Below are 63,849 nucleotides of genomic sequence, written 5' to 3'. Positions count from 1 at the left end.
GCCTCTGTCTCGCTGATTCGGTCAAAGTCAATAATAACTGTAAAGTGTATATGACTTTATATTCACTCTCTGCCACTATATCCAGAGGAGGAGGATGGAAATAAAACTGAAGGGTTGGAACTCCCCTGTCAAAAGACTTATACTTTGGGCTCTGGGGCTACTTCCTTCCTGTGAAAATAGAGGCTTTCCTCTACTGTTTCCTAAATTCCAAAGGGGGGTGGGGGGGATGGTGCCAGTGAGAGAAAAACCACTGTTTTTCCAGAGGAAACCACTGATCTTTCCAGAGCAGGTGTATCAACGCTCCTTTTCTGCATCTCAGCCTCTCTGGCATGTTTCAAGAATTCTGAAAGGGACCCCAATCCAAACAGATCAAGAAGTCATTATCCTTTTTACCTCACCAAGCTCCAATCCCACGTATCACAAGACTTAACTTCATCCTATCAGATAAGCCCCGTTCTCATTTGCCCTCCGCCTTGAACCACAAAAGCATCCAGATCTGGGCAGCAGTCTTTGATCCACTGCTACCCAGTTCTGCAGTAGTACCTCTCACTGGCCACTGGCGCGGAAACACTCACATCGCAGACTCTGGACACCTCATCTCTTGGGATGGAAGTGGCACGGGGTATAGAAGCATGGCATAGATATAGGGAGCTACGAGTTCAGAATATAAAGGCTGTTTCAATGCATCAGCTCTGGGTTGAATCCCAGTTACATCCTTTACTGTTCATTTGTTAAGGGACCCCTCTAATCCCGAGTCTCCTGGCATGAGAAATGGAACTAATAATGCCATCCCCTTCAAAAGCTGTCTTTGAGATTAAATGAGATAATGCATCTACAACCTTTTGCAGGGTACCTGGCAGACGCATCCTGAGGATTCGGTTAGCTATCATTATTAACTTCTGATACCCCGTGCACATCATAAAGCCTATCTGGGTTCAACCCGGGCTGCTGCAAAACGTATGAAAGCAACCGCCCTGCCTTCTTCCAGGGTTGTAAGGATTAAAAGAAGTGTTCAGCCACACTTCACTCACAATCCAGGCGGGAGTAAGACCGAGATGCCATAGGACCTCGAGTTTGCGGAGGGCTCGTGGGCGTGGCTTCAGCTTGAGTTTGCAAGCGCGACAGGATTGGTTGAAGAGAGGATTCGCGTCCTCTCGGTCCCGCCCTAGACCTCACTGCGCCTGCGCACGTTCTCTGCTTCACAGCGAAGCTATGTGGTGACTTTTCGAAGTGTGTCTCGCTGTACTCGCGTCAGCGTTAGCGTCAGCGACAGCGCGTCAGCGGCAGTCGCTGCGGCAGCGTTACGGGTTGTCCAGGTAACCACGGGAGTTGTCGCTGATTGGTGGCATCCGAGAGACAGGTGTTCCTCTGGCAGTTGAAGCACCTGAGGACCCTGCTGAGCCCTCAGGTGAGGAGTTGCGTGCCTCTTCCCTCCCCCGCCAGCCTTAACGTTCCCAGAGAAGTGGGGGAACTGAAATCTCACGATGGTGAGCGCCTACTGTATGCGGAATCTCTGCTCGGTCGGTAGTGTGCAGTGCAGTAGCAGGACGGACCGCTAACCGCGGTAGCTTTCGTCCGTTTCCTTTGACATCAGTTGTGTACGAGGCCCGGTGCTGGGCGCACATGGAAACAGCGAACCTATGTCTGCGCCCGGATAAACGAGCGCTTTAGGTAAAAGCCCCAAAGACGGAGTGCGGAAGACCTCACGTTCGTTCTGATGATGAAGATCTCAGATTCGGAAAAGGCTGGGCACCGGGAGAGGAACCATGCTGAAGAGAGGCTGGGTTTTGGAGCTAGGAGACCAGCTTTCAAGTCCTAGTGCCAGCTGCACTTTCAATAAATGGTCCAATCCCGCTGACCTGAAGCCCTCGGCACACAGTCTCTGAGCGCCCACCCAGCGGCTTCATTGGGAAAATGGGAGTAACAATGATAGCAACCTGAGGGGGTTTGGGGGAAGAGTTCGCAAAAGCCTTCGCGAACTAAAAAGCCCTGTAGAATCTGATAGACGAGAGAGAACATTCAAAATAAAAAGGATAGACTCAGACAAAGCTAATGATAGTATCTGCCATTAGTGAATGTTTGCTATGTAGCCAGACAGCATCATTTAAAGAGTTAGGATTGTGGTTTGTGGAGTCAGACATACGGGGATATAAATCTTGGTTCCACCCCCTTAGGAATGTGTATGTAAATTTGAGCCAATTACTTAACTTTTCTGAACCTCAGGTTCCCCATCTGTAAAATATGCATAATCATCTCTGTCTCAGCGTTATGAAGTAAAAGGAAAATGCATATTGAGCATCTATCAAACTGCCTAGTCTATGGATAGATCTTGTTAAAGGTTAGTTATTATTCTATTCCCGGTCCCCATTGAATCCTCAGGCAGTGCTATGAGGAATGAGGAAGGCTTCACAGTGAATGTGGTATTAGGAGAATAGAGGGAAATTAGAACAAAAGAGAGAAGTGCTCATTGCTCAGGAAACTGCCCCCGAAATTTTAATTTAAAAATTCCTTTACCCTAATGGAATAATTGGAAGTGAAAATCCCCTTCAGTCTTTCAAAATAAGATGTCATGATGCAGGGTAGGGCAAAGGCCCAGGATTGGCAAAATGATGAAGGAAGATGATGAGCTAGGAAACGAGGAACCCTCAGCCCTTCAAACCTAATTTAATCAAGCGGTGGATGGGGGGGTAAAGGTGGTGGTGTGGCTATTTTCTGACTCTGAGGATTTTCATGGAGGGGAGGGGGAAAAAAGGCCTTTTAAACCTGGGACTTTGGAGGTACCTGGGTTAGGAGTGACAAGTAACAAAGTTTCAAACCAGAGCTCTGGAGCCCTAGTAATTAATCACACAATTGGAGCAGAGGCTAAATGTTTTATTTCAAGGAGGGAAGTCCCTAGTGCAGAACCGTTGAGGACCAGGTGGTGGACAGACGTAGAAGAGAATAATCGACTGGGAGATGATCACTTCAAAATTGGACATCTGAGCAGTGCATAGTTTGGTGGGGGTGATTAAAAAAAATAAGCTGGTGGCACTTTCATCTTAAATCTCAACTCTGATTGTTTTACTCCCCATTCCAGAACTTTCACTGTCTTTTTCCTACCAAATAAGCCTAAACACCTTGGCCAAATTTCAAAGTTTTTTTGCGCTGGCCTCCCTGTTTTTCCTGCCTTACTTCTTCTGTTCTAGTTGCAAGATAGTTTCAGCTGTATTAAATTACTGTCTCTTAATGAGATTTGCCTTTGCTCCTATCATTCCTTCTACTTCAGATAACTTCCCCCATTTAACTACATCCAATTCTTCAAACCTTAAAGTCGGTCATTTAAACATAAAACGATTTCAGATTTCAGGCTTCTCCAAACTATCATCGTGCTTTGTACAGGCCTCTCTAATGGGATTTTTCCTGTTTGCACATGTTATTAGCCTGGGGACAGGGACCGTATTTTGCTCTTTGTCTTCCTCTTAGCCCCTGACTACATGCCTTTCTCAGTGTGGTATTCAAAAAATATTGAATGAGGAGTGCCTAGGTGGCTAACTCATGAAGTGTCTTCAGCTAGGTTATGATCCAGGGTCATGGGATTGAGTCCCACATTGGGCTCCCAGCTCACTGGGAAGCCTGCTTCTCCCTCTCCCGCTCCCCCTGCTTGTGTTCCCTTTCTCGCTGTCTCTCTGTCAAATAAATAAATAAAACCTTTAACAAATAATATTGAATGAAAAAAATGTATATATTGAATGAATGGCCGAATACCAGAACCTATTAAAAAAAAAAAACTTATCAGACCAATTGATTTTATTTCAGTTGAGCTATGAGGGAGCAAGGCCATTGCAAGGGCCCATCGGTACACTTCATTCTGTGAGTCACCTCGATGTGTATTTGCATTATGGGTTTCTAAAGCACCTTGTTCTCCTGGGCCAGAGGTTTATAGCTGTGGAGACCAGGGTACATCTTTTGTTTTAAGGACTATGATGTGGAGAATTGACCAAAGTCACAGTAGAGCTAAAGGAACCAAAATTCTTTTGTCACTCTAGACGAACAGCTGCGCTTATTTTTGCCCCCTCAGCCTCTGCAGGATGGAGCTGCAAAGGTGACTTGCATGGCTTGGTCCTAGAACAATGCCAAGTTTGTGGTCTGCACAGTGTACCGAGTGGTGGTGCTATATGATGAACATGGGGAGCGGAGAGATAAATTCTCCACCAAACCAGCTGACATGAAGGTGAAGAGAGTACTCTGTGTGTCAACCTGTTCATGGGGTCTATAGTCTCATTGGAGACTATAATATGGAAGATGGGGTGGACTGGTAGCAGGGAGCCCAGGTAGGGTAATGTTTGACACAGAAGCAGGATTTCTTGGTGAGACAGAGTAATCTCTTCCTCTTCTTCTTCCTCTTCCTCTTCCTTTTAATTCACTCACTTGTTTAGTTCCTCTGGGAAAGGAATTCTCTCTGGTCATGCAGATGGCACCATTGTTAGGTATTTCCTCGAAGATGAAGGCCCTGGAGAGTCACGGGTAGGACGAAAGGATGCTGTGAGATGGGGGTAAAGAAATCCAAGATCCCTCCTAGGGGAGGTTGAACATTAAGATTGAGGTGGTTGGCGGGGGCACATTTAGATGCATTCACAGAGAAGATTTTTATTCGGGAGGCCACAGCTTAATATTTGTGGCAATGAGGAATCGAGGGGATAGGATTCTGAGAGTAAGGGAAAGTGAAAATTATTATCTATTTAAAAAGTGTATTTATATGTATAAATCATTTAAAAAAGTCATTCTCAAGAGAGGAAAGGGAAAGGGTGGGGGATACAAGGAATGTTTATGTTTTACCTGATGTAATTCTCTATTGTTTGAAGAACTTTCCTTATGAATTACTCTTAGAGGGGTGCCTGGCAGGCTCAGTTGGTGGATCATGTGACTCTTGATCTCAGGGTTGTGAGTTTGAGCACCACATTAGGTGTAGAGATGCCTTAAATAACTAAAATTTAAAAAAAAAAGAAAGAAAGTAACCCCTTTCTGCCTGGATGGCTTTCTGCAAACTAGGAAAATTCTGGCCTTAGCCTACAGCACTCTCCTCCTGAAACTAGAGAATCTCTTCTTCCCTTTTGACTCCAACCTAAAAATATGACATTAAAGGCAGGAAAGAGAAATTCGTACTTTATTGGAAGCCAAAAGAGTTTAAAAAAAGAATTACTCATGTAATAATTAAATTTATTTCTTCTGTAAAGAAAGAGTTGTATGCTCCATGTGGACCTACCCAGTGTTAGATCATGTAGGATATGTCCCTTTGGGGGCCTTATAGGTGTTTACTAAAGAACTCAACATACAAGCCTTTTGAGGTTTCCTCTTGCGGACAATGTCAGATGTGTGTGTGTATGTCATACATACGTGTGTAAGAGTATAAAACCTAAAGACAGTTTGTGAAGTTGTCTAGATTAGGATGTGTTTGGGTGGGAAAATGTTGGAAGATTTATACAGGGTATAAATTTTTCCTAGAAAGGAAGAACCTCTGGCTGAGGCTGTCAGAGTCAGAGCGATTGGAACCCTTTACTTCTGTCTTAGGGGAAGTCGGTTATCCACCCATGCCCGCCCTATGCCTTGGCTTGGGCAACCAACAGCATCCTGGCTGCAGGCTGTGATCGCAGAATTGTAGCCTATGGAAAGAAAGGCCGCATGCTACAAACTTTTGATTACAGCCGTGACCCTCAGAAGCGGGAGTTCACCACCGCTGCTGCAAGCCCTGGGGGCCAGTCTGTTGTGTTGGGAAGTTATGACAGGTGGGTCCCTTTCCATGTGCATCTTCTGCCTACTTTCCCTGTGTACACCTTGCTCTAGCCCACTTATTTTCAACCAGAGTGGGAGAATGGTTGGAAAGCAAGTATAGGTTTGAAGAGATCCTCAGGTTTTAATTCACTCACTTCCCTTTTCCTGCTCCCACCATCTGTTGGGACTCTGGCAGTTCCACAATACACCAGGATTTTGTGTCTCTGTGCCTCTGCCTGGGACTCCACAGTGGAATTCATCTCCACTCTCTTTGTATTACCGTTGCCTCTTTTCAGACCACTGGCTCAGTGTTTGTCGCATGATATTTACACTTTGGTGTTTATAGTTAACTGGCTAAACTGAAATGCCCATGAGAAGAGGGCCTATTCGTTTTTGGGTTTTTTTTTGTTTTGTTTTTTGTTTTTTTGAAATCTCCAGTGCCTAAATTAGCATGCAGTACATAATGTATGCTTAAGTGTTTGGTGAAGGAAGGAAGGAAGGAAGGGATGGATGATGGAAGGGTGAATTAAATAAATAAAATAAATAAAGGGCCCCGGTCCCCTCACATCAGCTTTATTAGTCCTGTCCTTTTATCCCCTTCGATGTCATCTGGGTCTCTTCCTTCGGTTTTCTGTTTCTTTTCCTTCTTTCTCCCTTGCTAACAGCTCATTTTTCTCACCAGCCATGATCTCCTTTTGTTTTCCCCACTCCTATCGCTCTCACCCCATTTTACTTTTGGCTTGATTTTCCCACCTTCCTTCCTTTGAACCTTTGTGTCCTCTCCTATGAGATTCCCTAGCATGTGTGTTCTCTCTCACTTCCTCTCTTCTCTACTACAGCGAGACTCATTGCCTTCTGTTACACACCCATTTCCACCCTTTTGCTCAGTTTCCATCTCTTCTGAAATCCACCTCCTTAATTTCAGACTTCGGGTACTCAACTGGAGCCCTCGAAGAAGCATCTGGGAAGAGGCAAAGCGCAAGGAGATTGCCAACGTATATACCGTCACTGCCTTGGCCTGGAAACGGGAAGGCTCATGACTCTGTGCGGTGCGTTTTACTAGTAATCCCTTTCTGCCTGGGTGCCTTTCTCCAAACTAGGAAAAATCCGGCCTTAGCCTAAAGCACTCTCCCTGAAACTAGAGAGTCTCTTCTTCCCTTTTGACTTCAACCTAAAAATAGGACATTAACGGCAGGAAAGAGAAATTCACACTTTATGGGAAGCCAAAAGAGACAAAGAATTCTGTAGGCGGGGCTGATTTCTCCCTTTCCTCCCATCACTATCCTGGCGTCCTGTGAGTGCCACCTCTTTCCATCTGGTACTTCCCCAAACTGCCAGCCCTTTTACTGCTAACTCTGTCCTAGATTCTAGAACTTGGGTTTCAAGGGTGTCTCCAGATATCCTTCTGATGCCTGTTACCTTTTATGTTGTCGCTTTCCCTTCTAGGGCACACTCTGGTGGAGTGGAACAGTTTGACTGCTGCCTCCGGAGAAGCATTTACAAGAATGAGTTTGAGTTGACATGTGTGGGACCTAGCCAGGTCAGCAGCTGATAGCCTGCTGCACCAAAATCTCCTTCTGGACACTGCCACAGTGCCAAATTGAACCCCTGGCAGAGCTGTTCTGGAGAACAGAGTGTATCAGGCAACTCTTTGGCAACTTTCCTGCTATAGCCCTTCCAGCTTACTGTAAAAAAGATTTAAACACCAAATTGAAGGGGTACAGAGATCGCCACTTCCATCTTCCTGATTTAAAACTTTACTACCTGGGGCGCCTGGATAGCTCAGTCTTAAGTGTCGGACTCTTGATTTCAGCTCACGTCATGATCTCAGGCTTGTGAGATCAAGCACCCCGAGGGGCTCCACGCTGGGCATGGAGTCTGTTGAAGATTCTTTCTTTCCCTCTCCCTCTGCCCCACCCGTGTCTCCATCCCTCTCTAAAACAAAACAGAAAAAGCTTTATTACCTGTATGTTGTTAACTGGAGAGTTTAGAATTACGCAGGTGCATGACATTGCTTTAGGGCCTCTGAACTCACCGTGTATGACATTGCAAGGTAATTTCTTAGTTCCTGAGCCCACTTTTCTGTTTTCTCTCCCTTTTCCTTTTTTCCTTCCATTTATTATTCATTGATCCCTTCATTCTTTTTCTCTTTTTTAAAATTTTGTTCACTTATTTGACAGAGTGTCCGCACAGGAGCAGGGGAACGCCAGAGGGAGAGGGAACACTCGGATATGGGGCTGAATATGGGGCCTAATCCCAAGACCCCAAGGCAGATGCTTAATCAGCGGAGCTACCCAGGCGCCCCCTCTTTTTTTTTTTTAAGATTTTATTTTTAAATAACTGTACACCCCACATGGGGCTCAAACCCACAACTGAGATCAAGAGTCGCATGCTCCTCTGACTGAGCCAGCCAGGCACCCCAGTTCTTTCATTTTCTGTCCATTCTCTATACATGAGCACTGTTAGGACCGAGAATACAAAGATAATTGTCTGTATTCTGTTGTTCCTTAATCAGGATCATTTTAGCAAAGAGGTATATGAAATGACAGTATGATCAGTATACACCACGATGAAGTAATCACAAAGATTTTCACAAGAGGTACTGGAAGGTAAGGAGAGTGATTAGTTTTACCCCGTATGTATTATATATTAGCATTGAAAGAGATAATCTCTGTGTGAATGGGAGGTGTCATTTTTACCAACAAGAGCCTAGGCTAGGTGAGGAAACAAGAGACTACCTTTGTTTAACACTATAGAGGTGGACACGGCAGGTTCACCCCTCTTTGGGGTTGAGGGAAGCCTCAGGGAGCTCAGACTTGTACCTTACCAAGGTGATTGTGAAGAACTTGTCATCGGGGACCTGGGTGGTACTCAAGTCACACTATGGCTACGAGGTGGAAGAGGTGAAAATCCTCAGAAAGGAATGTTACCTGGTGGCCCACACATCAGACACGCTCCTGCTGGGGGACCTGAACACTAATCGCCATAGTGAGGTAGGAATCCCAGGCGAAGGGGCGGGGAATGGAGCATCGTGAGCTGCTACTTCCTGGGAGCCCGGGTCCTTAAGGGGGAAGATCTCTAAGGAAAAGCTCTAAGATGCTGGCGTTGGGGACCTGGTGGACCTGGGAGTGAGACCCTGGAGATTTAGAATCCTGGAATGGGAATTCCCACTGTTGGACTGTTTTTACGGCATCTCTCAGAAGCCTAGAAGCCTAGGGCAGAATGTGACACAGCACCCCACTTGTGGAACATCAGGGCCTTCCTACACTCCTTCTCTCTGACCCCTACCCTGTCCTTCTCTCAGCGTTGTCCTGGATACTTACCCACATTGTTCTTATGTCCTCTCCCTCTTTTACGGGTGGCTTGGCAGGGATCTGGTGGCAATGAGAAGTATTTCTTTGGAAATGAAAATGTGAGTAGAGCTTGATTGACTGACCATCACATCTCAGTCAACCTTCTAGCTAAGAGAGAGCAGAGAAAGAAAGGAGGGCGAGATAGGCAGAGGAACAGAATAAAGAGAATAGTGGGGGTCACTTTGCACTGGCAAGACATCTCCCTCTACTACTGTTGACCGTGCAGACTTCCTCATGCAAACTTCCCACCACGTGACAGTCCCTTCATCCCCAGGTGTGCATGATCTTCAATGCTGGAGAGCTAACCCCGGTGGAATATGGGCGTCATGATACCTTGGGTTCTGTGCGTACTGAATTCATGAACCCCCACCTCATCAGGTAACCCCACAAGGTACTCTAAATTTTTGAAACCCAAAAGAAGTCCCTTCTAACCTCTAACTCCTGTATCCTCAAGATTAATCTAAAAACTTCGTCCCCTATGGTACTTTGGGCCCTTGCTCAACATCCCGATGACCCAAGTTCATTCTGCCTTACCTCACCCTTCGTGTTTCAGTGTCCGTATTAATGAGCGGCGTCAACGAGGGATGGAAGACAATAAGAAATTGGCTTATCTTGTCGATGTTAAGACTATTGCTATCGGTAAGCCTCTCTCATAATTCTGATAACAAAACAGGGGTTTATAGATGCTTCCATATCACAGGGGTATGTAGAGTGGAGAATGCAGGAATCTGAGAGGCACCAGGTAAATGTATGGCCCTGCTCTCACAGAGGATGTGGGAAGTGTTCTAATCCACGTGTGCGAGTCTGTGTCTAGCTGTAGAGATACACATATGCTGTTACGCATATCAGCTTGTCCCTGTAATTCTTCATGTTCTTTAGGCATGTACCTTAGGGCTAGGAATTGTGAACTGTAGAGCAGAACCATCAGTAAATTTTTGAACTTTCCTGTTTAGACTTAGGGCATAGGATAATGGACTGTTTGAACCAGAAGGGGACTTATGTTCTGTAGAGTTTGACATTGGTAGCCAGTGAGGACAAAATTTATTTGAATTTCACAAGTGTTCACATAAATAAATAGATCTTATTTTACATATTAGTAATTTACTCTGGGGACACGTAGGTGGCTCAGTCAGTTAAGAGCCTGCCTTCGGCTCAGGTCATGATCCCAGAGTCCTGGGATCAAGTCCCACATCAGGCTTCTTGCTCAGCAGGGAGCCTGCTTGTCCCTCTGCTTTCTGCTCTTCCTGCTTGTGCACTCACTCTCTCTGACAAATAAATCAGTAAAATCTTTAAAAAAAATTAACTGTATCATGAAATGTTTCAAGCATAGAAAAATGTATTTAGAGCAGCACAGTATTCCCTATGATGTATAGAGAATAGCATATCCATATAGCGTCGTTAAGAACAAGGGTCTAGAGTCAAACGTCCCCACTTCTGCAATTATACCTGTGCGATCTTAGGTCAGTTTCTTAACCTTTCTGTATCTCAATTTCCTCATCCACAAAATGGGGATAAAAATCGTACCTACCTTATATGAAAAGCACTTAGACTAATGTCTGGCAAATAATAAGCAGTTAATAAATGTTAGCTATTAATAATATTATTGTTACGTGTGTACCAATTCCTAGGTTTTTTTTTTTAAGATTTTATTCATTTATTTGACAAATGAAGATATCAAGTAGGCTGAAAGGCAGGCAGAGAGAGGAGGAAGCAGGCTCCCCACTGAGCAGAGAGCCCGATGCAGGGCCCGATCTCAGGACCCTGAGATCATGACCTTAGCCGAAAGCAGAGGCTTAAACCCACTGAGCCACCCAGGCGCTCCTAGTTTGTGATTTTTGAGGTCTCGTTTAAGAAGTTTCCCTGGGGCACCTGACTGACTGAGCCAGAGGAGCATGGGACTCTTGATCTCAGGATCGTGAGTTTGAGCCCCATGATGGGTGTAGAGTTAAAGAAAGAAAGCAAGAAAGAAAATTTTTAAAACAGAAAAGGTTTCCTACTCCCTCCTATATTTTAATATTTTTAGATTTTGCTTTTCACCTGGAATTAATTTTTGTGCATAATGTGGGTGTGGCTCATATTTTACTTTTTCCATGTTGAACCGTTTATTGGAAATCCGTTCTGTACTCACAGATTCGTAATGTCCCCTCTTATAAATCAAGTTTCCAAATACATATGGGTCTGTTCTTAAGATACTTTTACAGTTCATGAGCTTTATGTTTCACATCCACCTGTTGAGTTGTAATGGAAATGGTGTAGTGTGGCGGCCCATGTTCCAGGGGCAGTAATGAGCTATGAGACTTTGGACAAGTCATCCCACTACACAGGGCTCGTCTTCAATAGTATACAACATAACAGAGTTCTTCTCTTACCTTTTTTCATTAGTGACCCCATGAGGATCTAATTAAAATCATAGATCCAGGGGTGCCTGGGTGGCTCAGTTGGTTAGGCGACAAGCAGGGCAAGTACCAGGAGGCAGAAATGTGAGCCGTGTCCCCAGAGGCGGCGTGCGGGGAGAGGGGTGCGTCTGAAGATGCTCGCCGTCTGCCTAGAGGGCAGTGATGCAGGAGTCTGGGTCAGGAGGCCCCGGGTTTCTCTCCCCTTCCCAGGCTCTACGTGACAGTGGAAGAGCCTGATCTTGCCATCACCATGTTCAAAAAGCACAAGCTGGATGATGATATGATCCGCCTGGTAGGGAAGCACCACCCAGATCTCCTCAGTGACACACACCTACGCCTGGGCAAGGTGAGCCCTTCTCCGGTCTCGGCCATCTATTCCCCAAACAGGCCCCACGTCCCCCTCGCCCCATCCTGACCCTCCTTTCCCCAGGAGCTGGAGGCTGAAGGCCGACTGCAGGAGGCCGAGTATCACTACCTCGAGGCTCAGGAGTGGAAGGCAACAGTGAACATGGACCAGTCCAATGGGCTTTTGGAGGAGGCCTACCGGGTAAGGAGTCCAGGTCACTCTGGGGACACGCCTGTCCCTCTTCCCCACTCTCAAGTGATGCATTCTGAACTGGTCGTGGGTCTCTTTGAAAAACACCCATACCAACAGGCAAAATTTCACATGTGGTAGGAGGGGTCTGTGGACTACCTGAAGTCCATCCTTGGACCCTGAGCAGGCTATGGCTAATAGACCCCAATACTGAGCCGTCTCCCTATTCTAGTAGAAAGACCTGACCTTTGTCAACGCTGCAGTCCAGTCAGAGAGGGGAAGGGAGCAGCCCTGTGGCCCTGCATGGGAGGATTGCCAAATGGCTTTGCTTCACAGGTGGCCAAGGCTCACAGAGGAGCTGATGCCCACAAGCACGTGGCCTATCTGTGGGCAAAGAGCCTGGGAGGAGCATCCTCAGTGAGACTGCTCACTAAGCTCGGACTCCTGGCAGCTGCCGTGGACCATGCCACCGACAACTGGTGAGGCCCCACGGCTTCTCTCCCCTGGACCCTTTCGAGACAGAGCCTCTACATAGACAAGGAAAACGGCTGTATAGCTGAGAAGTGTTTCTGAAAATGGAGGCAGGAGTGAAGAAATCCTTGGAAGAACGTGATGGAGAGGCAAGGAGTGAATCAGTAGCTCTGTCCCTGTTCCCCGGGGGCTCAGAACAGTGTTTAGCTGTTCTAAGAAGATGGAAAGTGATCCGCGTTTTTCCTTCTTTTTCAAAAAGACCTTTTAAAGCAATTACTATAGCCAGTGTGGGGCTTGAACTCAACCCCAGATCAAGGGTCCCTCATTCTGCAGACTGAGCCAGGCAGGTGCCCCAGAGAGAAGAGCTTTTAAAGTGAAGGTGCACTAAGCCAGTAATTGACTTCTGAGTAACAGAAGTGGGCTTCTGTTAAATGCAAAAAGAGCTTTTCTTAAGCAAATGTTACAAAGACCAGTAATAATCCTGCATGGAGTCAGATGGCTGAGGGTAGTCAATGTTTTAGAGAGACAGTTTTTCTGCTAGTATAAATGTGGCTCAGGAGGAAGTGGTGGAGAACCCAGAGCCCTCGCTCCCGAGGCAGAGTAGTGCTGGGAGGCTCACTGCGGTCCCCTGCCTCGCGCCCATCCCATTCCTTTATGCCCACTGGTCGCAGGAAGCACAGGCTTTTCCAAGTGTCCCCTGACCCCGTCCTCCTTTACGTGTCTGTGTGCTTCTGTGTCACTTCACATGGGTTGTCTTCTCAGTCTGTCCTTTCCCTCCCCTGGCCCCGTCTCTACCCTATTTTTCTCTTGCCCTGCTCCGCCTCTTATAAAATGAAAGTACTGAGTAGGCACACCTTACCTACACCTTCCATTTCAGCTCATTTGAATTTGCTTTTGAACTCTCCCGGCTGGCCCTCAAGCACAAAACCCCTGAGATGCATCTCCGACATGCTCTGTACCTGGAGGATGAGGTATGGATGTGCTCCTCCTCCCTTGCTTTTAACCTGGACCTCCTCCTGTCTCCCGGCTGCCATGATGGCAATCTGCTTCTGACCGTGTGCGGCTGCCCTTCTGTCCCTACAGGGTAAATTTGAAGAGGCCGAAGCTGAATTCATCAGGGCTGGTACGCCCAAGGAAGCAACCCTCATGTGAGTTACCCGTCAATTCCTTACACCCGTCAATTCCTTACACCCGTCCTCCCAACCGCAGCCCGAGGACCTGGCATGGCCACCTTCACCTGAACCTAGTACCAATAAATCTTCTACCCCCTCTGATATGGCTGTCAGCGTGTGGCCGAGGCCCGCGATCCTGACACTGTTGCCGAGGCGCTTGTGGGGTAGGCCCGGGGGACCTTGGAGGAGAAGGACATTCAGAAAGCAGAAGGGCTGCTGCTTCGGGCCCAGAGACCGTGCCTGGCCTTCAATTATTATAAGGTAGGGCACCGGATTCAGGACCATGAGGGGGAGGGGGAGAGAGTGTAAGAACCCACAGAGCACTACACTAACCAATACTACTGGGAAAGATCCAGAGAGTTAGCACTGGAGAGGGGGAAGGAGACAAGGAGGAGAAGAGAGGTGCAAGGACCTAGGGATCCGTGGCCCATAGTATAGAGCACCTGTGTGGCAGTGGGAAGGTGTCTTGCCGGCCTCTGCCTTCCTGATACCTGGAAATCTGAGCAGGAGGCTGGATTATGGAGCGACGCTCTGTGGATCTGCAAGGACTATGTGCCGGGCCAGCTGGAGGCTCTGCGGGAAGAGTATGAGCGGGAGGCTACCAAGAAAGGGGCCAGGTATGACGCCAGGAGGCAGCAAGTGTCGGCAGGGCTGGAGCTTGGGTCACAAGGTGTGCACGGGATAGGCCACGCTGCCCAACCTGTCCTGGTCACGTGTACTCTCATCTCAGGGGCATGGAGGGGTTCGTGGACCAAGCTCGCCAGTGGGAGCAGGCTGGAGACTATAGCCCTGCTGTCGACTGCTACCTGAAGGTGCGGGGCTCAGGCAGCAGCAGCCTGGAGGAAAAGTGCTGGATGAAGGTGAGGCGGGCTCCACCCTTCCTGGCCGCCCACTTCCCGGACCGCCCTCACAGCCAGCATTCCTCCTCAGACATTGCTTTTTCCTCCTGGGCCTCTCATTTTCGCTCAGGCGGCAGGTACCTGCTGAGTGCTTGCTAGATGCTAGAGCCAGAACTAGGAAAACTATAAAAGGGGATCTGAGGCAGAACGCCTAACAGACTGAAATTGGGGGAAGTTGGACACCACTGTGGCTCAGCTGATTGAGTACCTCGGTGAAGATAAAGGATGTGATTTGAAGTGGAGTTCAGAGGCCGGTGAGGTCTCGACTGAGAGGGAGGGAGGCTCTGTGAGGGAGGGGGCAGACCTGGGACCAGAGCTGGAAGGGCAAATCCAGAGGCCGGAGCTGGGGCCAGAAGGAAGCCAGGAAGAAAGTAGAGTCTCCTCCTCTACATAGAAGCTCCTAAAGAGAAGAATCTAGCCGGTTAAGCCAAGTCAGTAGGTTTCATCAATTCCTAAACATATATATAATCACATTTTATTATCTTAGAAATTGGGTTGCATATCAAGTTTTATATATTTTTTTAAAATTTCATTTATTTATTTGACACAGAGAGAGAGATCACAAGTAGGCAGAGAGGCAGGCAGAGAGACAGGGGGAAGCAGGCTCCCTGCTGAGCAGAGAGCCTGATGCAGGGCTCCATCCCAGGACCCTGAGATCATGACCCAAGCTGAAGGCAGAGGGTTAACCCACTGAGCCATTCAGGCGCCCCTGCATGTGAAGTTTTAAATGATATATCTGGGGTACCTGGGTGACTTGGTGGGTAAAGCATCTGACTCTTATTAATTTTCCGCTCAGCACATGATCTAGGATTGTGAGATCAAGTTCTGCAATGGGCTCTGCACTGGGTGCGGATCTGCCTTAGATTCACTCTTCTTCTCCCTCTGCCACACCCCACTCGTGCTATCTAAAACAAAGTAAATGATGCATCTTTGATTCAGAGAAATATGGTATTAGGAGTTTGAGGTGGATGTGGAGTCAGAGCTGCAGATCCTAGGTCTCAAGGTCTGCATCTGCCTGGCAGCTTCCTAGGGGGCTGAGGCTGGAGTGAGTCACGTGACACGACTCCCTCCTCTGAGACCCCGCCCCGGTAAGCTGTAGGTGGGGTTTAGAGCCCCAAACATGGCTTCAGGGCCCCTTCCTCCCATTCCATCCCTTTGCGCGACACCCAATATCCCTTCAGCCTCCGTTCCCCCCTCCAGCATGAAGAGTGGGCTGTCTAGGTGGAGATCAATTATCGCCCCTTTATTTACTTAGAGAAATTACAGACCCATTCCCACCTCCCTTCCCCCAGGTAGAGCGGCATAGAGGCTCTGATTGCTGAGGGTGCTGGTATCAAAGGCAGTGGCCAAGCTGGAAAGAAGCCACAAAAGGGGCAGGTCGGTGAAGGCTTGATCCAGTCAGTGAATAATGGGGACGAATCTCTTCTCATGTGTTAGCTTCAGGCCTCTAAACTTGGCCTGTTTTGGAGTATTTTGTATGTGGTCCCTAGGAGACGTGTTTGAGGAGCCCTTGCAATCTTCAGACAGACCATGTCTGAGCCTCTTCCTGGGGCAGCTGTGTTGGAGTCTCTCCTTAGCGGGACTGTGATGGGTTCTCGCAGAGAGATGCGTTTTCCCACACCAACTGTACTGGCCCCTTTCTAACTGGCTCTGCTCAGAATGACTGTGTCTGTTCCTCTCAGAGGGACTGCGTCCATTTCTTTCAGAGGGACTACAGTGAGTTCTCTCTGAGGAACTGCAACCAATCCTCTCAGAGAGCCTTTGCTGTCTTCTCTCAATAGGGCTGTGTCCTCTCACCTCCAAGACACGGAAATGGGTTTTCCCACACGAGCTGTACTGGCCCCTTTCAAATTGGTTCTGTTGGCTCTGCTGAGAATGACTGTGTCTTTTCCTCTCAGAGGGACTGCGTCCATTTTTTTCAGAGGGACTACAGTGAGTTCTCTCTGAGGAATTGCGACCACTCCTCTCAGAGGACCTGTGCTGTCTTCCCTCAGTAGGGCTGTGTCCTCTCACCTCCAATACACAGAGAGGGGTTTTCCCACACCAACTGTACTGGCCCCTTTCAACATGGTTCTCTTGGCTCTTCTCAGAATGACTGTGTCTGTTCCTCTCAGAGGGACTGTGTCCATGTCTTTCAGAGGGACTACAGTGAGTTCTATCTGAGGAACTGTGACCACTCCTCTCAGAGGGCCTGTGCTGTCTTCTCTCAGAAGGGCTGTATCCTCTCACCTCTAAGGGACTGTGATGTGTTTTCTGAAAGAGACTGCGACATCTCCTCTCACAAGGACTGCGACATCTCCTCTCACAGGGACTCTGATGGCTTCTTTCAGAGGAACTGTGATGTCTCCTCCGAGGATGACTTCGATGGCGCCTCTCAGAGGGACTGCGATGGCTCTTTTCCGAGGAATTATATGGGGTTCTCTCCCTTATGATGCTATGGTGGTTTTGCTTCGTGGGTGTGAGTTTCTCTGTTAGGTGACTGTGTGAGGTTCTCTTAAGGGAACCGTGTAGATTTCTCCCTCTGGCCTGAACTCTGGTTCCTATTTTGGAGCTCTTGGACTCCTGGCTAGAGATTTCACATCTGGTAGAGCTTTTGTTACCTTTGCTGCTGTTGTCGTTTTGAACAATGACCACAGCCTGTCCAACTGAAGTGGTTTTGAAAATAGCACTTCTTTGGGAAACTATGGGCTTGGGTTGTTGCGTATGTCTATGTTGGAAGGAGCTACCTCTTTTTGGTTGATGAGCTGATGTGAATTGCTGTATTTCTTCCCATAACATCTTCTCCTGCTTAGTGGTTATGTCTGTTCGCTTTAGCTTACCAACTGACATCCTATCTCTTTTGATATCTCTTGATGAGGAATAATCTCTGGCTTTTCGTTTTGGATGGTGCTTTTTGCTTGAACACAAATGGTCTGGCCTTGACGTGTCCTCAGGCTTCTGTCCAGCAAAAGCCATAGTTCTGCATGCTCTCTGGAATGCTTGCTTTAGACCTTGAAAAAGCCGTTGAATGAATTTGGGTTTGGAGGATTTCTTAGGTTGTCTTTTTGAAGAGGCAGTAGTTGTCTGAGATGCTCCATTCCTCTTCCTTCTTAACTGGTCTGGTAAATCCCGAGAAGAACTCCGTATTGTGGTTCTACCATTTCTGCAGAACTTTGTGTTTTGTGTTCTGCCTCCCGTAGTGATACTTTTCTTTGGGTATTTTGAACTACGGGTCTTTTTGGTTCTCCTTTTAGCCCATGTTTCATCCTGATCGGTTTCAGAGTCACTCTCTGGTAGAGAGTGAACTGGAGTAAACTCATAGTGCCCTGGCCCTCCAATTATCGTCTTTCCTGCTAGGGCAGGGCTTCTAGACTGTCTTTGCCTGATGTGGACTTGTACAGGAGCAGGAGACTGGGAAGATACAGACCGGAAATCCATTGTAGAAGTAGGACTCTTGGAAGCTCGAGTATAGGCTTTAGCTTTCCTTAGTGGTAGTGATATAGAACTCCTTGGTGTGATGGATCTGTCTCTTCTGTGGTACTTTGGGACTTGGGATCTTTTCCTAGTTTGCAACCTAAAGCCAAAACTCACCTTAATCTCTCCATGGTTTTCGGGAGTACTTACAAGGTGGAGCTGTGGGTAGATAAGAAGGTAAGACCCCAAAGTGCCCTGTAATTGATGACGGCAATTAAGTCCTGCACATAGGCCACACTGTAGGCAGAAAGGGTATTTTAAAACCACACCTGAAGTTAGAGGTGGAGGTACATTGGGGGGTATCTGACTCCTTAACAGTTTTGCTGCTATTTTTAGCCGCAGATCTTGTAGCAACTGGAACTGTTCTGACAAGTCAGTCTTGGCCTGGGGAAGATAACTTGGCTTGAGACAGTGTTGGGGCTCAAAAATCCTTGTCTGTGAACTCTGTGAGGTCTTACTCTCTTCCATTGGAACAGAATCTTTCCTAGTAAAAAGTATATTGAAGGAAGACTCTAAATTTACTGGGACAGGAGGCTGGCCCTCTGTACATGAAACAGGCATGTGCTGAATGACTTCCTGGGATATATCACTAAGCTTCGAACTTTTCTTTATTTTCGCACTAGCCCCAGAGTGTTGCTGTATTATGGAGGACATGGAGCTACGTGTCCACATCCTTAAGGCTCTTCTTTGTTTGTGACCATGATAGGAAGTGTGTCTCTGAATGTAGTTTTCGGGCACTGAAGTCTGAGAAATACTACTTCGACTCTTCTCTAGTAGGCTCTTGGAAAGTTCCATCAGTTCCGCAGGAACCCCAAATAAATTCTGAATAGATTGACAGATATCTGCAGTGGCTCTTTCCGGTAAAGATGTTTGAGAACAAAGGTTCCTTTCCATGGTGGTTCCCAAGACATTCCCTAACACTAGCATCTTGGAGAGGTATTTTCTGGGTAATCGCTGTCTCCAGGAGTGATTCTCCCAGACATTCTGTTGTCTGCTCAAGACAGACCCGTTCAGGCCTCTTTGAGTTCCTGATCCTGACTGGAAGGTCCTAGATGGTGATCTCCAGCTTTGCAGTGGATGTTGGGATAGGCGCTGGAGTGAATTCTCTAGCTTCTCCTCCTGCTTCTTATCAGTCCTCTTAGATACGACACCCACTCCTGGGATCTCAAAATGTGGCATTTCTACAATGTGACCTATCTCATCAGAGGGTTGATTGTGAAGGGACAAGGGAAAGGTTGAAGTTCGTATCATAGTAGGGTCTATAAAGAATTCTTCAGACTGCAAAATATCTGTCCCAAAGTTATTTATATCCAAGGCCCTTGACACTTCTGGCATCTCCAGATCACAAAGGCTTCCTAATTCAGATGCTTCGACAGAGCTTGAGATGAGCGAGTTTGAAGAGTTCTGTAGAAATCTAGAGAAATAATTCCCTATTTGTAACTCCTCTCTTGACATAAAATCCTCAGATTCCCTATTCTGATATATCTGTACTAGATTCAAATCCTCACATTCCATGATTTGAGGAGGCCCTATTTTTACCCCCATTCCTTTCACAGCCTGAAGCCCTTGTTCATGAGTGAACACTGTCGATTCCTCCAAAGAAAATGCTGGCTGTGAGAGTGATTCTGACGATTTCTCTTCGATATTTGGCCTCACAGTTAGTTCTACCATTTCTTGAAGATGTGGCCTTGGGAAGAAATCCAAACAATCCATTACTTCCGTAGCTGATCCTAAGGAGACTCCTATTGGTTCTACAATCTGAGGAATTGGTGGTGGTGCTAATTCCTCAGATTTTACAATTTGAAGTGGTGGCCGTGGGATTAAAAGAGTCTTTACAATTTGAAAGCCTGTCAACTTCATTCTATCCAAAATCTGGTGTGTTGGCTCTGTGGTTAATTCCTTTGATTTTATACTTTGCAACCATAGCCCTGAGGTAAACTCAGAAGGTCTCACATCTTGTACTTTTGGAGTCAGTTCAACATAGTCTACCATTTGAGAGGTTCCCCCGGGTGTTAATGGTACAGACTTTACAGCATGAAGTGGTGGCCCAGGAGACACTTTCACATATTCAACAACTTTTGGGGGGCTTCTTGAGGTTATTCCTATTGGTTGAGCAGCTTGAAGCTGTGTCTTTGTACATCCTGTGACTTGATGGAGCAGCTTTGGACTAATCCTCATAAGCTCTGTAATTTGACCCTGTAGTCCTGGAGCTATCTGTGAATATTTCATACTTTGATTCTGTGACTGTGTCAGCCCCATTGGTCCATCCCCTTGCTGCCGTGTGTCAGATGTGAGCTCTACAGGTTTTGCATGTCCAGTAGCTTGACGTGTCTGCCTTGGGGACAAATCTAAAGATTCCTCCCTTTGAAGCCACTGCTTAGAGGTTGAACCCACAGATTCAGGAACTGGATATCTTAGCCTTGGTGTCATCTCTGAAGATTCTGGGACATGATGTAATGACTCTGTAGTCAGTGCTTCTGATCCTTCCCTTTGCAGTCTTTTCTCGGAGATCGCCTCCGCAAATTCTAGTGCTTGAGGATAGGGCCGTGGAGCGCTCTCTGTATATCCAGTGGTTTTACTTATTGGCTTTGGGGTCATGCCAAGGAATTCCTTCTCTGTTGGCCTTGCTTTGGGAGTCAACCCTATAGTTTCTGTAGTGTGATGCTTGGGCTCTAGTGTCATCTCTTCAGATCCTGTAACTTCCTGCACTGGCCTTGTATAGGATTCCCCCGAGTCCTTAACTTGAGGCCATGACTGAGAGAGCAACTCGAGAGTTTCTGGGATTTTCTTTAAGGTTAATCCTAAGGTTTCAGAGCCTTGATTCCTTAGCACAGGAGTCAGATCAACAGATTCTGGGGCTTGAAGATCTAGCCTTAGAGGCACTCCTGAAGATTCCGTGGTTTTACTTGTTGACTTTGGGGCCAACCCCACAGATTTTTCTACAGTTTCATTGCCTTGATAGGCCAACCTTTCTGTGGTATGATAAATTGGTACTGAAATCACATTTACAGATTTGGAGACTTGATGCTTTGGTGTTGGGATCACCAAATTCACAGATTTAGGGACTTGAGGCTTTGGTGTTGGGATCATCTCTGCACCTTCTACAAATTGATGCCCCGGCCTAGGGATTATCTCCGAGGAATCTGTGATTTGATAGCTCCTCCTTGGAGTTAGTACCTCAGATTTTGTTCTTGGAAGCAGTGACCCCGGTAGTAAGTCTACAGATTTCATATCTTGTTGCAGAGATGCTGAAGACAATGCCACATGTTTTATACTTTGCAACTTTGCTTCTGGAGTAAACTCCAAAGGTTTCTCACCTTGTCGCTGTGATTCTGGAGACAAACTTGAAAATTTAACACTACGCACCATGGGTCCTGGCATGAACTTCTTAGTTGGCTCTGGTGCCAACACTGTTGGTTTCATACTTTGCCATCCTGAAGTCAACTCTTGGCAATTCATACCTTGATGTGGGGACCCTGGTGTCAACCCCACCGATTTCACATCTTGAAAACATAGTTCCGGTGCAAAGACCTCAGAATTAACACTTGGTGACCTTAGGCATGAGGGAAACCCTGAAGAATTAGCACTCGGAGGCTGTAGCTGTAGCTTTGACTTCAAAGATGTCACATCTTGAGAACATGGCTCTGATTCAAACACCATAGATTTCTGCCTGAGGCAAGAAATCAAATCCTTAGAATTTACATCTTGAGGTTGTGGCCCTGGATTCAACGCCAGAGATTTCACATCTTGAAAACACACCTTTGGTGCAAACACCACAGATCTCTCACTGTGCTGCCTGAGGTGTGAGGGCAACTCCCCAGAATTCATACCTTGAGCATGTGGCCCTGGATTTAACGCCACAGGTTTCACTTTTGTAAAACATGGCTCTACTGCAAACATCTCACATTTCAAGTCCTGCAGCTCAGAGCCTGAAGCCAGTTTCACAGAATTTCCACCACAAGACACTGGCTCTTTGTTGGTCTTCACAGACTTTACATCTTCAAGCAGTGGCTTTGGTAAAAATAACACAGATTTCATACCATTCAGCGAAGAGCCTAAAGTGAACACTGAGTACACAACTTGTTGCTGGGACCCACAGTGATTCTCCAAAAACTGGATTTCTGGAAACTTTGTCCCTGGAATTAACTCAGAAGATTTTACACCTTGCAAATGTGGTCCAGGGCTGAACAGAATAGATTTTGTACCTTGATATTGTGACGTAGGATCCAAGTCAGAGGGTTTCATGCCTTGCATCTCTGGGTCTGGATTAAACTTTATAGCATTTATGCATTGAAGTTCTGACCCCAAATTCAAATCAGAAGAATTCACACCTTGCAGCTCTGGGCCACAGTTTAATTCTTGTGATGTTATACCTTGAAACTTTGTCCCTGGACTCAATTCGCGTTTCACATTTTGTAAATGTTGCACAGGGTCGAACATAAGAGATTTTATACCTAGAACTTCTGACCCCAGATTCAAATCCAAAGATCCCATACCTTGACATTTAACCCCTGAAGTCAACTCAAAAGACTGTATACCTTGCAAAGGTGGCCCAAGTTCATACCCCATAGAATTAGCACATTGTACTTTCGGCTCTGGATCCAACTTCAAAGAATTTACACACTTCGTCTGTGGCCCGGGGTTGCATTCCATAGGTGCTACAGCAAGAAACTTTGACCCTGGAAACAATTCGGATTTCAAATCTTGCAAATGTGGATCAGGGTTGAACACCATAGTTGTCTCCCTAGGGGTCTCTGACCTCAACTCAGAATACTTTGTACCTTGAAGTTTGGAAACTGAAGTTAATTCAGAAGGGTTTATACCTTGCAAGGGTGGCTCAGATTTGCATTTAACAGAATTTACACACTGAAGTTTTGGTTTTGAAATAAATGCAGAAGAATTCACATCCTGCAAAGGTGGCCCAGGGCAGAACACCTGGGGTTTTATACCTCGAGGCTCTGATCCAGAATTCAACTCAGATTTTACACCATTCAATGGTGGTCCGGTACTGAATGCCCTAACATTTCTACACTGAAGCTGTGGGGCTAGATTAAATTCAGAGGATTTCCTACCTTGTAATTTAGGATGATGCTTCGTTTCCAGAACTGGCTCATATGGAAGCTTCCTGTCTGTGCACAACTCAGGTTTTATCTCTTGTAACTGTGGCCCTGGATTGAACTTGAAGGATGGCATACCTTGAAGCTTTGATCCCTGGCATAACTCAGAGGATTTAACATCTTGCCACTGTTGCTCAGGATTGGATTCCTCAGATTTCACATCTTGGAGCTTTGTCTCTTTGCACAATTCTGAAGATTTTATATGTTGCCAATGTGGTCCAGGGTTGTACAGCACAAATTTCACACTTTGAAGCTCTGGCCATGGTTTCAACGTACAAGACTTCTCTTCTTGCCGCTGCTTCCCAGCATTGAACTCGGAAGATCTCACATTGCCAATCTTTGATTCCAAGGCTAACTCAGAGGGTTTTGCGACCTGGAACTCTAGGTCCTGGTTGACCTCTGTGGTTTTCATTTGAAGCTTTACAGACTCAGGAGATTTTGCACCTTGCAACGTTGCCCCAGGGCTGAATTTCAGAGATTTCATGCCTTGAATGTGTGATCCTGGTGTCAACATAGGCAGTTTCCTATTTTGTAACCGTGGGACTGACTCAAACCCCAAAGATTTCACATCTTGGGTCTTTGCACCTAGAGTCAATTCAAGAGGTTTCAGGTCTTGCCACGTGGGTCTGATAAGGAACTCCACAGATTCTCCACTTTGAAGCTTTGTTTTTGGTGTTAACTCCGAAGATGGCACACCTTGTAACTGCAGAACCGGTTTTAAGTCAACAGATTTCAAATCTTGGAGCCTGCCCTCTAGCATCAAATCGGATTTCTCACCTGGTCTCTGTGGTCCGGGATTGAACTCCACAGATTTCACCCCTTGAAGCCTCCTCCCCTGAATTAAATCAGATTTCCCACCTTGTAGCTTTGGACCGTGGTTGAACTCAGAGGGTTTCACTTGTTGAAGTTTTGACCCTGGGATCACTTCAGAAGATCTCACACCTCGCAAGTGCGATCTAGAACCGAATCCTGCCGATTTTTTATCCTGAAGTTTTATACCCATGATCAATTCAGAACATTGCACGTCTTGTAACTGTGGGCCTGCTTTCATACCTGAAAACTTCCTCTCCAGGGTTAGATCAGAAGATTTCTCCCCTTGTAACTTTGGATTAGCTTTCAGTTCTGCAGATTTCACACCTCCAAGCTTTTCCCTTGGGATCACTTGTGAAGATTTCCCATCCTTCAAGTGTGGTCCACACTTGAAATTCATAGATTTTACATCTCGAAGCTTTATAGCCATGATCAACACAGAAGATGTCACATCTTCCAACTGGGGACCCGACTTGAAGTCCATGGACTTCACTTTTTGAAGCTTTGTCCCCTGTATCAATTCAGAAGATTTCACACCTCTCAGCTGTGGCCCAGGTTTGACATTCACAGATTCCACATCTTGAAACTTTGTTTTTGAGATTAATTTAGAACATTTCTCTCCTTGAAACTGTGGGTCAGGGTTGAATACCACCTGCACATTTTGAAGCTTTGATCCAAGAGGCAGGTCAGAAGATTTCACAACTTGCACCTGGGGACTGGGACAGCTTTCTTTATGTTTTACATGTTGAAGCTTTGTCTTTGAGGTCCTTTTGGAAGAATTCACATGTTGTGACAATGGCCCAAGGTTGAAATCTGTACATTTGGTACCTTGAATCTTTGTTCCTGTGATCAGTGTAGAAAATGTTATACCATTCAACTGTGAACTTGGATTTAACTCAGTAAATGTCTTATCTTGGGACTTTATCTCAGGTGACAACTTAGAAGGTTTTAGATCATGCCACTGTGACCCAGAGTTGAAATTCTCAGATTTCATATCTTGAGGCTTTGTCTGAAGAGTCAATTCAGAAGACTTTGTGCTTGTCAAGTGTAGTGGGGAGTTCAATTCTCTACTTGTATTGCTTTGTAATTGTGACCCTTGGCTTAATAGCCCAGATTTCACACCAGGAAGCTGTGGACCTTCCATAAGCACCAGAGACTTCACACCCTGAAGCTGTGCTCCTGGGGATGACTGTAAGGGTTTCACTGCTTGAAGCTTTGGTTTTGCAGGCAGTTTAGTAGATTTCCTATCATGCATGCAAAGCCTAGATTCCAGTGGTATAAATTTTATATCCCAGAGCTTTGACCTTGAAGTCAGCTCACATGATTTCACACTTCTAACCTGTCGACAAGGTTTCAAATCACAGTCTTGAAGCTCATGTTCCTGGAGTGATGCCGAAGATTGTGTATCTTGGAGCTTTGGCCTTGGAGTTAATGTAGATGACTTTCTATCTCTGAACTGTATCAAAGGTTTCAACCCTAGAGACTTAACACCTTGAGACTGTAACCCTATAGACTTCACACCTTGGAAATCAGGTCCTGGTATCCACTGGATACACCTCACTCTTTCCAGCTGTGGCTCTTTTTTGAATTCAGTAGTTTTGACATCTTGAAGCTGTGGCTCTGAGGTTGATGCCAAAACCTTCCCTTTTTGCAGCTGTGTTCCTGCGCGCACCCCAGAGGTTTTCATGTTCTGCAACCGTGGCACAAGGTTGAACTCTGTATATATCACACCTTGAGATTTGGACCCGAGAGTCAATTCAGATGACTTCACATCTCGTAACTGTGTCGAAGATTTCAACCCTACAAATTGAACACCTGGAGACTGTGACCTGAGATTGAACTCTACAGATTTCACAGCTTGGAACTTAGGTCCTGGGATCCACTGAATGCATCTCGTACTTTCAAGCAGTGGCTCTTGTTTCAACTCAACGGTTTTTACACAAAGCTGTGGCTCTGAAGCTAACTCTGAGCCTTCAGTCTGGTGCAGTGGTGCCCCTGGGGTCAACTTAGGAGACTTTGTGCTTTGCAGCTGTGGTTCAAGTGGTTCAGGCTTGAATTCTTTAGGTTTTAAACCTTGAATATTTGATTCTGGAGTCAAACCTGATCTCATACTTTCCAACTGTGACTCAAAATTGAGGTCTACGAATTTTTTACCTTTAAATTTTAGCTCTGGAGTTAACTCCAAAGACAGCCCATCGTCTGACTTAGCCCCTCTCTGCAACTGCTCTGAATTCACACATTGATGCTCTGGAGAGATTACAGATAGCGTGCCATCCTGTTCTGGCCCAGACGTTAAATTCATGAGTGCCGTCTCTGGAAACTGTTGCCTTGGGGCTAAATCCACAGTTGTTACTCCTTCAAACTTTGATCTTCTGGTCGCTTTCACAGATTTTACTTCCTGCTTGTTTAGCCTCGGGGTCAACTTTACAGATTTTGCACAGTGCGGCTCTGAATCTGGAGTTTCCTCTACAGATTGTAAACTTTGATGCTTTAAACACGGGGTACTGTCGACCACTTTACTATCTTGGGTTTGTGGCTCTAAAGTCAGTTCCTTGGGTTTCACACCTTGCAGTTCAGACCCTTGGAGCAATGGCCCTGGTGCAAAAGGCACAGCTTTCTCACCTTCCATCTTGGGCTCAAATTTCAATTCCACAGTTTGGGCATCTTGCAGTTGGGTTCTTTGGACCAACTCCACAGCTTTGGAGTCTTGAATTCTTGCATGCAGAATCCTGTCAGAAGTTGTACCTTGAAGCTTGGTATCGTGGGTGCTTTTCACAGGTTTGGCATATTCTATCCGTGGCACTGTGGTTATCTCCATAGATTTCTCACCTTCCAGCTGTGGCCTGGGGGTTAGCAAAGTAGATTCCGTACCCTTTAGACCCTTTCCTGTAGTTAAGACCACGGGTTTCACATCTTTCAGCTCCGAGGTCAACTCCTCAGATTTGACACCTTGAAGTTTTGAGTCTGGGGTCAGCTCCATTGGTTTCATACCCGCCACACCTGGCCCTGGAGGTAAATGTGAAAATCGGACACTTTGCAAATGTGGCCCTGGGATCAATTTCACGCCCTGAAGCTGTGCCCCCTTAGTCAATTCCTCTGATACTATACATTGTAGTATTGGCTCTTGTACCAGCTTCTCAGATTCTACCATTCCAGTAGTAGCTGGCTGTTGGATTAAGTTCACATATTCCACATCTTGTAATTGTGGCTCTGGATGCAGCAGCATAGACTTTACTCCCTGGAACTGTGCCTCTGGGGTCAACGCCGGAACATGTTCTTTTGGTCCTGTGATAAGTTGTTTAGGTCCCACCACTACTGGGGATGACTCAGGGGTTAACTTGACAGATTTCAAATTTTGCATTAGTGGCTCTGATTTCTCATATTGCATTCGTGGTCCTAAAGTCAACTCCAGGGATCCTCTTACTGAATATGGTGGTACTGGCATCGTCTCCTGGATATTTTCCACTTGAGACAATGCCAACCCAAAAGGTTCTGTGTTTTTGTATTCTGACTTTAGGGGTATCTCTGAAGGCTCAGTAACTTGAAGGTGTGGCTTTAGAGTCATTTCTGTAGATTCTGTAACTTGACCTGTTGGTTTTGGTGTTAATGCCACTTGGAGCAAAGCCCCAGAAAAGAGCCGTGCAGTTTCTGTATCTTGATGGCCTGGCCCCAGAGTCATCTCTGAAATATTCTGAAAACATGGCCTGGGCATCATCCCAGTAGTTCCTGTGACTTGCTCTGGGATTAATTTCACAGATTCCTCCTCTTCTGGCCAGGTCTCAGAAGCTAACTTTACGGATGCCGTGTCTGGACGCCGTGGTCTCGAAGTTGGACCCAAAGACGCCGTTGCTTGTAAATGTGGTTCCAAGCTTAGTTTCCTCGATTCAACATGTACGTGTGTTTCAGGAATCAACCTTTTCGATACTTCCAGTGGTACACTTAAATCCACAACTTTATTGCCATGCATTAACGGACCTAGAGTAAACTCCTCAGGTTTTGTACTTTGGGGCTGCGGTTCTGGGGTCAGTGGCCCAGATTTCACACCTTGATATTGAGGTTCTGGGGCCAACTTCTTATAGTTCATAAATTCTGAATACGGTCCTAGATCCAGATGAACAAACTTCATACTTTGGGACTCTGGGTTCAACACTTCTGGATTCATTCCTTGCATCTCTGATCCTGGTACTAACTCTGGAGATTCTTTTATTATGTGTTGAGGCGTTCGAGTCTCCAAGGCCTTTACGCCTTGGAGCATTGTCTCAAGAGCACCTTGGAATGGCACTGATTTTGCCTGCATAGATTCTGAAGTCTGGTTCAATGGCCCTGGAGTACTTAAAGATGATTGTGTCAACTCCAGAGATTCTTTCCTGTGGTGACAAGGGTTGGAAGTCAACTCTACTTCTGATCCTTGATATCCTGGCTCTGGGATCATTCCTGAAGATTCCAAAGCTTGATGCCATGGGGATAATCCTTCAGGTTCTGTGGCTTGATGATTTGACTTGAGGTTCAGCTCTGCAGATTTTACTGCTTGAATGTGTGCCCTTGAGATCGGCTCCTCATATTTCATACTTTCCACCTGTGTTTCAGGAACCACATTTCTACATTCTACCATTTGAGGAAATTTCACACCTTTAAGCAATAGTACTGGGGCTGTCTCCTTAGATCTTTCATCTTGTAACCATGGCTTTGGGGCAAACTCCATGGATTTCTTCTCTCCCTGGGTTGGTCTTAGGATCAGCTCCACAGCTTTTGTATCTGAAAACTTCGGCGGTAGGGCCAAATGAACATATTCCAGACCTTGCAACTGTGGATTGTGGGTCATATCTAGGGATTTCCTATTTTGCAACTGTGGTGCCTGGGCTAACTCAGCAGATTTTCGACTTTGTTGTTGTGTTCCTAGGGTAAAATGAATAGATTTCACACCTTGAAGCTGAGACCCTGGTGCTAACTGTACAGAATTCCCACTTTCCAGCTGTGAAATAGGAGCCAACTCATTAGATGTTACAATCTGCAGTTGAAGTTCTGGGGCCAATTCTCTAGGGCTCACAGTTGGGATCAGCTGTCCATATTTCACCATCTGTGGGACCGAACCTGGAGTCATGTCTACAGATGTTACATTGTGCAGTGCTGGGGGTAACGTCATAGAATCCACAGTCGTAAGTTGTGGCATTGGCTTCTCCCCCAAATATTCTGCACCTGGAAGTAGAGACATGGTGGTCATTACTGCAGATTTTGTGACTTGATGCAGTGGCTTTTGGCTCATTTCCTTAGATGCTGTTCTTTGACCCAGTGATCTTGGGACTGTCCCTAAATGTTCCATTATTTGATGATGGGACAGTTTTGAATCAGTCAGATTTCTGGTTATGGGGTCAGAAGCCGACCCCATAGTTTCCATCATTTGATGGCTTTGCCTTGGACTCATCTCGGAAGATGCTAAGATCTGATGCCATCGGGTCAAACTTGGAGATTCCATGACTTGATGAGGTAGCCCTGGGGTTGATGCTGTAGTCTTTGTGCCTTGAACTTGTGGTTGTGGAGTCAACTCCACAGAGTCTCGCACTTGAATCCATGACCCAGGAGTCAACTCCAGAGGTTTCCTGACTTGAGATACTGGCCTCGAGGTCAAATCCTGAGTTTCTGCAACTTGGGATTGTGGTCTTATGATCATTCCCATGGATGACCCCAGTGCTACTGGACTTACCTTTAAAGAACGTATGGATTGATGTGATGACATTGGAATCGTCCCTACTGATTCTGTGACTTTAAGTGGTCGCTTTGGAAGTAAACCCACAGATCCTACAACTCCAGGTGGACCAATAGTAGGAGGAGAGCTAGAAGATGTCAAACCAACTGATTGAGCTGCTCCTGGGGCCAAAGTTGCAATTTCAGACTGTGAATCTCCAGATTCTATAACATGTGACCGTGCTGGTGGAATTATTCCCACGAAATCCATAGCTTGTAATAGTGCCACTGGACTATGACTTGAATCCATGACTTGAAGCAATGCTGCAGGATTTACCGTCACATTATCTGTGACTTGATTCAGTGGGCTGGAGGTCATCTTGGATTCCATAACTTGATGCTGAGCACTTGGTTTAGTGACTTGATATGATGGTTTAGTGCTTACACTCACTTTTTTTGTCGTTTCCATTGGTTTCCCAACTTTGTCTGGTGGCTGTGTGAACAAGCCCACAGATTCTATCACTTCTGAATGTGATTCTGGAATCATCCCCATTGCATCCATGACTTGAAGTAATGCTAAAGGAGTTACCTTTATGCTCTCTGTAACTTGACATGGTAGCCCTGGGGTCAATTCCACATTAGTCATGTGGGACTTATGCTGCTGAATCCCTTTTTCCAGAAGACCTAGGACCCTCTGTTCTATATTAAGTTCTAGAACGTGTTTTGGCTGCTCCTGCAGTCCAGTGGTCTTCTCTGGAATTACGTCAGCTCCTAAACTTTTGGGAAGCGGAGTGCCCAATGATGTAGCTAAGGGCCTGGATTCAAGGATTTGCGGGCCATCCCCAAGTTGTGACTGCTTACCTGGGATAAGTGACTGTGAAATTTTTGTTTCTGTTCGATTTAATCCAGATTCCACTCCAATATTCACATGGAGCTGAAATGATGGACAGTTTGGGAATTTATTGTAGAGACTTTGTTCAGTGCTTTGATGAATAGGCATAGATACCTGGATTTGAGGTTTCTGTGCTTCGGGAACTCCTCCTTGTGCCTCAGTTAAATAATTCAGCATTGCCCATGACTCCCTCACCGGCAGAGGCACTGTTTGTTCCCTCAAAGTATAAACCTTCCAAGCCATATGTCCCTCTAACTCCCACCGAGCCAAAGGAGAGAGCAGGATTGGAGCCCACCCCGAGAACCGTGGTCTTGCCTTGGTGAAAATAAAATCTGGCCCACGATCCAATGTCAAATGACTCTTGCTCTCTCCCCCACTCTTTGTTTTTTCTTGTTGGCAGAGATCTGGGGATTCGAACACAGAGTTGATCAAAGAGTTTTGGGATCTTAAGGGTGAAAGAGCTGCCAAATTCTGTAAAAGTTCTGATTTCCCAAACTCTGAGAGCTGAAAAGGAGGCAGGGCTGTGCCCTGGTTCCTGAACATGGAAGACTGGTTTCTGGGTAAAATAGGTAAACTATGGCTCCGGATTTGCCGGGTTGTTCCTTTAGAAAAGACGGGAAGGTGGGACAGGCTGGAGTTGCTGCATAATGATCCGGAGGAGCTGCTGTCCTTAGGAGAATGTTTTGCCTTCTTACAGCCACAACAGGGTAGAACAGGCTCCTGAGGCACAAGCACAGAGGAGGTGGAGGAAGAAATGGTATCCTGTGATTCAGGCAAACAGAATTCCTTAAGAGCTGATCTAGGAAATAAAGAAAAGTTTCCATTTGCTTTGGGGCAGGAAAAAGTAGGAAAAGGGAAAGGTAATGGCTATTTCATATGTGAAATATTTTGTCCTGAGGGAGAACAATAACAACAAAAGAGGTTGTCTTCCCCAATCTCAATTACTTATGTAAAGAATTCCTCTATGAGGAGGAGAGGAAGGGTTGGGTCTCCATTCCAATCAGAAATGATCCATGGACTAAACCTTTGGACCCAGAATTTATGCCCACCGCCCAAACTAAGTAAATAAGCAACCAACTAACAATCTCTCTTTTCCCTCTCTTTTTCCCTCCCTCTTTCCCTCTTTCCCACCTCCCTACTTCGGTCTCTTCCACCCTCCCTCTTAAAAGTTCTACCACCTTTGGGGCATCTGGCTAGCTCGGTTGGTAGAGCATGCAATTCTTGATCTCTAGAATTCAATTCAATTCAAGTAGAGTTTACTTAAGACAAAAACAAAAACTTCCACCACCCAACCTCCTCCCAGAAACGACCTTCCCTGACCTTGCACATTCCAGATGTTGGAAGATCTGTTGAAGACTTCTCTCCATTGACCAGAATGCGTACTCCTGGGCCCATCCCATAGGGAGACCTGAAAATCTGGATACAAGAGTAGGTCAATGTCACTGAAGTGATATTAAAGTACTAGTAAGGAAACCAGTAAGAATAGTGACTTGACTTAGAAAAGGAACAGCTATCATTCTGAAGGAAGTAAAACAGTACTAGGTACCTTTCTCTTCACTCCTACAGAGCTTATCAGTAGAGTAAGCTGAAGAGAGGAGGAATAGATAGTGAAGGTCAACTCTACTCACTGTGTCCCATTAGCTTCGGAGCAGCTCATCCTAAGATTTTCTTCCCACTGGGAAGCTGGGAGCAGAGATAAAGAAGCTTTTAGCACCCTAATTGTTGATACCACCTCTACCTTGTTCCACCCCCTTGTTGTACACATAAGAAAACAAAGGTGAAACCATGCCTACGGTCATTAAGTTAATTAGTGGTAGAGCTCAGACTTAACCCAGGGCTCAAGTTTTTATATTTTGAACTCTACTATGCTGCCTTCACCGTGGAGTAGATGAAGCTGTTGGAAAGAGCAGGAACAATCATGCGAGTAGGGAGTTGGAGTAGGGGAACCAAAGTTCATAACACATATTTTTTCCCCCAAAGGATTCTATCCAGTGCCTATGACAGGGGAAAAAGTTATCGGAACTTCCTGCACCAAACATTAATCTCACCCAATTTCTTTCCTGATACTTTGAGTTCTACACAAAAGGAAAATTAGGCAAGAAAGCATGGGGAAAGGAAGCATAGGAAGAATTATCAATCTGTTTACATCTCTTTGGAAGTTGCTCAAAAGAATCTGGCATCTTTGGAGATGCTAGAAAGAATAAGCACATTTCTTTCATTTATATAATCCTTTTCCAATTCCCTCCCTCAACCTGTTATTAAAGTCTGGAGTCTTAAAGCAGACCCACAGTTGATTTGTCAGTAGCCTTGAGCTGAAGAATCAAGGATAGGATCTTTCTGACCTGTGAGTTTCTGGATCTTTTTGAATTTATGCTTCTTTGAAGTCTAGAGAGGCACAAAGAGAAAAGAATAAAATCAGAAAATGTTCTAGGTTAGAGAATCAAGAGCACATTTCCTCTTACAGACACAAATATTGATCCAGTTGGTGTCCATAACCACAGCACAACTGGCACCCCATTCATGTATTCATAGATCATTTAATGAGTGCTTACTAAGTTCTAGGCAGTAGCTTGGGTGCTAGGACTACAAAGGTAAATATGACCCCTGTATTCTGGGAATTCACATTAATAGGGAAAACAGATGTCTAAACACCTAAGTTATAATACAGTGTGGTAAATATAGAGCACATAAACCACATGTAAATAAATATAGAACAGAAACATCTAAATATATTAATAAATAAATTTAAATTTATAGGTATATTAATAAATAAATATATAACAGAAATATAAGCGTCAGAGAATAAAAGGACAGGGATTCACTGCCTGGGAGAGATGGGAAAAGTTACTCCAGAAGTGGCCAATTGTACTGGAGTCTGAAAAATCAGCAGAAAGTTTTTAGGTGAAAAAAGAGCATTCCAGGCAAGTCCAAAGCAACATCCCCAAGAAGATTATAAAGTCATGAGTGTCAGGTGCACATTTGCTAAGACAAAAGCTGAAAATAGAAGTGGAAGCCAGATTTTGCCAAATGATGGAATTTTTATTTTATCCTTTAGGGCAGAATTTCCTGATCAGTAACATAAACTCCTGAGTTTTTTGCAAGCACGTTCCAAGTCACTTTAAAGGCAGAATTACATTTGTTACCATTTCAAATAAAACAATTTTTATTTCTCCCATTTGAATCATGACATCAGTCTCGGAGAGTGTATTACAAGAGCCTACATAATATTCATAGTATTGCCAAAATGTTTTAGCTAAACAATGTTGAATAAAAGTGTTAAAAGCAAAAATTCTCCCAAGAATCCTGGTTCAACATAAGAAAGTAAATCAATGTGATACACCACATTAATAACACAAAGGGGAAAAAGACTGGACAATTGGAGAAAAAGGATTGCCAAAATCCAACACCTATTCATGATTTAATAAAAAAAAATTAAAACACTTAACAAACTAGGGATAGAAGGGAATTTCCTCAATATAGTAAGGGGTATTAATGAAAAACCCATAGCTAATATCATTCTCAATAGTGAAAGCCTGACAGCTTTTCTTTTAAGGTAGTGAACAGACAAGGATGCTCAATTTCACTACTTTTCTTTTCTTTTTTTTTTTTTTTTTTTACATATTTTATTTATTTTATTTGACAGAGACCACAAGTAGGCAGAGAGGCAGGCAGAGAGAGAGGGGAGGAAGCCGGCTCCCCGCTGAGCAAAGAGCCCGATGCAGGGCTCGATCCCAGGACCCTGGGATCATGACCTGAGCCGAAGGCAGAGGCTTTAACCCACTGAGCCACCCAGGCACCTCTTCACTACTTTTCTTTAACATTGTGCTAGAAACTCCAACCAGAGCAATTAGGTAAGAAAAGTAAAACCATCCTTTCCTTTGAAGAGGAAAAGTTAAACAATCTCTATCTCTATTCACAGACACCATAATATCATAAAGAATACACACGCACACACACACACACACACACACACACACAGAAACCCAATTAGAACTAATAAATGAATTTAGCAAAGTTACAGAATGCAGTATCAACACACAAAAATCAGTTGTTGTTGTTGTTGTTGTTGTTTTTAAGTTGGCTCCATACTGGGCCCAATGGAGAGCTTGACCTCATGACCTAAGATCAAGATAAAGATCAATATCAAGACCTAAGCTGAGATCAAGAGTTGGATGCTTAGGGGTACCTAGGTGGTTCAGTCATCAAGCATCTGCCTTCTACTCAGGTCATGATCCCAGGGTCCTGGGATCAAGCCCCACATCTGGCTCCCTGCTCAGCTGGAAGCCTGCTTCTCACTCTCCCACTCCCCCTGCTTCTGTTCCCTCTCTCACTGTCTCTCTCTCTCTGTCAAATAAATAAAATATTTTTAAAAATAAATAATTGAATTTAATTTTTTTAAAAAAGATTGAAAATAGAAACCCTGCCTAAGTTTCCAGCCTGCCTCAAGAATTTGGGATTTATCAGCCTCCAGAAATATATTAATACCAGCTAATTTTTCAATCTCCCCCCCAACTCTGTGTGTGTGTGTGTGTGTGTGGATCTGGTGTTTGTCCCAGACTCCTGACACAGAGCTTCAAAAACACTGGGGGGGGGCACCTGGGTGTCTCAGTTGGTTAAAGCCTCTGCCTTCGGCTCAGGTCAATATCTCAGAGGTTCTGGGATCGTGCCCCGTATCGGGCTCTGTGCTCAGCAGGTTCCTCCTCTCTCTCTGCCTGCCTCTCTGCCTGCTTGTGATCTGTCTGTCTCTGTCAAGTTAATAAATAAAATCTATTAAAAAAAAAAAAGCGGTTTGGTGAGACACTTGTCTGGTGCTTTGTTTAAAAAAAAAACACTGGGAATTTCCTGAGTGATAGGAATGCCTTGGTTATGCTAATGAGGTAGAAAAGAAAAGTTACTTCTCCCTTTACTTTGGGAGGCTGACTTAACCTTGATTCTAGAATCTGATCAAGACATTATTAGAAAGGAAAATTCACAGGTCAGTCTCTTTCATGGAAACAGACGCAAAATTCCTAAACTTAATATCGGCAAACTTGATCCAACAATATATAAAAAGGATCATGAATAGTGTCACAAACATGTTATATCTGTTTCAAAAATTCACAGTTGGTTTAGTACTTTAAAAATTCATTGTCTTTCAGTACTTTAATAGAATAAATAAGAAAAATCCTATGAACTTCTCAATAGAGGCAGAAAAAGTGCTTGATAAAATTCAACACCCATTCATGCTAAAATTCTTAGCAACCAGAAGTAAAAGGGAGCTTTCTTCATCTGCTAAACAATATTTACAAAAGCCACACAGCAAACATTATGCATAAATGGTGAGTTAAAGAAAATCTTCCTCTACATAAAGAAGACAAAAATCCCCACTATCTACTGAACACAGTACTGGGAATCTTACTCCATACAACAAAGCAAGGAAAAGAAATAGAAGTCATAGGATTAGAAAAGAAGAAATAAAGTTATCATATGCAGACAATGGGACTGTGTAGGGAATCACAAAATGCCTTTGGAAAAAGCATCTACCGATCCATTTTTAGGATTGATAAGCAAATTAAGCAAGATTTTTAGATAAAAGGTCAATATAGGAAACCCCCCCTTTTGTTTTTGAAAAGTCCATTTTATTTTGAGGTATTTATTATTATTTTTTAAAGATTTTATTTATGGGTGCCTGGGTGGCTCAGTGGGTTAAGCCTCTGCCTTCAGCTCAGGTCATGATCTCAGGATCCTGGGATGGTGGCCCACATCAGGCTCTCTGCTCGGCAGGGAGCCTGCTTCTCCTCTTTCTCTCCCCTCTGCATGCCTCTGCCTACTTGTGATCTCTGTCTGTCATATAAATGAATAAAAAGAAATCTTTAAAGATTTTATTTATTTATTTGAGATAGAGACAGTGAGAGAGAACATGAGAGGAGAGAAGATCAGAGGGAGAAGCAGACTCCCCATGGAGCTGGTAGCCTGATGCGGGACTCAATTCCAGAACTCCAGGATCATGACCTGAGCCAAACGCAGTTGCTTAACCAACTGAGCCACCCAGGCACTCTATTTTGAAGTGTTGACATAATTTAGAAAATGACATTTTTTTTTTTAAGATTTTTTAAAAAATAATCTCTACACCCAGTGTGGGGCTCAAACTTACTATCCCAAAATCAAGAGTCACATGCTCTACTGACTGAGCCAGGCAGGTGCCCCTAGAAAATGGCATTTAAAAGACCAGACCTGGGTGGCTCAGTGTGTTAAAGCCTCTGCCTTCGGCTCAGGTCATGATCCCAGGGCCCTGGGATCGAGCCCCGCATTGGGCTTTCTGCTCAGCGGGGACCCTGCTTCCCCCACCCCCTCTCTGCCTACTTGTGATCTCTGTCTGCCAAATAAATAAATAAAATCTTTAAAAAAGTAATAATAAAATAAAATACCAGAATTGTGTCCCTCCTAATAATCATCATGACCTTTGAAATTGTCTCCCATCCCTCCAAAGTAATTCTGATAAGTCTTAGATCCAACTTCCCCATTTAAAGAAATAGAGAAGAAAAATGGAACATATTAAATAACAACATGGGTATTTAATCAGTAAAATCTTGCCTGCAAAACTCTAGAGGACAAATGATCCATTTCTTTAACATATAAATGGAAAGAATAAAAGAAAGATATGGAGGTAGGGAATCTACAAATTATAAGGAAATTAAACACACCAACCAATCTCAATATGTGAACCTTATTTAGATCTTGAGTCAAACAGACTGTCAAAAATGATTTTTATCATTTATGATACATTTGGTATTTGAATACTGATGGATATTTGATGGTACTCAAAGATGATTGTTAAATTTTTAGGCATATAATGATACTGTGATTAAGTATTTTCTCTTAAAAGAGTCTTTACCTTTTAGAAACACGCATTTAATTAGGAATGAAATTATGTTACCCGACATTTGCCTTGTCAAAACAATGTGGGTTATGGAATCACGAAGATTCATTATGCACTTTTTTAAAAGATTTATTTATTTATTTATTTGACAGACAGAGATCACAAGTAGGCAGAGAGGCACGCGGGGGTCAGGGGGGTGGGGAGCAGGCTCACTGCTGAGCAGACAGCCCGATGCAAGGTTCGATCCCAGGACCCTGAGATCATGACCTGAGCCAAAGGCAGAGGCTTTAACCCACTGAGCTACCCAGGTGCCCTTGAGCCACCGTTTTTGCCTTCAGATGCCCAAGATGAAAAGCAACAGTTACTCCCATGGTTTAAGAACCTAACCATCTGGGCACTTGGGTGGGTCAGTTGGTTGAGTGTCTCTTGATTTGGGCTCGTGTCCTGATCTGAGAGTCATGGGATCAAGCCCCACATTGGGCTCCATGCTCAGTGGGAAACCGACTTGAGGTTTCTCTCTCTTTCTCCCCCTCACTGCCCCTCCTCACTGCTTGCGCACACGCTCTCCCCAAATAAATAAAAATAAAATCTTTGTTTTTTAAAAAAGGACATGACCTTCCACCATTTGGGATAAACTGCAAAAGCTCCAGAACTCCCATACAGTACAAAGGTTGGGGGAGGAAAAACGGACCCTGGGCATTTTAGCCAACCTAGGTCATAGGAGGCTTAAAGCAGATTATACTCAATGTAGACAAGGAACTATATTTGCCCTTTCTTATATCTAAGTGTTCTGGAACAATGCACACCTGTTAAAGTCAATGAACTTTCATGCCTCACCTGTTACATGGGGGAAAGTGGGCATTCGTCTTCTCCTCTTAAAGATGTGAAAATGAACTTTCCAACTTTAAAAAACATGCTGCTTTAAAATGAAAATATTATATACCTAATGTCACTTATCAGTATTATGAAAAAGAGATAAAGCGATGTATAAATTCCCAAGGGGTTGACAAATTTTGACAACGAAAGTTTTGAGGGTCCAAACAGGCTGGGAAAAGCTGCTGCAGGTGGTGGGGTGCTGAGAGATTTTGTTTGTTGGTTCAGTCAGTTTTGGTGAGTAACACAGTCAGCCGTGGGAAGCTCTGTGCGTGTGGTTTCTCTTCCATAAAGCCAGGGCTATGTTCTATGCTCTAGGCTGGAAAAAGTTGGTAGGAGACCAGCCAGCATACCATAAATAGATGAAGTCCTAGTGAGGACAGTAATACTCAAGTGGGATTGCTGTGTTTGAGAGATGTTTATGAGAAGAAAAAACACTGAGAGGAACTTTGTGGCCAAATATGTTGATAACTAGATCTACCTCCAAGATCTAGAGTATAGGCTAATGCTGTCCAATAGAATTTTCTATGATGATGAAATATCCAAGATCTGCTCTGTCCAATGTGATAGCATCTAGCCACATGTGATACTTGAAACATCCACAGTGCGAGTAAGAAACTGAATTTTAAATTGTATGTAATTTTGGTTAATTTAAATTTGAATGGCGCCACGTGGCCAGTGGATACCGGACTGGGTAGCACAGGTCTAGACAATTAATCTGAGCGGCAAGGTGAACATCTCTGCATAGATTTTACAAGCACTTCAAATGGTAGAGTTCATTTTCAGCCTCCTACCACACAAATTCTGCCTAATGTTTCCTATGTTGTTCAAAATGCCATCATCTTGTCAGTCACCCAGGGATAAAATTGAAAAGTCATGTATTCATTTCACAGACATCCAGGGAGCACTTACTAAATGTCAGGGAACATTTTTCACGCAACTAGAACAATCATAAAATTTGTACAGAACCACAAAAGATCCCAAACTGCCAAAACAATCATAGGGGAGGAAAAAAACACATCTGGAGGGGTCACAATCCCAGATTCCAAGGTATACTACTACAAAGCTATAACAATCAAAATAGTATGGTACTGGCACAAAAACAGACACACAGATCAATGGAACAGAATAGAAAGTCAGAAATAAACCCATGATGATATGGTCAATTAATCTTTGACAAAGGAGGAAATATGTGATGGGAAAAAGTCTCTTCAACAAATGGTGTTGAGAACACTGACCAGCTACATGCAAAAGGATGAGATTGGACCATTTTCTTACAACATACACAAAAATAAACTCAAAACAGGTAAAGGACCTCTATGTGTGACCTGAAACCATAAAAATCCTGGAAGAGAGCGCAGGGAGTAAGATCTCTGACATTGGCCACAGCAACATATTTCTAGATATGTCTCCTGAGGCAAGGGAAAGCAAAGCAGAAATAAACTGTTAGGACTACACCAAAACAAAAAGCTTCTGCACAGCACAGGAAGCAACCAACAAAACCAAACAACAACTTACTGAGTGGGAGAAGATATTTGCTAATGACATATCCGATAAAGGGTTAGTATCCAATAGAGAGAGAGAAATTACACAATTCAACACCCCAAAAACCAAGTAATCCAATTAGAAATGGGCCGAAGAGAGGTGCCTGGGTGGCTCAGTCAGCGAAGTGTCCGACTCTCTGTCTCAGCTCAGGTCGTGATCTCAGAATCATGAGATCAAACCCCACGTTGGGCTCCACACTCAGGGCTGAGTCTCCTTGAGATTCTCTCGCTCGCCTTCTGCCCATCCCCCACACTCGTGTTCTCTCTCTCTCTCTAAAATAAGTAAAATAGTTTTAAAAATTTAAAATAGAATTATATTATCCAGTAATTGCATTATTGGATATTTACCCAGAAACTTTGAAAACACTAATTCAAAAGGATATAGTACCACTATGTATATAGCAGCATTATTTTTTTAAAAGATTTTATTTATTCAATTGACAGAGAGAGAGAATGGATGAGTGAGGTGTAGGAACAGAGGGAGAGAGAGAAGCAGGCTCCCCCTGAGCAGGGAGCCTGACACGGGGCTTGATCCAGGACCCCAGATTCATAATCTGAGCCGAAGGCAGACACTTAACCAACTAAGCCACCCAGGTGTCCCCAGAGTAGCATTCTTTACAAAAGCCAAATGATGGAAGGATCCAAGTGTCCACTGACAGATGAATAAATAAAGAATATGTGATACACACACACACACAAACACACAATGGAATATTGTTCAGTCATAAAAATGAATGAAATCTTGAAAAAACTGAACAAAACCTTGTCATTTGCAACAACGTGCATGGATCTAGAGAATATAACGCGAGGTGAAATAAGCTGGTCAGAGGAAGACAAATTCCTCGTGATTTCACTCACATGTGGAATTTAAGAAACAAAACAAATGAACAAAGGAAAAACAAAGAGAGAAATCAAAAGAGAGACTCAAGTACAGAGAACAAACATGGTTCCCTGAGGTGGGGGGTGGGGGATGGGTGCACGGGATTAAGAGTACACTTATCTGGATAAGCACTGAGTGATGTATAGAATTGTTGATTTACTATATTGTACACCTGCAACTAATATAACACTGTATGTTAACTATACGGCAATTAAAATTATAAAATTATAAAATAATATACAAATTTCCTTTCTTTAAAAAAAAATGTGACAAGGCACGTGGGTGGCTCAGTGGGTTAAAGCCTCTGCCTTTGGCTCAGGTCATGATCTTAGGGTTCTGAGACCCAGCCCAGCATGGGGCTCTCTGCTCAGCAGGGAGCCTGCTTCCTCCTCTCTCTCTGCCTGCCTCTCTGCCTGCTTGTGATCTCTGTCTGCCAAATAAATAAATAAAATCTTAAAAAATAAGTAAATAAATAAAATCTTAAAATAAAAAAACCCTTGCACATTTTTTTTTTTTTTAAGATTCATTTATATTTGAGAGAGAGAGAGCCTGGAGCAGGGGGAGGGGAGGGAGAAAGGAGGAAGGGAGAGAGCCAGACTCCCTGCTGAGCGCAAGGCAGGTCACAGGGCTTGATCTCATAATCCTGAGATTATGACCTGAGCCTAAATCAAGAGTCACAGACCAACTGAGCCACCCAGGTGCCCCCTGACATCTTCCCATTGCATATAGAATGGATATATATATATGTACATATACATACATATATTTATGTATGTATGAACTCTTCAGCCTGGCATTGAAAGCCCTCTACAATGTCACCTCTGTCAATTTTCCAGATTTTTCTGTCACTGACCTCCCTATACTGCTACCTTCCAACCACATAGGTGTCCTCTCTTCAAACATATCCGACACTCTTCAGTTTCCCCCGCTTTTCCCCAATCCATTCCTTCCAACTGGAAAGTCGTGCCTACTTTCTTCCATCCACCCTATCCATGTCCAAAGCCCTTCCCTTCTTCTGAAGCACAATTCAATCCTGAGCTCCCCCAGAGGCATTTTCTAGATCCCCCTGCTTCAAAAGACTGCCTCCAACCCCTTCAGCACTATTTATACTTCTACTAACTCTTATCATTTTCTCTTTCATTATGTATATATCCATCTCTCTCCCCAGGTTTGCCTAGAACTCCTAGAGGGTGCGGTTGGGGTTTTATTTTTCCTCAATGTCTAGTGCGCCACCATACATAATAGGAGCTCAAGGTTTGCTGAAATAAACTGAAAGGAACAGGACTGAGCATGATTGACACTTCTAGGAAGACATCCATAGGCACTGTCTCAACTCCCCTCTTCCCCCACCCAGTTCCTCCCCTGGCCCAAGAGGTAGGCGTTTCCAGTGCTTCAGAGGCAGGGACGGGGAGCAGTGGATTTCCAGGGAAGGTTGCATCACATACCTCTGAGGCTCTCTTGGCTGCCTCCTGTTCCCTGCTCTGTCTTCCAGAGAAGAGCAGCCAAAGCCTCCAAAGGAATAAACCAAGTAGTAGTAGAAGGCTGACACATGACAGAGGAGGTATGGCCAGCCGCCAAATCGGTGCCATTTCTCAACCCCCTGCCTCTCTCAGCCAAACAATATTACCCCTCAAGGCTGTGACTCCATATGACAGCACAATGGTCATTGCAATGTCAACCTGACAGGGCCCAGCCAATGTGTGAGCTGCTTGGGTCTCTTCTCTGAGATGTGTCCATCAGAGGCCCCTTCCTGCAGCTGCCCATGGGCTCTGCCTTGGCAGCCAATGCTCAGGGAAGACCTCCTTTAGCATTCTACTAGGATTGGGTTGGCCAAGTTGGCATAGAGAGTATGGAGGGAAGATTTCAAAGGAGCAGCCCCTCCAAAGGGCTTATCTTGTCCTATAAGCATCTTCTCTAGAACCTTTCACTCTCTAGAGGTCCAGGTCTGCTGTCCTATGTTCCCAACCACAAATTAGAATACTGAGGCAAGTACATTTAGGAAACTTAGGCTATCGTAAGTACAGATACTCTCAGGAAATGTGATTATACATGGTTTCCTAACTCCAAAGATTGACACATTTCTTAGCTGTTATAGTATTGAAACAGAGATGAGATGTCACTTAGGGAAATTAAATGATCTTAGAGGATCACTCAGCTCTAAAATCCATAGTCTCATTTTCCAGAAGATTTATTATGTCATTACACCCAGAGTTATCTGGATTCTCTATGGTTAATTCCCTGTAAACAAAATTTACAAAGAATCAAATTATGCTGTAGTAAAAATGAATAAAATTGACCAGGTTTTTTTTTTTTTTCTTGTAGGAATGTTAATTGGAAGATCAATTCAATTAAATAGCTATTGAATAGCAGGCACTGTTTTTGAAAAAGACAATGATGGTATCTCACCTCACAGAATTTTCATCCCACTGGGGCAGCCAAAGTAATATTCTCAGGAAGCCCATCATCAAGGAAGTGGTTAAAAAACACATGATATGTCCAGATTATGAAAGACTTTGCAGTCACATAAAGATTATAAAGAATGATACTTGATAGGCTGAGCACACCTTCCGTGGCAGGTTACTAGTATATGCCAGCCTGGAGTTCTATGGTTAGGGGTGGAGGTACAGTTTTGGTTCGTAGAACACGTGTGTACAATTTGACAAACACTTTTAAAAAGGATTTTATTTATTTATTGACAGAGTGAGAGAGAGAGGAATCTCTAAGCGGGGGAGGGGCAAAGGGAGAGGGAGAAGCAGGCTTCCCACTGAGCAGAGAGCCAGACACAGGGCTTAATCCCAGGACCCCAGGATGGTGACCTGACTCAAAGTCCGGTGCTTAAGCAACTGAGCCACCCAGGTGCTCCACTTTTTTTCTCTATGTGTTTAAAAATGTATTCTTTCAGGGTATCTGGGTGGCTCAGTGCATTAAGCCTCTGCCTTCAGTTCAGGTCATGATCTCAGGGTCCGGGGATCGAGCCCCGCATTGGGCTCTCTGTTCAGCAGGGAGCATGCTTCCTCCTCTATCTTTGCCTGCCTCTCTGCCTGCTTGTGATCTCTGTCTGCCAAATAAATAAATAAAATCTTAAAAAAAAAAAAAAAACACCTTGGACATCTTTTTCTTTTTTTTTTTTAAGATTTATTTATATTTGAGAGAGAGAGAGCCTGGAGCAGGGGGAGGGGAGGGAGAAAGGAGGAAGGGAGGGAGCCAGACTCCCTGCTGAGCGCAAGGCAGGTCACAGGGCTTGATCTCATAATCCTGAGATTATGACCTGAGCCTAAATCAAGAGTCACAGACCAATTGAGCCACCCAGGTGCCCCCTGACATCTTCCCATTGCATATAGAATGAATATATATATATATCTATATATACATACATATATTTATGTATGTATGAACTCTTCAGCCAGGCATTGAAAGCCCTCTACAATGTCACCTCTGTCAATTTTCCAGATTTTTCTGTCACTGACCTCCCTATACTTCTACATTCCAACCATATAGGTGTCCTCTCTTCAAACATATCCAACACTCTTCCGTTTCCCCCGCTTTTCCCCAATCCATTCCTTCCAACTGGAAAGTCGTGCCTACTTTCTTCCATCCACCCTATCCATGTCCAAAGCCCTTCCCTTCTTCTGAAGCACAATTCAATCCTGAGCTCCCCCAGAGGCATTTTCTAGATCCCCCTGCTTCAAAAGACTGCCTCCAACCCCTTCAGCACTATTATACTTCTACTAACTCTTATCATTTTCTCTTTCATTATGTATATATCCATCTCTCCCCCCAGGTTCGCCTAGAGCTCCTAGAGGGTGCGGTTGGGGTTTTATTTTTCCTCAATGTCTAGTGCGCCACCATACATAATAGGAGCTCAAGGTTTGCTGAAATAAACTGAAAGGAACAGGACTGAGCATGATTGACACTTCTAGGAAGACATCCATAGGCACTGTCTCAACTCCCCTCTTCCCCCACCCAGTTCCTCCCCTGGCCCAAGAGGTAGGCGTTTCCAGTGCTTCAGAGGCAGGGACGGGGAGCAGTGGATTTCCAGGGAAGGTTGCATCACATACCTCTGAGGCTCTCTTGGCTGCCTCCTGTTCCCTGCTCTGTCTTCCAGAGAAGAGCAGCCAAAGCCTCCAAAGGAATAAACCAAGTAGTAGTAGAAGGCTGACACATGACGGAGGAGGTATGGCCAGCCGCCAAATCGGTGCCATTTCTCAACCCCCTGCCTCTCTCAGCAAACAATATTACCCCTCAAGGCTGTGACTCCATATGACAGCACAATGGTCATTGCAGTGTCAACCTGACAGGGCCCAGCCAATGTGTGAGCTGCTTGGGTCTCTTCTCTGAGATGTGTCCATCAGAGGCCCCTTCCTGCAGCTGCCCATGGGCTCTGCCTTGGCAGCCAATGCTCAGGGAAGACCTCCTTTAGCATTCTACTAGGATTGGGTTGGCCAAGTTGGCATAGAGAGTATGGAGGGAAGATTTCAAAGGAGCAGCCCCTCCAAAGGGCTTATCTTGTCCTATAAGCATCTTCTCTAGAACCTTTCACTCTCTAGAGGTCCAGGTCTGCTGTCCTATGTTCCCAACCACAAATTAGAATACTGAGGCAAGTACATTTAGGAAAGCTAGGCTATCATAAGTACAGATACGCTCAGGAACTGTGATTATATATTGTTTCTAACTCCAAAGATTGACACATTTCTTAGTTGCTATAGCATTGAAACAGAGATGAGATGTCACTTAGGGAAATTAAATGATCTTAGAGGATCACTCAGCTCTAAAACCCATAGTCTCATTTTCCAGAAGATTTATTATGTCATTACACCCAGAGTAAACTGGATTCTCTATGGTTAATTCCCTGTAAACAAGATTTACAAAGAATCAACTTGTGCTATACTATAAAACTGGCCAGGTTTTTTGTTTGTTTTTTTTTTTTTTCATGTAGGAATGTTAATTGGAAGATCAATTCAATTAAATAGCTATTGAATAGCAGGCACTGTTTTTGAAAAAGACAATGATGGTATCTCACCTCACAGAATTTTCAACCCACTGGGGAAGACCAAGTAATGTTCTCAGGAAGCCCATCATCAAGGAAGTGGTTAAAAAACACATGATATGTCCAGATTATGAAAGACTTTGCAGTCATATAAAGATTATAAAGAATGATACTTGATAGGCTGAGCACACCTTCCGAGGCAGATTACTAGTATATGCCAGCCTGATGTTCTAAGGTTAAGCTTCGAGGTACAGTTTTGTTTCTTAGAACACGTGTGTACAATTTGACAAACACTTATAAAAAGGATTTTATTTATTTATTTGAGAGAGTGAGAGAGAGAGAGGAGTCTCTAAGCAGGGGGAGGGGCAAAGGGAGAGGGAGAAGCAGGCTTCCCATTGAGCAGAGAGCCAGACACAGGGCTTAATCCCAGGACCCCAGGATGGTGACCTGAGTCAAAGTCAGATGCTTAAGCAACTGAGCCAACCAGGTGCCCCACTTTTTTCTCTATGTGTTTAAAAATGTAGTCTTTCAGGGTATCTGGGTGGCTCTGTGGATTAAGCCTCTGCCTTCAGTTCAGATCATGATCTCAGGGTCCCGGGATCGAGCCCCGCACCAAGCTCCCTGCTCACTGGGGAGTCCGCTTCCCTCCCTTTCTCCCTGCCTCTCTGCCTACTTGCGATCTCTTTCAAATAAAAAAATAAAATCTTTTTTAAAAATATATTCCTTGTGTCTTGAATATTCACTCAACATTATGTTCGAGTTTTGTGATCTCTGTCAAATAAATAAAATATTTTTAAAAAATGATGATATGGATATATTTATACGGAAAAGTGTTCTTATTTTTCAGTGAAGAGAAGCAAGTTAAAAACAGCATGGCAAGGATGGTCCTATTTTTGTATAAGTATATTTAAACACTTACACATGCATAAAAAAGCCTAGAGGGACATTCTCCAAAATTTGTCTAAGTGGTTTTTTGGAAGAAGGGTGGGTTTTTTTGTTTTTTGTTTTAAACAGATTTTATTTATTTATTTGACAGAGAGATCACAGGTATGCAGGGAGGCAGCAGAGAGAGAGAGGAGGAAGCAGGCTCCCTGTGGAGCACAGAGCCAGATGCGGGATTCTATCCCGGGACCCTGAGATCATGACCTGAGCCAAAGGCAGAGGCTTTAACCCACTCAGCCATCCAGGCACCCCATTCTAAGGATATGTTTTTAAAATGGGACACTGGATGTTTTGTTTTCATAACATTAAAAAAAAAAAAAAGCATTTGTATCTGAGATTTATTCTTTTCCTTGGCACAGTCAAGGTCGAATTTAAGGAATATGAGCAATCCCTTAGATCCTTTAGTCTCCTGAAAACACTGGGGCTCAGTGAGCCCACTGAGCCACCCAGACGCCCCTAGAAGAAGGTTCTTATGGATGCTTTTCTCCTTTTGATTTCTGTATTTTCCAAAGTGTTTACAATAAAAATATTGCTACTATAATTATAATTTTCTTTAAAAACACAGATCTTTTTCAAAGATCACAGGATAACATTCCCTACTATATCCCCTATCCCTGGAATAGGACCAGGCACGTGATAGGTACATAATGAATGAATGAGTAAACGAATCTGGCTCAATTCATGGATATGGTGGAAATTTGTACTGTAAAGTGAAATAAACCACAGACGTAGAGTCACAAGGCCAGGGTTCCAGTCCTGGATCCTGCTTTAGCCACGTGGCTGTGATTACAATGCTTTAATCTCTTAGTTTCAGCTTCTTTATCTGAGATGGGGGGAATAACCTACATCCTACATCCCTTATGAACCCATTATGAGAAATGATATTATAAATGAAATAGTTTGTAAAGTACAGAGTCCTACGTGTGTATTAGGTATGATGACGGCACAGTGGAAGCTGGAAGAGGCATCTCACATCAAGGAGGGTTCTAGACAATGTGGGTTTCATCGGAGAAGATTTCTCAGGAGATGCGAGATGTCAAAGGAGACAACGAATGTGGAAAGTATGCCAAAAAAGTAGAGCTGTGACCAATGAACACCATTTGGAAGGGAAGACAAAGGTACGCACTGGAAGGAGCATGGACCCCCTGGCTCAGGGAGAAGGGCTTCCTTTGAGTTCTGAGTGCAGGTAAGAAAGCATGGCAGCTGTTTGGTCAAGTCAGGAAGCTTCCTGGAAGAGGTGATCTGAATAATGGATGAGACCACATCTCTCCAGCGCAACCCTTCAGGGCCCTGACGGTGCCCTGTGGATGGTGGGCAGGAGTTAGGTGAGAAAACCGAGGAACCACAGATGCAAAACTGCTTTCTTTCTTGGGCCACAAAGCACAGCTGAACTAATATTCAGATGTCCCAGTGCCCTCTCCAGACCAAAATGCAAAGTATATCCAAATTGATAATTATTGCTATGATTATTTCCACTGCTTGTACTGATAATGTCTTGCTAAAGCATTATCAGTGCTTCAGTAGTGAAATTATAATTAGTAAAATTATAATTACAAATATAATCAATTATAATTAGTGAAAACTAGGGAAATTATCATTTCATGATATTACAGACAATATCTGTATTTTGTCTGCAGTGAATTCAGCATAGTGACCTTGCAAGGATATACCTTAAAGACTTTTGTATGGTGAGGATGACTATAACATCAACAATGAACCTGAAACAAGGGACAAATGAGTATCTGTCAGGTGACTGGTGGCCTGGCCTGTCTTTTTCATATATTCCTGGAGAGAACTGAGCCACTTCCTTGGAAACACTGACCAGTGACCCAGTAACACAAGAACTTGCCCAGCTGGCTTTCTGGGAGTCCAACAAAGCTTTCCACCCTCCAGCCTTGAGGTTTGTTTGGTTGTATTTTGTTGTTGTTGTTTTGTTTTGTTTTTAGATTTTATTTATTTATATGCCAGACAGAGATCACAAGTAGGTAGCGGTAGGGGGCAGCAGGCTCTCTGCTGAGGAGAGAGCCTGATACAGAACTCAATCCCAGGAGCCTAAGATCATGACCTGAGCCAAAGGCAGAGGCTTAACCCACTGAGCCACCCAGGCACCCCAGCCTTGAGTTTTCTAATTTCTGGAACCCTTGCCCCTCTAAGTCCCTCAGCACAGAGAACACCCTCTCATTCCCCATACCTGGAAGAAGTTCCCTTCGTATTCGAAGAAAAGCAGTGGCCACGTGATGCGGATGATGGAGGGAAGAGCTTCCTCAGAGGGGTCTGGAGAAACAGAGAGAGAATGAGCCAGAGCAGCATCCCCAGGAAGGCCTTGCTGTAACTGCCACCCCAGGTTCCGTCCCCAAGGCTGGACCCTCACCGGCAGGGTCTGCCCCACGGTGCTATGCGCCAGGGCCTGGATGTGGGCCGTCTTCTCCTTCACCTGCTCCAGGAGCGCCTGCACCTCCGTGAGGTTGTCTAGGAGAGGGGAGGGCGCCAGAGAGGAAAGCTGTTCTTCCTGTTCCCTGTGGTCCTGTCAGGACATGCGCCCCTCTCCCTCCCTCGGAGCAGGTGCTTTAAGACCCAGAAAAATGACAGCTCCCCTGAGTCACTCCCCTGCCTCCCTCTGCTCACCCCACCGCTCCTGCCTTCCCTCTCACCATCCAGGGTGAAAATGAAGACCACGGTGTCGATTTCTGTGAGGGATGGCAAGATGCACGTCAGGAAGTCCTCTTGGGAGAAGGAGAACTGGGGACCCTGGGCACGAGAAAATGGGGGGCCCCCTCCCATGAAGAACTCCCACCCACAGACCTGCGGACCACAGAGGGCCTCACAGGACCTCTCACACAGCGTGTTTGTACACAGATGGAAGAACCGAGGTTCAACGAGGTCAAGTGTTTTGCCCAAGATGATGCAGCAAGTTGAGGGAAGAGCCCTGGACTAGAGCCAGCTTTAGAGGGAGAATCCAGAACCTTCCGCCCTCTCTGTGCTTCCCCAAAGCCTCCCGACCTCTAACCCATATTCCCTTCCCTGGACTGTCTGCCTGCTCTCCTCCCCCACCTGTCCCCAGCGCCCCTCACCTCCCACTCCCTGCACACCTGTCACCTTCACAACCTGCCCCATGTCCCGTCATACACTCGCCCCCGTGGAGGAGCTCAGTCCTCTGGTTAAACATGTCACTCTGATCACCAGTGAGAAAGCCGCGGATATCTCGGTAGTCTGGAACGTTTAAGGACAGGGAGAAAGGAATGATGGGCTTTATAGGAAAGATTGATTCTAGGCTTGGGGGAACGTTCATGGGTCTTGAAGGAAAGTGCCCAGAGGGGTGGCGGGTGAGGTGTCACACACATGGGAGGCCACAGCTAAGCGGGGCTGGGAGTTGAGGAACCAAGTCCTGAGTAGGGGTTCACAGCAAGGAGCATTTGACTGAAATGCCTATTCAAATAGGACAGTCTGGACATCGAATGAGGAACCCCCATGGGCTGCGGATGGGGGTAGGATATCAGTTAGCATTCAGGAGGAGCCAGGAAGAAAGTCTAGACTGGGGTCCCACCGGCACCAAAGCTGTGGATACACTCCACTCCATCCATGATAGCCATGATGCCCAGGGTCTGCCAGCCAACCAGGTACACACGGCCTTTTTCCTCCAGGCTGAGCACGGGCCAGAAATCAGGACACGAGAGGAGACACGGCAGTGAGAAAAGATCAGGGATCAGAGCAAGATGCACACGGCCAAGCACAGGTGCAAACCAACAGAAAGGTTACCGCGCCCTCCACCACGCAGACCTGCTCCCCTCACCGCGTTAAGGAGTCCTCAGGGTCTCCGCTGTTCTCAGGACAGTCCCCCATCCACGCAACCTCCCCACTCCTAATACGTTTCCACACACCTGATGCTGGCTTGCATCGTCAGGGCAGCGATCTTCGGGCTTTGACTCTAGGTCACCTGATGAGCCCGCTCTAATGTCCGCAGGATTTCCAGAAGGCACTTGGGAGAAAGGCCACCAGCTCCAGGGGCGGGCCCAGGGCCCCCTCCAGACAGCATGGGTACCCAGCCCTGCCCAGGGGAAGGCACAATTCCCTGACAACTAAGTTCTGCTGGGCCCTAGCGGAGGTGCGGGGAGTCCTGTCAGAACGCAGGGCAGAGGACAGAAAGGACTTCCGTGAGCAGAACACAAGACCCAACCGAGGCCGAAGGACATGAAGAGAGCGGGGCGAGGAGGACGGGCTCGGAGCGGACGGGGAGGTCAGCGGGGATTCTGGGAGCCAGGCCAGAGACACAGGCCCCCGAAGAAGGAGTTCTTCCTGCACGACCTGGGCCCTCCCCCAGCCAAAGACTCACTGAAATGAGGTGAGCTTTCGGTGTCCCAGGTGGGCTCAGGGATTAGGTGTCCCAGGTGGGCACAGAGATCAGTGGGACCTGAGGAGCCCAGGGTCCCCAGGAAACAAGTGAGACTTTGTGTGCTAAGAAACCCAGGCCAGCTCTTTTCCCACGGCCCAGGGTGCGGTGGCGGTGGGACTGGCCCTGAAATGAGCATCCACTGCGGCACATACATTTTTGGTGAAGGAGAGTCCTCCATTAAAAGGAGCAGGGTTAACAGTATCTCAGACTCATTTATATCGTCACTTGAATTACGCTACAAGCCTGGAATCTGGGAGTTGAGAAAAGGACCTCAGAAAGCACCCGGCCGCCCCGCCCCCCAGGACCACCACTGCATGTGCAGAGCTGCTCTTGAGGAATCCACAAGCCTTCCATGGAACATTCCAGCGACAGAAGCCTTCAGCTTCATCAAGAGGCCCACGCCAATGGTGAAGTCAGCAGAGCTCCCTGCTCCTGGCCGGGCACCAGCATCTCCAGGGGTGGTCTCAAAAATTAAGGGATTTCAGGGCCTCACCCCAAAGTGACAACATCCGAGCTCTCGCACAAGTGCCTACGAATCTACTTTCTTCTTGCTTTAACACTCCTGAGGCTGAACATCCAGGGAACCACACCTGAGCACTATCGGTTTCACATGCTGATCTCTGGGATCAAAGCGGCCATCTACATAGAGAATAAGGCGGAGGTGATTGGGTGGCACAGAGTCCTCAGGAAAGGGGGACGGGTGGGGTTTGAGTAGCCAGAGGGGGACCCAAGGGGAGCCTAGGATGACAAAGGAGAATGGTTGCTACAATAAGGGAGCTGGGCAAAGGGGAATCAGAGGCCACTCCGCACCCACGGCTCCTTTGAACAGATGCTTCTCTTTGGGGTCCGCATCGTCCCAACCCTATTCTATCTCCTGGGCCTTGTTTTCCTTGTCTCTCCATTCCTGTTTTGAATGTCTGCTTTCTGGTATTTGATGTGGCCTCTGTAAGCTGCCTTCAGTCCTTCCCGAAACAAGAGACTACATCAACCAGTGGACCAAAAAAACGAAATAAAAACAGTAACAAAACAGAATAAAACAAAAACCCACCAAAAACAAAATCCTCATAAGCTCAGGGACAGTCCGTATTTACTCTAATGTTCTGAGATGTGGTGAGCAAGACCATAGCCACCATGCCCAACTCTTCGTGGCTGTAATGTAGATTTTGGTTTTGTTTGTTTGTTTTGTTTTGTTTTAAAGATTTTTATTTTTTTATTTGGCAGACAGAGATCACAAGCAGGCAGAGAGGCAGGTAGAGAGAGGGGAAGCAGGCTCTCTGCAGAGCAGAGAGCCCGATGCGGGGCTCGATCCCAGGACCCTGGGATCATGACCTGAGCCAAAGGCAGAGGCTTTAACCCACTGAGCGAGCCACCCACTCGCCCCTGTACTGTAGATTTTGACAGGTTTCCTCTCAGCCTCCCTCAGGGGCCTGGCCCGTCACTGCCTTTCATTACAGTGGGCTCACCTGGCCATGTTCACGGGGCTGAAACCAACCAGGACTGGTAAGAATGTGCCTGGGCTGTGAATGCCGGAGTCCACCTGGCCTGCCACAAAGGGAGCCTGATGGCAGGGGGAGAAAAATGGTATGATGAGAGCGCAGGGGTTACTCTAGTGTTTCCTGAGGCGCAGGACCATCAGATTCCCCCGAGTCCTTGTTAGAAATGCAGAGTTCCAGCCCCAGGGAAGATTTACTGGATCTGCCTTGGAAGGGGAAAGCTCCAGGCCTGTATTTTTAACATGGTCCCCCAAGGAAATCCTCTGCATGGTAAAGTTTCAAAACTACTGGACTAAATTGTATGCTCCTTAAGGTCGGTGTCCTGCCCTCCTTGTGTGTCTCCTTCCGCATCTAGCATTGCTCGACCTGTTTCTCTTAGTGAATTGTTAGAATCAGAATACTGCAGTGGTGAGAGAAAATTGGGGACACCAAATCCAGTGCTTGGAATCTTGTTAAAATGCAGATTCAGACTCAGTAGGTCTTGGTGGGGGGCGAGATTCTACATTACTAGCAAATCTTTGGAGATACTGATGTTGCTAAGCAAGGACCATGCTTAAGTAGCAAAGGACAGGTCCAGGGGTCAGCTTCTTATGTAAAGAGCAAGAGAGTAAATATTTTAGGCTTTAGGGCCCCTGTGAACTCTATGCAATACCTAACCCTATCGTTGTAGCATGAAGTGGCCATAGATCTTATGTAAACACAAATGGCTGTGTCTCAATAAAACTTTATTTACATAAACAGGCAGCAGCATGATGGCCACTGTGGTTTGCTGACCCTGGGACTAGTCCATCTACCTTGCTTGTTGAATGGACTGACACACAGGTATTCTGGAATCGGATCCTTTCCCTGTCATTCCACATTCATGCAGCTGGGTCTCAATTAGTGAGAGTAAAATCAAAATTCCTTACGTGAACCCTTTCTGTTTTCTAGTACCCACTTCCGCAATCTATTTTCCATGCTGTTCTGCCCCCACCCCCTTCCTCCCTGTAGAATGGATCCCCCCAGGCTGTCTTCACACTCACAGAGAGTCCCACCGAAATGCCAATGACAATCACCCTCTTCTTCCCAGCGACCACCTAGGAGAGGAGGGTGGGTGAGACAGTGCCACCAGGAGGATTCTAGGATACAAACCTATTGCATGGAGATGTCAGGGTCAGGACTGGGGAAGATAATGGGCTTTGGCTGGATGGGGACTTCAGTGTCCTCGTGAGAAGGAACAGACAGAGATGTCTGGTTGACTATCAGGGGAAAACACAGACCTTCTTCAGTTCTTCAATCCCCTCCCTAGATGCCACCATAGACCTAAGAGGACAGACTCAAAGTCAGTGGCACTGGTTGGAAAGCAGAAGATTATGGTATACTAGGGAAGAAAAGGGAATGCATTAAGAGAAGGGAATGATGGAAAGATATCATTGACTGAAACACCTACTATTTGCTGAACACCACAACAGACACTTTTTAGGGCTGGACACTCCAATTCCAACAAGGGCCAGACAGGTGACATGAGTATGTGAAATGGGCCGAGGATAAGGCAATAAGAAATAATGGCGACCAAAGCAAACTGGGCACGATCTCCACCTGAAAGCCTGAAAATTCTATTTCTAGAAAATACTATCCAGGCCAAAGAAAATATTCACAGGCCAATGTGGCTTACCTGTCACTGCTTGCAATGAGGTAGGTGTAGAGGTTTCTGTCCTAGACCTTTCAAAGCTGGTTGAAGGAGACCTGTCACCGGGGAAGGACACAGGTTAGTGATAAAAGTGAAGGGAGCGGTAACCTTAGATTTTGACAACTAGTGTGAGGATTCCCTCAGGCCAGCGCTTAAGCCAGTCCTGCTTGGAATTTGGCACGTCGAAAGCTACTTGCAGATGACAGCTTGGGGTGCATGGGATGTAGAGACACCCTCAATACATGGAGTGGGGCCCAGGTGGGTTCCGAAGATACGAGGTTCCACGGTGAGATCTGTCTTTGAGAAGAGAGGGAGCCAGGCCTCAAGAGGGCCACCTAGGAGCTTAGCTATGATGAGCTTTATGGTCCTGAGGGTTACCCCGAGAAGGCAGAGGAAGGAAAATCGGGGACCAGGATACTCACAGACATGAGAAACGCCATCCTGCCAGAGCTGCCCCCTCCACTCAGCACCACCAGCTCCCCCTCAGGTTCCTGAGAAAGAAAAATTCCCAGTGTCGCCAAGGCCTAGCTCCTAGCTCAGCTTGGGGGAAGCACATTCCTTCTTTGTCAGCAACAGAAGAACTCCTGGGGAGACTCCTTAACCCTCCTTAACCACAAAAGGGAACAGAAAGATGCCTGGATTTGAGAACGAAACTTCATTCTGACTCCTAAATCTGGCTTAGCTACTTACTCCAACCTTACTCATTCCGGAAAGGACGGAGAGCAGCTTTGTCATCCAGCAATCACTCAATAAAAAGCAGTGCTACCCAGCAATTATTAGCTGGATATATTTGGGCAAGCTACTGTGATTGTCCTTTGTTTTCCTATCTGAAAAAAAAAAAATGGAAACAATCACACTCATTTCACAGGTTTTTGCAAAGGTAATGAGTGTGAAAGCACAATGTCAATTACAGAGTGTGATGTAGATAATAGTTATTATAATTACTGTTGATTAATAAGATGACAATAAAGAGGCCAGAGGGAGGACTGGGAGAAAGGAGAATGGAGATGGAGTAAAATGAGAAGTGGAAGCCAAGAAAAGAGATCAAGTGGGGAGGGAGAGAAGTTAGGGGGGGAGGAGACAGAGAGACTGTACCTTCAGCACTTCCTGCACTTTGCCAGCCACTTGGACCATGGTGGTCAGAACTGACTCACGATACAGTCTCTGTAGGGAGCAGGTGGGAATCAGAAGCCAAGAAAAGGACAGTGGATTTGGGGGAGGGGGAGGAATGAATGGTGTGGTGGAGGGGCTCTCAGGTCTCAAACACGAAGGACCATTGGCATGGAGCTGGCATCTTTATTTTCAGTGTCCAGGGGATGGGTCTGGGTTACCTAGTCTGTGGGCATGACTTGCCGCTCCTCCTGGAAGATCTCAGCATCACATTGTCCCAGCAATGGAACAATTTCCTCGGCATCTGCTTTGTCGAGGTCCTGGGTCAGTGGGTTTGACTCCTCTGTGATTGGCAGGGCTGCCTCATACCCAGACCTCTAGAGGGAAGGGAGCACAAGAATGCAGACAGGAAGCCCAGGCCTCGCTCACGCCTCTGGATCTGGAGGTGGGAGCGGCAGCAGGCACAAGGTTTGGGGACACACACACACACACACACACACAGCATCCAAGGATTTAGCCTGAACTTGGTACTCTGGGCCTAAAGGGGAAGGTCAGGAAGGAAGATGGGAAGGAGGAGAGGGAAAACAGAAACCCAGGGTGGAGGGAAGTCCAGAAGAGAAATGATTCTAGGAATCAGTGCAGAAGACCAACATGGAGAAGGTGGGATGAGGGAGTCTCACCTCCCACTTGCCAGGCTCTGGGGTCTCAATCGCGTGTTGAAACCATTTTGTGCCTGGCATGGTCTCATGCTCTGGACACCCTGTCGTACCTCCATCTTCAGCTACACAAACGCTTCTGTCACGCTAACTCTGCTTCCAGCTGGCGGGGGCCTGATCTGAGCCACAGTGATGATTAACCCAGGTACCCTGGCCTCTCCGAGCACAGCCCCCTCTGAGTATCTCTCCCCACACCCTTTCCCTATCAGTGGGCCCCCATCCCTCTGGGCACCCCAGGGAAGCTCTAGGGCTCCCTCTTTGCATACATGCACACTGCCCAGCCTCTGTTTTGCCCCATGAAGGGGCAAACCTGAGGTTCATTACTCTTAACCTTTGGAAATAATGACCTCTTCTCCAGAGGACCTGGAGCTCAGAAGTGCAGGGTAATACCCAGTCCCAGGACAATGAGAATCCCTGAGCAGAGGATTCTTCTGGGACAAGGATGAAACAGCAGGCCAGAGATCAGGGTCCTCAGGGACAGCAGAGGTCAGAGGACCTGAGCCGTGGCTTGATCACATGTCCAGAACACACAGTACTCCGGGCCCCTCTTGCTCCATTTCACTCTTTCATCTCCGAAGGAAGGTAACAGAAGCTTTGGAGCCCCAGGGGGACACACGCTGAACTGAAATTTACGGGAAAAAAGTGCCACAGAAATAGAAATGCTGCAATGAGAATTAGAAACCAAAGTATCTGCCCTAAATACATGAGCCAACAGTTATTTACACTGAACAATGCACTTTTCACATGCAGTATCTCACTGGGTGCATTCCCACTAAGGAGACCACACTGACACCCTCGTTTTACAGATGGTAAAGCAAAGGCTCAGAGAAGTTAGGTCGTTGCTGAAGATCAGACAGTTGACAGAAAGGGGACTCCCACCAGGTTGTTACTCCAGATCTCATGAAATAGTTTAAGGATTTATGTTGGTTAAACGAATGAAGTAACTAACACGCTGGAGCAAATTCATGATAATCCCTCACTCACACAGTGTCATAAGATTTATAAAGACATTCCCCAACATTATCTCACTGGATCCTGCCAACAGCCCTATGAGGTTCTGGACGCTCTGGTTTTAGGAAACCTGACACTTAGACGACGAATTTCTGCACACCAGGCAGGAAGAAGAGCTAAAAACCATAGGTTGCTGCTCTTTATTTAGACTTCCCCGCTATATACCCAGCCTGCTGTCTTAACCGCTGGACTCCAGCTCCTCCCGTGCCCAGACACCTAGGTGACGCTCAATAAATATTTGTTTAATAAATTAAAGAATGAATGAGAGCGAAGAGAACCAATATCAGATTACCAATGGGGAAGAGATTTAAAAGCTGACGCAGTGTACAAGTGGAGATTTTAGATCAATTATCTCGCCACTCTGTCCCCTCTGGCAGGGGAAGTGGGATTCCTCCTCCCAACTTGGCTAATTCTACCCGGGCAGGGAAGGGGCCCTCCCGGGAGCCCGAGTCCCTCGCACCTGCGCCTCTCTCTACGCCCCCCGCCCCCGCCCCGCCCCGGCTGGCTCCTTGGACGGAGCCAGGATCAGAGGCAAGGGGACCGGGGAGGCCGCCAATGGGAGGGTCGTGGGAGGAGCCCCGGGAGAACCGGGTCAGGGGAGGGGAGGGTAGGGGGATGACGGCGGCAAGAACCCCGGCGGGGCGGGGCGGGCCGGCACGTCCCGGTTCAGCTGCGGCGGAGCAAGCGGGGCCAGCTCTGCAGAAGGCGGCGGCTAGAAGGCCGGGACGGTCACATCCCGCTGCAGGGGCCGGCGGAGCGGCCTCACTGCCTCCCGCACCGGGACTCCGGCCAGCGGCCAGGCCGCGCCGGCACCGACCCCCGCTCAGGGAGAGACTACGCGGCCCGTCGGAGCTCTGGGGTCCCCCGCAGCCCCGCGGCCCGCTCCCGCTGCGCCTCCGCCTGCCCTCTGCCCGCGCTGTATGTATGAGTGAGGAAACCGAACTCAAAAACAGATGCACTAACACCCTGGGGATGGGGACAGGGTCAGGGAGAGCCTCAGTTGGTGATCTGCCCAAGACTGAAGGATCCCGTAATCTCCTAGAGGGTAATGACACTCCCACAATCTCAGGCCTGGTGCCCATCCTCTTTCCACTGTCAGCAGGGCCAGAAGGTAGGTCTCTTGGGGTCTGTGCCCCTGGACCTGGGGAATGGCTATCAGATGGGATATGTCCTTCCATCCCCCGGGTCCGGGGGACAGACACTTGTTCAACTGTATCCCACTAGGTCCCAGATGGGCCCCCATTGCACCTGCATCAGGACTCTCGGCATCCCCAGCTGCCCTCACATCTTGCCTCTGGGTCTCAAAGGGGGAGGGTTCTTTGGGTACTCCCCCTCCCCCAGCAACTCAAAGGAATTGTCTGGGTCTGGAGGCAGATGCTGCACTGCACTACTCCAATGTCTTCCACGGAGTCTCAGGGGCTCCCCGTCTCACCTGGTGGCCCCCCAGCTGCTGGTGACCTCACCCCTTGGACATTTTTCCAATAAATGTTCTTGGACAAACTGGAGATGACTGTTTGGGATACTGTACAGTAAGCTGAAGACACTTCCCCACTGTCTCTCCCCTGACCACAAGGGCCTCTCACCACCACCAATTCGACAGGAGCACTAACATTGTTTTAAGGTGTTTGTTTTGTTTCTGTAGCCTTGAATGGGTTGGGGAGAGGACAGAAATGGGTGTAGAAAACTGAAGCCCTAGTTCCTTTTGTTTTGTTCAGTGAGAACGGGGGGAGAAGGAAAAGAAGGGGAGGTATATAAATTCTCCTGCATCCGTGGAAACGAAGGTCATACCACATGTGAGGGGCCGGTAACCTTTTTAACTTCACTGCCCACATTGACACCCAAGCTTTTCACCACTGATTCCTCTGACTCCTCCATCAACCTCGAGTTAATTTCCAGAAAGGGACTGAACGGTGTTTTGAGGCAAATGAAAGAGAAGCTCCGCTAATAGACCTTTCAGTGCCACGTGCTCCTATCCTGTGCACTCCTGTACTCCTAGTCTTTCCCGAACTCACTTTTCCTTTTATTTCTGTCTGCCTCTGTCTCGCTGATTCGGTCAAAGTCAATAATAACTGTAAAGTGTATATGACTTTATATTCACTCTCTGCCACTATATCCAGAGGAGGAGGATGGAAATAAAACTGAAGGGTTGGAACTCCCCTGTCAAAAGACTTATACTTTGGGCTCTGGGGCTACTTCCTTCCTGTGAAAATAGAGGCTTTCCTCTACTGTTTCCTAAATTCCAAAGGGGGGTGGAGGGGATGGTGCCAGTGAGAGAAAAACCACTGTTTTTCCAGAGGAAACCACTGATCTTTCCAGAGCAGGTGTATGAACGCTCCTTTTCTGCATCTCAGCCTCTCTGGCATGTTCCAAGAATTTAGACCAGTAATTCTGAAAGGGACCCCAATCCAAACAGATCAAGAAGTCATTATCCTTTTTACCTCACCAAGCTCCAATCCCACGTATCACAAGACTTAACTTCATCCTATCAGATAAGCCCCGTTCTCATTTGCCCTCCGCCTTGAACCACAAAAGCATCCAGATCTGGGCAGCAGTCTTTGATCCACTGCTACCCAGTTCTGCAGTAGTACCTCTCACTGGCCACTGGCGCGGAAACACTCACATCGCAGACTCTGGACACCTCATCTCTTGGGATGGAAGTGGCACGGGGTATAGAAGCATGGCATAGATATAGGGAGCTACGAGTTCAGAATATAAAGGCTGTTTCAATGCATCAGCTCTGGGTTGAATCCCAGTTACATCCTTTCTGTTCATTTGTTAAGGGACCCCTCTAATCCCGAGTCTCCTGGCATGAGAAATGGAACTAATAATGCCATCCCCTTCAAAAGCTGTCTTTGAGATTAAATGACATAATGCATCTACAACCTTTTGCACGGTACCTGGCAGACGCATCCTGAGGAATCGGTTAGCTATCATTATTAGCCTTGTGATACCCCGTGCACATCATAGAGCCTATCTGGATTCAACCCGGGCTGCTGCAAAACGTATGAAAGCAACCGCCCTGCCTTCCTCCAGGGTCGTAAGTATTAAAAGAAGTATTCAGCCACACTTCACTCACAATCCAGGCGGGAGGAAGACCGCGACCCATAGGACCTCGACTTTGCGGAGGGCTCGTGGGCGTGGCTTCAGCTTGAGTTTGCATGCGACGACAGGATTGGTTGAAGAGAGGATTCGCGTCCTCTCGGCCCCGCCCTAGACGTCACGGCGCCTGCGCACGTTCTCTCTGCTTCACAGCGAAGCTATGTGGTGACTTTGCGAAGTGTGTCTCGCTGTACTCGCGTCAGCGGCAGTCGCTGCGGCAGCGTTACGGGTTGTCTAGGTAACCACGGGAGTTGTCGCTGATTGGTGGCATCCGAGAGACAGGTGTTCGTCTGGCAGTTGAAGCACCTGAGGACGCTGCTGAGCCCTCAGGTGAGGAGTTGCGTGCCTCTTCCCTCCCCCGCCAGCCTTAACGTTCCCAGAGAAGTGGGGGGAACTGAAATCTCACGATGGTGAGCGCCTACTGTATGCGGAATCTCTGCTCGGTCGGTAGTGTGCAGTAGCAGGACGGACCGCTAACCGCGGTAGCTTTCGTCCGTTTCCTTTGACATCAGTTGTGTACGAGGCCCCGTGCTGGGCGCACATGGAAACAGCGAACCTATGTCTGCGCCCAGATAAACGAGCGCTTTAGGTAAAAGCCCCCAAGACGGAGTGCGGAAGACCTCCCGTTCGTTCTGATGATGCAGATCTCAGATTCGGAAAAGGCTGGGCACCGGGAGAGGAACCATGCTGAAGAGAGGCTGGGTTTTGGAGCTAGGAGACCAGCACTCAAGCCGTAGTGCCAGCTGCACTTTCAATAAATGGTCCAATCCCGCTGACCTGAAGCCCTGGGCACACAGTCTCTGAGCGCCCACCCAGCGGCTTCATTGGGAAAATGGGAGTAACAATGATAGCAACCTGAGGGGGTTTGGGGGAAGAGTTCGCAAAAGCCTTCGCGAACTAAAAAGCCCTGTAGAATCTGATAGACGAGAGAGAACATTCAAAATAAAAAGGATAGACTCAGACAAAGCTAATGATAGTATCTGCCATTAGTGAATGTTTGCTATGTAGCCAGACAGCATCATTTAAAGAGTTAGGATTGTGGTTTGTGGAGTCAGACATACGGGGATATAAATCTTGGTTCCACCCCCTTACGAATGTGTATGTAAATTTGAGCCAATTACTTAACTTTTCTGAACCTCAGGTTCCCCATCTGTAAAATATGCATAATCATCTCTGTCTCAGCGTTATGAAGTAAAAGGACAATGCATATTGAGCATCTATCAAACTGCCTAGTCTATGGAAAGATCTTGTTAAAGGTTAGTTTTTATTATTCTACTCCCGGTCCCCATTGAATCCTCATGCAGTGCTATGAGGGATGAGGAAGACTTCACAGTGAATGTGGTATTAGGAGAATAGAGGGAAATTAGAACAAAAGAGAGAAGTGCTCATTGCTCAGGAAACTGCCCCCGAAATTGTAATTTAAAAATTCCTTTACCCTAATGGAATAATTGGAAGTGAAAATCCCCTTCAGTCTTTCAAAATAGGATGTCATGATACAGGGTAGAGCAAAGGCCCAGGATTGGCAAAATGATGAAGGAAGATGATGAGCTAGGAAAACGAGGAACCCTCAGGCCTTCAAACCTAATTTAATCAAGCGGTGGTTGGGGGGGTAAAGGTGGTGGTGAGGCTGTTTTCTGACTCTGAGGATTTTGATGGGGGGAGGGGGAAAAAAAGGCCTTTTAAACCTGGGACTTTGGAGGTACCTGGGTTAGGAGTGACAAGTAACAAAGTTTCAAACCAGAGCTCTGGAGCCCTAGTAATTAATCACACAATTGGCTAATTTAGAGGCTAAATGTTTTATTTCAAGGAGGGAAGTACCTAGTGAAGAACCGTTGAGGACCAGGTGGTGGACAGAGGTGGAAGAGAATAGTCGACTGGGAGATGATCACTTCAAAATTGGACATCTGAGCAGTGCGTAGTTTGGGGGGGGTGATTAAAAAAAATAAGCTGGTGGCACTTTCATCTTAAATCTCAACTCTGATTGTTTTACTCCCCATTCCAGAACTTTCACTGTCTTTTTCCTACCAAATAAGCCTAAACACCTTGGCCAAATTTCAAAGTTTTTTTGCGCTGGCCTCCCTGTTTTTCCTGCCTTACTTCTTCTGTTCTAGTTGCAAGATAGTTTCAGCTGTATTAAATTACTGTCTCTTAATGAGATTTGCCTTTGCTCCTATCATTCCTTCTTCTTCAGATAACTTCCCCTATTTAACTACATCCAATTCTTCAAACCTTAAAGTTGGTCATTTAAACATAAAACGATTTCAGATTTCAGGCTTCTCCAAATTATCATCGTGCTTTTTACAGGCCTCTCTAATGGGATTTTTCCTGTTTGCACATGTTATTAGCCTGGGGACAGGGACCGTATTTTGCTCTTTGTCTTCCTCTCAGCCCCTGACTACATGCCTTTCTCAGTGTGGTATTCAAAAAATATTGAATGAGGAGTGCTTGGGTGGCTAACTCATGAAGTGTCTTCAGCTAGGTCATGATCCAGGGTCATGGGATTGAGTCCCACATTGGGCTCCCTGCTCACTGGGAAGCCTGCTTCTCCCTCTTGCTCCCCCTTCTTGTGTTCCCTTTCTCGCTGTCTCTCTGTCAAATAAATAAATAAAACCTTTAAAAAATAATATTGAATGAAAAAAATGTATATATTGAAAAATGTATATATTGAATGAATGGCCGAATACCAGAACCTATTAAAAAAGAAGAAACTTATCAGACCAATTGATTTTATTTCAGTTGAGCTATGAGGGAGCAAGGCCATTGCAAGGGCACATCAGTACACTTGATTCTGCATGTCACCTCCAAGTGTATTTGCATTATGGGTTTCTAAAGCACCTTGTTCTCCTGGGCCAGAGTTTTATAGCCTTGGAGACCAGGATGCATCTTTTGTTTTAAGGACTATGATGTGGAGATTTGACCAAAGTCACAGTAGAGCTAATGGACCCAAAATTATTTGTCACTCTAGACGAACAGCTGCGCTTATTTTTGCCGCCTCTGCCTCTGCAGGATGGAGCTGCAAAGGTGACCTGCATGGCTTGGTCCCAGAACAATGCCAAGTTTGCGGTCTGCACAATGGACCCAGTGGTGTTGCTATACGATGACATGGGGAGCGGAGAGACAAATTCCCCACCAAACCAGCTACCTTGAAGGTGAAGAGAGTACTCTGTGTGTCAACCTGTTCATGGGGTCTTAGGAATCTGGAAAACTTCCTAACTAACTTCCCCAGCCATCTGCCTAGGAAATGGCCTGCCCCATCTTTTCTCAAGATAAATCCCTCACGCTCAATAGAGTCACACAAACACCTTTTCTTCCCTTTTCTCTACCATGTGTGCTCATGACTTTTGTTTTTCTTTTCCATTTTTAACTCGTAGTATGGCAGGAAGAGCTATATGGTGAAGGGCATGGCTTTTTCTCCCGATTCCACTAAAATTGCCATAGGACAGACCGACAGCATCATCTATGTGTACAAGATAGGCGAAGATTGGTGAGGATAGAGACTGGGAGGTGGGGGTGACCTGGAAAAGAAGGGGAAGGCAGGAAGAAATGTCTCACTGGGGAAAGGGGAGAAGAGAAGGTGATGGTCCAGGCTGGGACGTGGAGAGCAAAGGCCTTCCCGAGTCTGTTGCTGATTCCCTATCTGTGCCTGCCTCGTGTTGTGAGATCCCATCCCTGGGGGAATCAGCCTAAGGTCAGCATGAGGACCTGTGATGGGAGCCCTTGGTGACACAGCATCTTTGTTCCTGTTCTA

The 63,849-nt window shown here is 46.0% G+C and overlaps 2 protein-coding genes and 1 pseudogene across 8 annotated transcripts; 2 read left to right on the top strand and 1 right to left on the bottom strand.

Annotated features, from left to right (window-relative positions):
• Positions 1 to 4,487: 4,487 nt before the first annotated feature.
• Positions 4,488 to 30,883, top strand: LOC131807249 (intraflagellar transport protein 172 homolog). 7 transcript variants are annotated; one of them, XM_059132403.1, is made up of 13 exons: positions 4,493 to 5,762; positions 6,674 to 6,797; positions 7,195 to 7,288; positions 8,264 to 8,357; positions 9,376 to 9,479; positions 9,655 to 9,740; positions 11,708 to 11,843; positions 11,928 to 12,044; positions 12,369 to 12,511; positions 13,381 to 13,474; positions 13,587 to 13,651; positions 14,406 to 14,535; positions 28,855 to 30,883. In XM_059132403.1, the coding sequence occupies exons 7-13, from the start codon at positions 11,748 to 11,750 to the stop codon at positions 28,900 to 28,902; spliced, it is 693 nt and encodes a 230-aa protein (XP_058988386.1). In that variant the 5' UTR covers positions 4,493 to 5,762; positions 6,674 to 6,797; positions 7,195 to 7,288; positions 8,264 to 8,357; positions 9,376 to 9,479; positions 9,655 to 9,740; positions 11,708 to 11,747; the 3' UTR covers positions 28,903 to 30,883. The 7 variants fall into 7 exon arrangements, with proteins under 7 accessions (XP_058988380.1, XP_058988381.1, XP_058988382.1 ...); XM_059132397.1 differs by lacking the exon at positions 28,855 to 30,883 and having other exon boundaries at positions 4,488 to 5,762; positions 9,376 to 9,492; positions 14,406 to 26,040; XM_059132398.1 differs by lacking the exons at positions 8,264 to 8,357; positions 28,855 to 30,883 and having other exon boundaries at positions 4,488 to 5,762; positions 14,406 to 26,040.
• A 646-nt stretch (positions 30,884 to 31,529) lies between these two features.
• Positions 31,530 to 55,299, bottom strand: LOC131808446 (glucokinase regulatory protein-like). The gene is given in 13 exon segments (XM_059134379.1): positions 31,530 to 31,944; positions 32,157 to 32,211; positions 32,871 to 32,913; positions 48,805 to 48,863; positions 48,866 to 48,887; positions 48,985 to 49,082; positions 49,265 to 49,415; positions 49,723 to 49,823; positions 50,158 to 50,255; positions 52,467 to 52,561; positions 53,519 to 53,572; positions 54,588 to 54,656; positions 55,261 to 55,299. Coding segments are annotated over 13 exon segments (1,044 nt in total). The 3' UTR covers positions 31,530 to 31,784.
• Positions 55,300 to 63,111: 7,812 nt separating this feature from the next.
• Positions 63,112 to 63,849, top strand: part of LOC131807260 (intraflagellar transport protein 172 homolog) — a 6,007-nt pseudogene continuing 5,269 nt past the window's right edge.

This window comes from Mustela lutreola, chromosome 9 (assembly GCF_030435805.1).
Source record: "Mustela lutreola isolate mMusLut2 chromosome 9, mMusLut2.pri, whole genome shotgun sequence".
NCBI lineage: Eukaryota > Metazoa > Chordata > Mammalia > Carnivora > Mustelidae > Mustela > Mustela lutreola.
This window is presented reverse-complemented; position numbering and strand designations above follow the sequence as displayed.

Bases quoted from the DNA above. Each gene is read 5' to 3' on its own strand.
- LOC131807249 (XM_059132398.1), top strand. From the start codon at position 11,748: ATGTTCAAAAAGCACAAGCTGGATGATGATATGATCCGCCTGGTAGGG. The intron at 12,045-12,368 runs GTAAGGAGTCCA...TTTGCTTCACAG, and splicing joins TTTTGGAGGAGGCCTACCGG to GTGGCCAAGGCTCACAGAGG. The intron at 13,475-13,586 runs GTATGGATGTGC...CTGTCCCTACAG, and splicing joins CTCTGTACCTGGAGGATGAG to GGTAAATTTGAAGAGGCCGA.